At 39.4% G+C, this 72089-nt stretch overlaps 1 protein-coding gene across 1 annotated transcript; it reads right to left on the bottom strand.

Annotated features, from left to right (window-relative positions):
- Window positions 1–13620: 13620 nt before the first annotated feature.
- On the bottom strand, window positions 13621–65070 carry LOC145999732 (uncharacterized). Its single transcript, XM_083137011.1, has 2 exons — window positions 65036–65070; window positions 13621–17545 (listed from the first exon to the last, which is right to left on the bottom strand). The coding sequence occupies exons 1-2, from the start codon at window positions 65068–65070 to the stop codon at window positions 13942–13944; spliced, it is 3639 nt and encodes a 1212-aa protein (XP_082993137.1). The 3' UTR covers window positions 13621–13941.
- Window positions 65071–72089: the final 7019 nt, after the last annotated feature.

Raw genomic sequence — 72089 nt, 5'->3', positions numbered from 1 at the left:
TGTCACCACCAGTATGCACCGACAGAGAGCCACCCTGGCGGGAATCTTATAAACTGTTTGGACCTCTCATTTTCGATTAGTATTTTCCGGTAAGATTTTTTTGGGAGCAATACTATATTTTGGTTTCCCGACTGAATTTGGACTCTCGTACTGATAGTATGACCGTACCCAGACATTTTTCAAGGCAAGAAAAGCAAAACTTTTTTCCAGTAGACCAATTGATATGGTTGGAAATTGTGCCAATGCTTTGAATTATTTGAAAAGGGAATAACATATAATTTACATTCGAACATAAAGAAACAGAATGAACCTATAATTATTATGATATGTATTTACACAGTATTATTTTATAAATGAATCATCATGCAGCAATATTTACTCGAATCCTAAACTATAAAAGTATGAAAAATATATAAAAGAATATATAAACAAACTGAAATCACACTTTTGAAATAAAAAAACTGTCTTGTGACAGCTACGTAAAGTTATTACGTAACTGCGAATTTACTCAAGTCGGGGGGTTACTGTACCCCCTTGCCCCCTCTGGATACGCCCATGATTGGTAGAATATGACACAATAACTTATAACCTCTCCCCGCAGTTTATCACGCAGAGGCCCCTACTAGTCTGGCTGCCTTAGCCGAGACCATGGACGGAAGTGCGCATGCGCCAACCGGACGTGTTAATTGGCTAAGTAGGGGTGACGGCACTTTGGGCAGGAAGCGGGTTCCTTGGAAATCGTCTGCTATGGAAACAATTAAGTTTGAACGTAGTATACGCGAAAATACATAAGAGAGATGTTTACGAATTATGTAAGGGTTCAGAAAGAAATATATCAGAAAACAGAACATATCAGGAAAGTATTCATCACGTCACATTAGTAGATAAACTTGTTTGTAAACCAGTAGCTTTATTTTGATCATTCAATCAAATTGATCTCCTTAGTAAATATTAAAATTAGCAGAATGGTAGTGTACACAACATTAATCAGGATAGTATTCACTAATAATAATATTATTGTACATAGTATTATAAATATAAATGTAGTAACTGAATGGTTTGCGACATTTTCTAGTACAACGAGGGTGGTTTGTAGAATGTGCAACAGGGGCCAAAACGTCCCAGTTTTCTTTATTCCACTTAGAAAGGATTTCTTGCGAATTGTAAGAGCCATCACGAATCACAAACCCAACAAAGCAATCGGTAATAAACACAGCAAGCGAAATACCACAGGGTATTTTGGAGAGTGCTTCTCCCTGCTTCCCCTCTAGCGTTTGGAATCGTCCTTTCCAGGTAGTTTCGTCTTCCTTGGCCGGACTGGCGCTCACTCTGTGTGTATTTCTACACATCCATAAAAACGGCCTCACTCATCGGGCCTTGTATCGAAGTCTCTCCGAGCCTGGGATTCTGAGATATGAGAGCACGTAATAAGTTGGAACCGGTATTATACCTCCGACAAACGACGCGCCCCCAAACCGCTGGGGCAAGGCCCTATTGTTACCTTTCAAACGGGAAAGCCGTTGAGAGAACCCAACCGTTGTCTTCCGGGCAAAAAGCAACCTAGGTCAGAGCATGTACAAAAAAATACACTTTTACATACATATTTTCCATTTTCCAGCTGTGTGCGTAAAAAACACACATCAAAGGTCAAACCTATTTCAATTGTGTGCACAAATGTATAGCGGTGACTATGTGAGTGAAGTTTCGAGATATACGTCCTTGTAATCGTATCAGACCTTGTTTTTCATTCGTACACTACTGTAGTTTCCAATTAGAACTCAGTCTCTTTGATTTGACACGAGATGTCTCTGCCAGCCTTGTTTAAAATGGTTTCCAGGAAGGCATGATTTATTCATGGATTTCATGTTTCAGACTGGTGAGAGAGGTTGCAGTGCAAGAGAGAGGATGTGTGCCTTGAGAGGGAGTTTCGCCAATTACACATTTATGGACATTGAGACGTATAGCCTTGTCTCTCACAGCACATTTTTGTGAAAACTAGACTATGTTCCTTCTCTTCTTGTTTTTTGTGTTCTGCAACCTATCTTTCTTTTTGTCTCTGTAATTAGTTAATCTCTATTTAATAACTTTTGTTTTGTCAACATGTATGTGAACTTAACTCAGAACTTAACCGTATGCCTGGTGGTCGCTATCCTTATTTGTACAACGATGTAATCTTGTTAATTTCTGTTCCTTATATCCTTGTTTGGACCCAATTTGGGATTGTACTTTCATACAATACCTCAAAGCACTGTAACTGGGCATTTGCATGTAGTGTTTAATAAGTAAATAAATAAGCACGTTCAGGAAGATACTTTTAACAAGATGCCCTAAATGGAAATTACCAAACTGATATTATTTTCCTAAAATATATGACAGTTGTGAACTTAGAGCTTGGAGACGAGTTACAACTCAGGAAACCAGCAATCAGGTGAAACCTTGACGTCATCTCGGTTCAGCATAGGCTCCCTAAACTCGGGCACTCAGATGGAGATGTTCTAAAAAATATCTTGTCCGACAATTGAATCCAACATAAAAAATAAATGTCAGTTGCAACCGTGAGTTGGTGTGGTGTGGTTGCGTACATGCAGGATAAAATATAGTTTTCGAATTAAGCTGAAAGCTAAGATTGATTGATTTGGTGCTTTAAGTCTACTTTATGCACAGTAAGGCTAATCGGGACTGGACCTACAGTTTAAAGTGGGATCCGAAGCAGTTGTGCCTCCACCGGGTATCAAACCTGGGTCCCCTTGATTACAAGGCAGCGACACTACCACTGCGCCATCGGGGAGGTCCTGTGATAGCTAAGAAAACTGGAAAAAATCGTAAATCTGGATGTTTTTTGCATGGTGTATGGCGACCTCCTGTACAGGGTTATTCAAAGAGTATTCCCTGGTTCCGTGATTTCGTTGTGGGGAACGTATGGAATATATAGTCCTTCTGCAGGGGACAGAATGACTCCTTCTCTCCAAATGCCGCCCTATTGCACGCTTCTAGCTGTGGAAATGTGTACATCGTTTCTAGCAGTGTTAGACGATGGGTGAAATATTTTAAAGATGGGAACACGAGCATCGAAGATCAGCCTCGTAGACGTCGCCCTCGAACAGCAGCAACTGAATGAAAGAAGAAGAGAGTTGGGGAGATTTTCTTAAACCTGGAAAAACCATTAAATCTGCTTGTTACGAGACATACAGTGTCTACGTAGGGTGACCAGACTTCCTTTATTATCCGGACATGTCCTCCTTTTCATGTGTCTGTCCGGCGTCCGGGCGGATTTTTTAGAAATCGGTAAATGTCCTCCTTTTTGGAAAGAGTATAGCATTGACCATAGCAAATGTGCTGCATACAGAATGCTTCATTTGGGGCGCGTTAATTCGAGGAATGCTCACCTAGCATCTGGGAGCTCAATACGATCAATTTCCCGACTGAGTCTCTAGTAGGGCGCGTATTTAAGGCACTAAAAACCTCTGAAATAGGCAGTCAAATAGGCACCAAAGTGATGAAAATAGGCACTTAAAAAGCATCATAAACTAAGAAAAGGCACGAAAACAGGCACTTAAAAGGCACCTTAAAATTAAAAAAGGCGTAAAAATAGGCAATGGATGTGAACTTATTTAAATTTTCTTCTTACAATGCACAGTAATATTGTATTAGCACTTCAGTCTATACATAAAAGTGCGTTAGCGATTAACATACTATAATACTCTTTTGATCGAAATTCACATTTGCGAGGAATCGTCTGTTAAAGTAATTCTCACAATAAAGCTTGTGCTAACGATTTGCACCATTGTAACAAAAAAATATTTAAAACAATGTTCCAATTCAGACCATCAAATCTAGCGAATTCCAGATCAGTCAGTACAACATCAACAAAGCCTTACATCTTTCAATATAGGGAAAGCCAAATGCACGTAAGAAAAAAGCTGAAGTATGCAAAAATTGCAGAATATCTATTTTTTGGCACGATAAAGCAAAATAGGAACTAACCATCAAAATAGGAATTTATAGGCACTATGGAAATGTGTTTTCGGAATAGAAACTCCATGAAACGAACTTTAAAGTTTAAACATGAAAGCCTATGGTTTACAACAAAGGAATAACAAAGGCAAATAGGCAAATTTCCGCACCCCAGTCATTAGTATTAAGCGCTGAGACTGCTGGAATGCATGTAGTCTGTGCAGTTCCTTTTCGGTTGATTGATTTGGTTTATTTTACTTAGCTTTTTTTTTGCCATTTTTGGCTAATCGCGAAGATGAGTATGAGCGATCATATGATGGTTTTAATGAAGGACACACATGCTCAGGCCGGGATTCTAAACCGAGGCCTCTGGCGTTGTGACGCAGTGTGGTAGCCACTCCAACATAGAGGTCGGCCAGTTCCTTTTCGAGTTATTCATACGCGATACAGAAATGCGTAGTGAGAATTTTGATTATTAAATAATATTTACTTTCATGAAATAACGAAGCGAAAGAAAATATCCAGCTTTTAAAGGATGGAAGAAGCGCGTATGGGGTAAAGTGTAAGATGGTTGCCACTTTCCCCTGCTGTTGAAAGAGTGCTAGAAATGTTCTTGGCATTGAAATCATATTTCTCTACCCAATCCAAACTACCAAAAATTTTAATTTCGCTTTTCGAAATAAGTTAAGCGAATCTTACTTGTTACATTTGCATTCACCTGTGGAGATTTTTTAGTCTAATATCCAAAAATTAGAAAAGGAGTAAAATTCTGTGCTTCAAATTATATATATTCTTTGTAATTTGTTAAAAAAAAAACAGATTAGGAGATTGCTTTCTTTGCTTAAAGGTAAGATGTTGTTGAAAGAGATATTCTGAAAAGCATCTGTGAGCAAAATGTTGGTAAGATTTTTGTATATTGATTAAATTATGAGTAATGGCAAATGTATAGCAATTTTTTGCGGTGTCCTCCTTTTTATGACTTTGTCCTCCTTTTTCGCCATGCTCTGTCCTCTTTTTTAATGTATGTGTCTGGTCATCCTGTGTCTACGTATGTCCAGACACTGTAGAAGTTCCGCTGTGCATTGCGCAATAAACGTCCTCCAGCACGACAATGATCCCACTCAACTCGCTTCACATCGGATGAAATTGACAAAATGGGATGGCAGGTTCTTCCACACCCCTCCTACAACCTTGATCTGGCACTATCATATTACCATATGTTTGTCTTTGCGATGGATCAGATTCGAGGCCAATGTTATTGGAAAGGTGTTCCATCGCAGGGGTCCAGAACGGCGGGGAAAATTTGTACAAAAAACTGGAGATTGTTTGGAAAAGTAAATAAAAGACTGTAAATTAAGGTTATGGAACATGAAAATTTAGAAAAGTCGGCATGGCGTCTGACTGCCACGATGGAGATCCGGGTTCGAGTCCCTGGGTGGATGGTCTAAGGTGGGAATTTGCCCGTCCTTGTCCCCGCATAAAACGGCTCTGAGACTCGCCCAGCCTCAAATCAATGGCTACTGTGGGCAACCCTGGGGGTAAAGGCGGCCGGAGCGTGGTGCTGATTACATCATATCCATGTGATGATTACATCATCGAGAATGTGTGGAGCCATACCCCCACATTTCATAAATGTGCCTACACGACATGGTGCTATATGCAAGGGGAACTTTGCCTTACCTTTACCTGGACGAATGAAAAGCAAGGTTATATACCAGCCATCAGTGGCTATACTCAGTCCAAGATCTGCGCTATCTCACAATGTCACGTGGTCCTAGGCTATGAATAGAAATACATTTGCCAACTCTTAAGAAATCAGGTTGCAAACTCATAAGAAATCAGGTTGCCAACTCATAATAAATCAGGTTGCCAACTCATAATAAATCAGGTTACCAACTCATAAGAAATCAGGTTACCAACTCATAATAAATCAGGTTACCAACTCATGAGAAATCAGGTTACCAATTCATAATAAATCAGGTTACCAATTCATAATAAATCAGGTTGCCAACTCATAATAAATCAGGTTACCAACTCATAATAAATCAGATTACCAACTCATAATAAATCAGGTTACCAACTCATAATGAATCAGGTTGCCAACTCATAATAAATCAGGTTACCAACTCATAATAAATCAGGTTGCCAACTCATAGGAAATCAGGTTGCCAACTCATAATGAATCAGGTTGCCAACTCATAATAAATCAGGTTGCCAACTCATAGAAAATCAGGTTGCCAACTCATAGGAAATCAGGTTGCCAACTCATAGGAAATCAGGGTGCCAACTCATAAGAAATCAGGGTGCCAACTCATAAGAAATCAGGGTGCCAACTCATAGGAAATAAGGTTGCCAACTCCAGAATCAGCATCATCATCTCACTGATATGAATAATATTATTTACAATTTCTGATCGATTTCTCTCCTGTATTTTATTCTCTAGACTTCAGGCTTCACAGATAGCCTAGCTAGCCTTGAATATACGCTCCTGCCAGCCATACACTCCAACTTAATACACACAACTGAAACCACAAGTTGGAAAACTAGACCATCGATTGGTTGATTGATACTTGACCCCAGAGAAAATCACAGTGGCATAAAAATAGCTTCATTACCCATGAAACAGAACACTCTCCTCCCGAAAGTTCTTGACACAGAATTCCCCTCTAGAGGGGCGGTGGGGGGGAGAATCCGTGCTTGAATATTGAAAAAAAAAATCATCCAGAGAAGTTTCACTGTTGAGAGCGTCTATTTCTGTCGGCGCTCTGAATCGAACCTTGACCTCAGGAAAGAAAAGTCTGTTCACGAGAAATATACACACGAGGCAACGAGTGAAAGTTGAGAAGAACTTTGTTTCTGTTCAACGGGCTCCGTCTCTCTTTCCTGCCTGGCTCCATGGCGAAGTGGTTAGCGCATCACACTACGAAGCCAGAGCTTTGATTGCACATGATGATTGGTCTCTCCGATGCGTTACTTCACCATTCATCCTCGTCGTCGCGATGAACCTAGGGAAATAGTAAGGCGACGTAAATAATAATAGTAATAATAATAATAGCAAATACAAGCCTTCTTTGTCTCTTATTTTTATTCCTTTCTTACCTTATTTTCGTGTCTTGCCATCTTTCCATCCTTCGTTTTTTGTCATTTCTTTCTTACCATCTTCCTCTCCTACTTTATCTCTTTTCGTCTCTCTTTCCTCTTTTCTTCTTATTTCCTACCATTCCACTTTTCTTCTTTCTCTCCTATTTTTCTCTGTTCTTTCTTTCCTATCTTTCCTCTTTTCTTCCATCTTTCCTACTTTTTCTCTTTCTTTCCTTTCTTTTCCCTTTTCTTCTTTCTTTCCTACCTTTTCTCGTTTCTTCTTTCTTTCCTACCTTTTATCTTTTCTTCCTTCTTGCCTACCTTTTCTCTTTCTTTCCTACCTTTCCTCTTTTCTTCCTTCTTTCCTACCTTTTCTCTTTTCTTCCTTCTTTCCTACCTTTTCTCTTTCTTTCCTACCTTTCTCTTTCTTTCCTATCTTTTACCTTTTCTTCTTTCTTTCCTACCTTTCTTCTTTTCTTCTTTCTTTCCTACCTTTTCTCTTTTCTTCCATCTTTTCAACCTTTTCTCTTTCTTTCCTATCTTTTCCCTTTTCTTCTTTCTTTCCTACCTTTTCTCGTTTCTTCTTTCTTTCCTACCTTTCCTCTTTTATTCTTCTTTCTTTGCTACCTTCTCTCGTTTCTTTTCTTTCTTTCCTATCTTTTCTCTGTTCTTTTTTCTTATCATTTCTCTCTTCTTCTTTCTTTCCTACCTTTTCCTCTTCTTTCTTTTCTACCTTTTCTCTTTTCTTCTTCCTTTCCTACCTTTTCTTTTATTCTCTTCCTTTCCTACCTTTACCATTTTCAACTCTTTCTTTCCTGCCTTTTCACTTTTCTTCTTTCTTCCTTTGTTTGCTTCCTTCCCTTCTCCTTTATCGCCTTTCCTTTTTCTTTCTTATTTTTTAAATTCCTTCTTTGATTTGAGTTTCAAGATGAAAACATTAATTTTACCAACAGCATAAATAGCGCATGGGAGTTCCGAGAGTCAGTGTTACAGGATCGTTCGATAATCACGGACCTGTTCGTACTTGTTAATTAATACCTACTTAAGCTCCTATCACACGGAACTGGATTTCTAGTAGGAATGCCCTAGTTGGCGCTACTAACTTTCTAGGTAGCAATCATGGCCGCCTGGCTGACTGCTTGACTGGTTTGGAGGAATAGGACATGTTCTAATTGTTACTTGCTTTCCTCGACTGGATTCTGTGGAACAGCCAATCAGAGCAAAGTCTCGCCATGTGAATATAATCTGTGAGTGTGCAAAGGTGCTCTTTTGTCTGTGGTCTCCGAGTGTTACTCCAGCAATGTATAACGTATACAGCATGAAAAGGGCGTTGAGTTACACCATCTATGCTGAGTGCACGGTGTTTACATTTGAAACAACTAAAATATTCTTCCATACGTGTACAGTAAACGTTGTAAAGTATGTATTTAAGCAGCGCCATTGTTTTAAGCCTAATAACGGTTTACACGAAACGTTATTCCTCTCGGTTGAATAGTTATCGGCTTTTAAAAATGTGAAGTGATACATTGTTTACATCTCACGCGGCCGCCATTACAACTTCCCTCGTATGGGAACAAAAGTCTATCGACAAGTACACTAATAAGTATCGTGTGAGGCGAAAACTAGCAAATTGGTAGCCAGTCCAGCGCCAACTAGGGCATACCTACTGTAAAATCCAGTTCCGTGTGATGCGGTCTTTATTCACTTGCGTTATTGGATTTCATTCTGCTATGAACAGATGTGCCTTCAAGGCGTACCTTTGCGTACTGCAAGAAAAATAGTTTAAGTCCATTCTGTGCACATATAGGCTAATCGGGACTGATCGAGAAATTTAATGTGGGATCCAAGCTCCATCGGGGAGTGAACCCGAGTTCTCTTGATTACGAAGCTAGAATCTGGACCTCTCCGATGGCCTAGCGGTAACGACGTCGCCTTTTAATCTAGGGGTCCAGAGTATGATACCCGGTAGATGCACATAGTGGTTCGGATCCTACTTTAAACTGTACATCCAGTCCCGATAAGCCTATCTGTGCATAAAGTGAACTTAAAAATTGAAACTGAAAGCAAAATCTTTACGTTGATCGTCACCTGTTGCTGTGGTAGAGAATTTCATGAACTAATTTTAGCTTTATTTTAGTACTTTTATCATGGTGGTCCTGTATGTGTAATGGGACGTTAAAAGAAAATAGTTGTCGTAAAAACTCGTATTGATCGCATTGCGAGGAGATTGCACAAATACTTCGGAGGAGGTGCGGCAGCGCTGAGGCTGGTACGAGGACTTCCTCAAGGTGACGTGCTTTGATGCTGCATGCACATCTTTCCTTGTCTCCACGCCCACTTTCAGTTTCACTGAAAAATATCCGTCGCTTCAGTTTCAAGTTTGAAATATTTTTCATTTCTGTAGACAAATAGATTGTCGACATCTATCACAGAGTGGTTAGCACATGCCCGGACTGGGCACGGATGTTTCTGAGTGTTCATTCATCAATTTCAGCATATCATCACTCATCTTCATCTTCGCAAATTAGCCAAAAGTGGCACAAAAAGCGAAGTAAAATAGCACAAGTCAATGAATCAATCATCAGACAAAGTATCACGGAGAGAAGGCAAAGGATTCTCTTAAAATTTTCTTCTTAAGAGTTCGTTTCGACGCAGCCCCACGCAATACGGCAACTCTTGTCGTGAATGTATTCAACCACGTCGTACATGGTTGGCGCTGATATGATTTTTCCTGTTGGATAAGGAAACAAAATTGATTGGGCTCTCTAGCAGACCTCACTGACGTCATAGTGGGCTGGGCATAGGTGTTCTTTTGTTTGATTGGTTTACTTTACTTCGCCTCTCTGTCACTTTTAGCTAATCGCGACGCTGAGGATCAGTGATGGCAATGAATTGATTCATTGATTGAGTTGGTGTTTTAACTGCACTTTATGCATAGCTAATTAGGACTGGACTTACAGTTTACAGTGGGATCTGAACCACTCCGAGTGCCTCCAGCCGGTATGTAACCCGGAACCACTTGATTACAAGGCGGCGACGGTACCACTGCGCTCTCGGGGAGGTCCGCGTGATGAACTTATGTAGAGACTCGCAAAGAAAACCCACGTCTAGGCTGGGATTCGAACCCAGGATGCCTGGCGTTGGGGTTCAGAGCGCTGCTTCACTATTTTCATCATATCATCACTCATCACCCGCGATTAGCCAAAGTAGCAGAGAAGCGACATAAAATAACCTAATTGAATCAGTCGATCGATTGTGCTGTGGGGAAAATATAAAAATATAAGCTATTCCGACATGGTGAAGTCCAGGATTCCTGTCTCGATACCTGGCGGAGACACTGCTGTAAATACACAGGTTATATACAAATTTACCTTATACTATAATTAATATAAGTATCAATGGAAAATATTTGTAAAGTTCTAAATATCATATATATTTCATCTAAAAATATAAGACCTATAAATTACAATCAAATATTTACAATGACAAATTATTTTTATCGATTTTATTTACACGGAAGCAAAATATTCTAAATTTGACCACCACGTTTTCTATTAGATGATTAACAGCATAAAAAAGATATGCGCTATACAAATAAGAGTCAAATATATCCAGAGGTACACTATACTCCTTGTCGATGAAATTCTTGAAATAACTCATTTTTGGAATATTAATGTACAAACGCTAAGAAAAAATGATAAAATTATGTGTACATGAACTATTATTAGAAAAGATTCAACCTGATTATGTAAATCGCAACTTCTACGCTATGGTGATATAGAAAATTATATAATGCAAAGTAATGTCAGAATTTCATACAGATTCTTTGTTTAACATTTATTTGTAATCTCTCTTCCATATTTTAAAATATATATGTATGATGTTTGTTTAAAACACCTCCGTGGTTGAATTGTTACTAGTATATAATACTTCTTTCTGTCTTTGTTGTTATTGGACAATGTGTTTTTCATATGTTCTGTTGTAGTTAGTAATAAAACTGACAAATTTAAAAGTATATAAACAGTGCTTTTTCATTTTAACTACAAGATTATTGAACCTGTATGTAAAACTAATAACTTCAAAAAAATAAAAAAAATACCTGTCACTAAAGGGTATTCACATAGATTAGAAAACCACAAAATGTAATGGTTAACAAAATAATTTAGTAACAAGGGTAGTAGACGTGGACCAGGCGTTGTCCAGAATGTTACAAAATGTTATATAGTTACGTAAGGTTACAATATTTACATTACTGTGGATCTTGTAAGGTCATTGCTACATATTCATCTCATCTTACACAGTACCTTTTGATATGTAGAGATATGTGACTATCGGGATATCTTTCTTGAAAAGAATAATATAACATGTCATGATAAGCATATGTACGTATATAAACATTCAATCTGGTAATATGTCCCTTTCTAACTAAATACAAAAGCACAGTACTTATCATAGAAATACAACGCGAGATAAATTTGTAATAAATTTCGTGCTAAATGGACACCCTTTTAGCAAAGAACTCTTTCAGCCGAATGTTTAGTTTGCCAAGATATGTCAAATTGTACATAACTAGTATGTTTCAAAAGTGGCATGGAAACAGTGCATTTATACTTAAATATGGACCAGATTGTGGACAGTTTCATGGAGTTTAAATTATAATGTACATATTATAATGAATGGACTGCACAATGGTATGTATATTTAACTAATTTGATTCTGAGTCACACGTTTGGTGTGTTAAAGTAGGTTAGGTTTGGTTTCGTATATGTATTTTTGACACGCGATGCCTAATCTAATTATCAGATTAATTGTAGTCTTTTTATTTTCCAACAAGTCGCTCATATTGTATTACCTGAAATTAGCATACATTTTGATTACCTAAGAAAGTATTGTATAATTGCAGGCAGTGTTGTTGCATAGTCCCTTCTCATTAACAGTTTCATGCATCGGAGACACATTTAAATCGGATATTTTGTCTTTCTCGTGGTTTGTACTTACCAATTATGTATTGCGGAACATAGTGGAAGGTGCCAATATACTTTTTGCACGAAAACAAACACTTTTTCTGCTCAAATGAACCATTTTCCTTAATGCTACGGAAAGCACGTCCCGGTGCGATATCGCTTGCTTTGCGAATTGTAACGCTTCTTTTGTTTTCGAATATCAATGTTTCCAACTCTATTGTGCATGAAAGTTGTAAAAAACCGGGGATCACGTCTGGAAATTGTACATTTCGATGAAACATTGTTCGTTAGCCCCAAAAACCATCCACGGGTAGCCCCACAAACCATTGACGTTAGCCCCAAAAACCATCCACGGGTAGCCCCACAAACCATTGACGTTAGCCCCAAAAACCATTGACGTTAACCCCAAAAACCATCCACGGGTAGCCCCACAAACCATTGACGTTAGCCCCAAAAACCATCCACGGGTAGCCCCACGAACCATTCACACGAGGTTAGGTTAGGCCTGTTAGGTTAGGTTCCATTAGCACCCATTTCACCCCTAAATTCATCGAAAAACCATTTTCCTTTCTCGACAAAAAAACGCCCGTTTCTCGAAGAAAAAAAAACTCGCGTTTCTCGAAAAAAATCGCGCGTTTGGAAACCCTGATTCCACTAGCGAGATCGCGTGACTTCCGACGCTAGAGCCATCTGCAGGTACATCTTGGAAACAACGGCATGATGTTGTCGATTTTCACAAAATGCGCAATATTATTACATGAAAAGTGATTATTTACTGTTCTGCTGAATTGTAGGATGAAGTTTTAGGAAGAATATATATCGACGGAGGTTATAAACCTTGGAGAAACTCATTTCCGTAAGTAGTTTCTTGTGAAAAATTGAAGAAATGTGTCTCCGATGCATGAAACTGTTACCCCATTCTCAAAGTTGACCTACCTAATTAGATGTGTAGATGTATACTACAAATGCAAGTGCCTGATTTCTTGTTAGCATCATACGTGATATCACAGTAACTTTTCCTCTTGTCACTCTTTCAAGAAAGTGAAAAATGAACACAAAAGATACACTTAGGAACATCACTTAATGAAGTGAACCTTCTTCCAACTTTTGTTTCCGGACCATAAAATAACTGGAATTTGAAGACGGTGCACATAATATTACGTGCATCAGGTGGCATTTGAAATGTCTAAAAAAGTTTACAAAATAATCATCTCACTCATCACTGTCAGTTCGTGATTTGCTGGTCATCATCATCATCAAATATTATTAGACTTGCGGCTTATATCTCGCTGTTTACGACCAGCATACATTTTAAGAACATAAAGTTACCCTTTTGATATAAATTTTACACAAAAAGCTCATATACACTCTCAAATATCTTTCTTATATGTAACTACATTCACTCATTCATTATTTTTACAAAATTACAATTCCATATCAGCTTTTCTCAAAAATGCAAGTATAATATATCCAAGTTGTTGGTCTTCCACGCAAGCTACATACAGGAGGGTCAATAAGGGTAATGCATGACCATTGGGCGAACAAAGATGGCGTCACATTGGAATTTTCAACCTTCCCATCGATTTTCACGAAGTTAAGCACATAAGTTCTGGGTAAGAAACAGAAAAATTCAATTACGAATTTTACGCTAAAAATATTGTGCTGAATTGTTGCACAATTTTGCCGTTAACCTGTTTGAAATGTCTCATACGAGGAGCTAGTGATTTGCGCATTAGCTTTGATAGAATCTGTGGTTCGTCATTTTGTAACGCATGCGCATGACATTGATATGAAATCGTTGTTGTCGACCAGGAACGTGACAAATATCATTTCAGTATACCGCATTATGTTACGGGCTGTATATCTTACATTAACTGACAAGGAATCAAAGCTGACATGTGACGTTTTGTCAGCTTGTATCACAGTCCGCACGATATTTTTTCTAGATGGACGTTGGAGCCTCGTACCAAGGTGGTACCCACCGTATGTGATCAGATTTACTCAGTGGAATCTCTACGAAGTCACTACGAGTCACAGCTCTAGCAACGAACGGATCTTTTTCCAGTTTCAACGTCTCCTGCCTCGATATACGTTTCGTCTGTTTCGCGTTCTTGTGCTCGACGTAGCTGTCCTTGTGTTCGGTAGTACTTTCCAAGTTGCCCTCAAGTACTAAGAACGCCGGGGGAGGCTTATGAACTTCGGGTCGGTTCACTTCAAAAGGTTTGTAGTTCTCCTGCTTCTCCGTGACGGTGATCAGGTCACCGTTTAACTTGAGCTGGTCCTCCTTCCTCACCGGAGACGACCGACCGCCCTCAAGCCTCACGAAACTTTGTTCGTATTCCGTGGCATCCTCAAACGTCCCTTCAGGTTTCAAATTCGGCGATGCCCTTCTTATCTTCGGTCTTTCCGCTTGAAACGATACAAACTTCTCCTTCTTCTCGGTAGTTGACACTAGTAGCTCCCCTTCCGGTTTCAGATTGTCCTGTCGCTTTTGTGCTTCCACTTTCGTCACGGGAAGCTTCAGGAATCGGTCTCCGTACTCGCTAACTTCGCTAAACTCGCCCTCAGGTTTCAGGTGTGCCTTGTGTTCACCCTTGCGAACACGTTTGTGCGACGGGTCCACCTGTATCGGCCTGAACACATCCAGCTTTTCGGTGGTCGTCAACAACTCTCCCTCTGGCTTGATAGCGTCGTCTTTCTTCGCCAGAGCCGGTCGTTCGTTCAATGGAAGCACAAGAAAGCTACTACGATACTCGGAGTCATTCTGCAAATCACCTTCCGGGCGAAGATTTGCCTCAGCGCGCTTAACGGTGGGTCTTTGAACTACAAAGCTTTGGAACTTCTCTCTCTTCTCTGATACGGCATCCATACTACCTTCCAGCTTTAGATTATCCTTGTACTTGACCGGTGAGGAACGGAGGTGTTGTGGAAGCGCAACGAATTTCCCTCCATACTCCGTCGTCTCACTAAATTCACCTTCAGGTCGAAGATTGTCTTCGATTCTAATAATTACAGAACGCTTAGCCTCAAACCTTCTGAACTGTTCACCTTTTTCTGTAGAACTTTCGAAATCACCTTCTTGCTTAAGAGACGAATGTGGCCTAATTGTGATTGGCCTTTGCCGCGGATGGTCTACGAACTGAACTCGATACTCTGGCTTGTCGGCAAATTCTCCTTCTATTTTCAAGTTCTCTCGTGGTTCACTCGATGCGGTCTTACTAATTACTGCAAACGCCTTGTACTTCTCAGTCTTTTCGGTTCGGGTATCCATCTCGCCTTCTGGTTTTAGAGCTGACTCTGGTCTCTCTATGTGTGGTCTGCTACGGGGGAAGTCTACGTAACGTTCGAGATACTCCGGTTTCAGCTCCACGTCACCTTCTAACCTCAAGTTATTACGTGCTTGTATGGGCGAACTCCTCCTCCCTTCTAGTGCCTTAAACTGCTCTCCCTTCTCCGTGACGCCAAAGAACTCGCCTTCTGTCTTCAGTTGTTCTTCTGGTCGTTTCACTGTCGGAATTTCACGAGGAAAGTCGAGGAACGATTCCCTGTACTCTGGATGGGGAAGGAATTCTCCTTCAGCTTTCAAATTTGCTTCTGGTCTTTTCACTTTAGGTCGTTTACTTTCAAACGGTCTAAAGCTGTCGGTATTCTCTGTTATCCCCTCAAATTTACCTTCAGTCTTAAGATTGTCGTCTTGCTTTGTTACCTTCGGACGCGATCGAGGATGGTCAACGAATTCTGTCTTGTATTCTTGGTCTCTGTACAATTCCCCAGTCACTTCTAGATTTGTTTTCGGTCTTATAAGTGTTGCCCTTTCCCTGGGGAACTCTGCGTATCTCTCCTTGTACTCTGGATTGTTGAAGATCTCGCCTTCAGGTCCTACAACAGGTTCTGGTCTTACAACAACTGGTCTCCTTCTGAAATGATTAAGGTAAGATTCCTTGTACTCTGGGTTGAACTCGATATCTCCTTCTAGATGAAGATTTATTGGTCTTTTGGATATCTCTGCTCGTTTGATCAGTTCATGCTCTTTGTACTGTGTTTGTTTCTCTGTTGATGCTTCAAATTCACCTTCCTGTTTCAATTCGTCCTGTGGCTTCTTTACCACTGGTCTACTTGTAGGGTACTGTTTGTAGGAATCTTTGTATTCGGGATTTAGATGCAAATCTGTTTGTATTTGGAGATTTGTATGGCCTATTGCGTGTTTCAGTCGGCCAGGACTTTCGTGTTTTATATACTGGGAACCTTTCTCCGTTACGAATTCAGCCTTATCTTCGGATAACTTTATGTTCCCTACAGGTTTACGCACTGTCGGACGTTCCCTTGGAAATTCTATATAGTTTGCACTGTATTCTGGCTGACGTTCAAATTCGCCTTCCAACTTGAGATTGTTTGGATGTCGCGTTATCTCGGTACGGTGTATGTCCTCAAAACCTATGTAGCGAAGATTGCTCTCGGTCATACAATCTAACTCTCCTTCCTGCTTCAAACTAGACACGGGTTTCTTAAATACGGGTCTTTCCCTGGGGGAATTGACGAATGTGTCTTTGTATTGTGTATGTGTACCTATATTACCTTCAAGTTTTAGACTTGTAGATCTCCGGATCAGTTCTCGTTTATCCTGTTCTTTTATAGGTACGAAACTTGACTTCTGCTCAGAGATGTTTCCAAAGTCGCACTTTTCAATTGTTAGATTACCTTCCGGTTTCTTTGTGGTCGGTCTATGGCGCGCGTGGTTTACAAATGAATGTTTATACTCGGCGTCATTTTCAATAGAGCCTTCTAACTGAAGGTTCGTAGGGTGCCTAGCCAATTCTGGTCTCTTGACGATTTCGAACGGAACGAATTGTTCTTGCTTTTCACTACACTTTTCGATGCTTCCTTCCGGCTTCAGGTACGTTTCGGGTTTTCGAACCACCGGTCTTTGCCGCGGGTAATCCACATATGCTTCCTTGTACTCGCGACTGCGTTCGAACTCTCCTTCCAAATGAAGAGTCGTTGGTTTCCTCGAGAGTTCGGTTCTCTTAACTCCTTCGTACGGAACAAACTTGAGTCTCTTCTCGGTCTCATTCGATACTTCGCCCTCTGGTCTCAAGTTTCCTTCCGGTCGCTTAACAATCGCCCTCTCCCTTGGGAAATTTACGTAAGAGATTCTGTACTCCGGACACCGTTCGAACTCACCGTCTAACTTCAAGTTCGTTGATCTTCTTGCCAATTCCGAACGTTTCACGTCAAACCTTACGTATTGCGCTACCCCTTCACTGACTCCGTTGAAATTTCCCTCTAACTTTAAACTTCCTTCGGGCTTGTGGACTTCCGGGCGGGCGACTGCAAAAGCGAGATACTTCTTCCGGTACTCGGACTTCTTCTTCAACTTCCCTTCCGGGATGAGATTGTCGCTAGGCCGCAGGAGATTTGGCCGGATGAGGTCTTCAAGCTGGAACTTCTTGAAGGTTACGTTGTGCTCCGTGAGAAGAGGCTCCGAAGCCGACTTCCAGTCCCAACATGGCAGTTCGGTGGGTCGGCGGTAGAAACTCCGGTACCTACTGGAAGATAAGGAATTAATGTTAGTTGCTTGTACATTAAAAACAGTCACTTACAGGTCGCAGTATTTACATTACAGATTACATTGGATTCTTCGCTCAATGCAAAATTCACAGTATTAATATAGTGACCTACAGAGACACATGTTCACAAATTGTGTATTTGCAAGTCCTATAGTGCCACAAAACCTTGCTCTATTTATGGCTACTCCTACTCCTTCGGCTAAAAGTTAGGTGTACCACGCAGTTCAGCATGGGTGTTCTTTGTGTCTCTTTGTCAACTTCATGCCTCATCCTCATCTGCGCGATTAGCCAAAAGTGACAAACAAGAGCGAAGTTGGATTGGATTGATTTGTTGTTTTAAGTCCACTTTATGCACAGTAAGGCTAATCGGGACTGGACCTAGGTTTAAAGTGGGATCCGAACCACTAAGGACCTCCACCGGGAATCGAACCCGGGACCCCTTGATTACAAGGCGACTACTCTACCACTACGCCATCGAGGAGGCCCAAGAGCGAAGTAAAGTAAACCAAATCAATAACAATGAGATATTGATTTTATTTACTTAAGCGTTTCAATGAAAGCTTGAACTTTGAAAATTCTAATAATTTTCTTATTCGTTCTCGAGCATGTTATTTTCAAGTTGAATAAAGGTAGTACTTTTTCATTATGTTACTGAAAATTAATTATTTCGTAATTGTGAATGTAATACCTTATTTATTGTTGAAATTAATGTACGATATTTGAGAGTAATTGCATATGCCATCAATGAAAGTCTCATGGAGCACGGGAGAGACATCTAGTGGATAGATCTTAAATATTCGTGACGTAAGCTCCGGCAGACATCCATTGGATATGCATATGCACGTCCAGGATACGCCCATAGGATATCCAGGAAGGATGTTTCGTGGATATTCTCTGGATAATTATTGGATTTGTTTCTGATATCGGTTCTATTTGGTTCACGTGTGACGTTTTTATTTGATTGTGGCTAAGAAATTAATATACAGTATTATGGACTAGAACTGGCTGTAAGGTGGTTATTTTTACATATCATTTGGACATTATCGGAATATTTTCCACACATATTTTGTATACTCAAAACATTTATGGACTATTTTAGTCATATCAAAGATCTCATGCAAACATATGTTATAACATGCTTTCTCTCTCTCTTTCATGTCTACATGTGAAAAATACTTTATATATGAAAGCATCAGAAAAGTTATCAACGTTAATTGGTTGATTTAGTGCCTGTATACATGGCGGAGTGATTAGTATAGCGCACTACGACGCAACGAGTCCCGGGTTCGAATTTTGGTCTGGGCATGCATGTTTTTTGTGCGTCCCTTCATCAATTTCATCATATTATCACTCCTCATCTTCTCGATTAGCCAAAAGTGGAAGAAAGGCGAAGTAAAATGAACCTTAATAGATCAAAATCAATCAATCAGTGGATTGATTTAGTTTATTTTACGTTGGTTTTCCGCTACTTTTGGCTAATTACGACTATTAGCAATGCTCTTAGACATACAATATGGAAATGAATTTTCTCTAGGAGTCAGAAACGACTTAAAGTTATTCTTACAATCACACTGCAACGTCCCGAGTACAAACTTGAGGTATTGTAAAAATACATCTTGAAAATCAATTAATTGTTGTGCAAGGCACAACCCCAAAAGGAGATTAAATCATAATAAATAAAAACAAAGATTGTTTTTTTAATTCTAAGACTTTTAATTTAATATTGAATAAAATTATATAAATCTAGGTGTACGTTACTGTATTTAAGTTACGAAAAAAATGTTTTGTACCATGGCAACACTGTGAAAAATGTCAGTGGATACCCTGTCCCAATTATCTCTGGAGCAGGCGAACGAAAACAAGTCTCTGAGCAAGTAGTGACTCCAGACGGCTCCACCAATGAACACGTAAGAGGAAACGGGATTGCATGGAGGGGGAAGCAACTGCAGTTGCCAGCATTCGCAGCAGTGTGTACTGCTTCGCTGTGCCTACTTGATTTCCTCCCCTTCTCCGACGCTATGCGCTGCCTTCCTCCACAGATAATGTAACACAGTATATGCTGTGTTGTGTTGCATAAATACAGGTTAGATTCTAAGCGTTTACAGCTCAGAAACTAAACGCTTCCGAGGTAATATTTATGAGGAAAAGTTACTTGTTTCTATGATATCTACGAGCACCCGAGGGTTGTTGAATTTGTTTTGCGACACCCTGTATATATATATATATATATATATATATATATATATATATATATATATATATATATATATATATATATATATATATAATATATATATTTGCACTAATGATGTATTAAAGTTTCGAAATAAAAAGTTTTGTACAATGGCAACACTGCGGAAAATGTCAGTGTAGCATTGTAGAAATCGCACCCTCTTAAGTGTTGCTAGGTCCATCTAAATTTCAGTAGCTCCTATTCATTCGTGCAAAGGCCGAAGCATTCTAACAATTTTGAACAATACTTCTGCAGGTGCACTGCGGCACGGTATATACTCACAGGATAAGCAAGATTCAGAGATAGCGAAGGGTCATTTTTCATCCAGCGTTATTTGAGGATCTTCCACACCGTAGAGCATACGATATACGCAGATAAGAAGTGTGACGCATGTTGCGGGACTGTCAAACTTCTTTTCGGGAAGAAAGTGTTGTGCGAGGCGCGTGTACGTTTTTTGGAAACTCTTTCGGCGTAGATAGAGAAAATCGTGTATTACTTGCGTTCCTTAGATGTGGAGTTCTGTGCGAAGGTACGCTCGCGTGTTGTGCATAACAACTCAAGGGCACGCAATGCTCTTTAATTATAGGCGGTATTCTCTGAGAGACTTGTCTTCGCGTCTCGAATGAGTAGTTCGCAGGAGGAGAAATAGCTGCGATCCACGCAAAAATAGCATGTTGCGTTTGGTGCTGTGATTTCCAGAGACTTACGCTTAGCATGCTCAGAGCTGTTGTGAGATTAACACGTAAGCACGATGCTATTCTTGGTTCCAGTTTCGTGATGTTTTTCGTGGGTTGAAATTGTGATACTACACTCTTGTTTCCGTCTTTTACTCTGTTACCTTCTACAGGCCTCCACGATAGTGTAGCGGTAACGGCATCGCCTTATAATCAAAGGGTCCCTGGTTCGATTCCGGTGGGTCTTCGGATTCCATTTTAAACTGTAGGTCCAGCCCGATTAGCTTCTCTGTGCATAAATTGGACTTGAAACAACCACCTCAAAAGAACTCAATTGCCATCATCCGTTCTCTTTCTTACTGTTTATTTTTCTTCCTATCTCTACTTTCCTGTATTTTATTTTTCTTTGTTTCCCCTCTTTTCTTTCTTTTAAATTCATTATTTTCTTCTTCTACTCTCTTTCATCCTCTATTTATATTGTCCCATATTTTCTATCTCGTCTCTCTCTTCCCCTTTTTACATCTTCTCATCCTTGTGTGAGTTAAAATTGTAATAGTATTTCTTTCTGTCTTTTCCTCTATTACCTTTTTCACAGGGTGGCTACTCACCGGGAATTCCTTGAATTCCGGGAATTTCTTGAATTCCGGGAATTATGCGTGAATTATTGGCTCCTGGAAATTATGCGTGAATTCTACTTGAATTTTGCTCCGTAGACGTAAAAAATTACAACTTTTTCTAACCCAAATCCTAATCACATTTTATGGAAATAAAAAATTATTTTCGTAAAATTCGCTTCGCTCGCATTTCCTGCTTGTCTTAGTCTTATCAAGTTTATAACCATAGCTAGGGGGCGCCGGGAGTCGGCCCTGGGCGCCGAACTATCTAAATGAAAGAAAGTTATAAAATTGATTCATTGATTTGTGGTTTTAAGTCCACTTTATGCACAGAAAGGCTAATCGGGACTGGACCTACAGTTTAAACTGGGATCCCAACTCCTGTGTCATGTGTTGAAAAAATAATTGAAATCGTTTGTTCGAACAAAAATGCTTTAGCAACAACTTCTACCCCCTTTTTGCATAATTCACGAGAATAATAACTTCTTTGATACTACTACCACTACTAATAATAATAATAACAACAATTTTGGTTCCGGCGGGTTCGAATCCCGGCTTGAGTATGGATGTTTGTGACTGTACATTCATCAACTTCATCATGTCACTCATCCCCATCTTCGCAAGTTAACCAACGTGGTACAAGAAGCGAAGTAAAATAAAACAAATCAAAAATAATAATAATGTTATAATAATAGCATTATTATTAACACTATTATTATTAGTACGTTTATCCTGCCACTTTCTCCCCGTCCGCTCAGACAAAAATTCATGGTTGCGCCTCTTGATTGTAAATAGAAACTCAACACCTTATATTAAATATTTTAATTATATTACGTCTACCGTTTAATTGCATTATAATTTTTGGATGTTGGAATCACATAGACCCTTAATATTATGAAGATATTTGTGTGTGGATGTTGAGAGGCGGTAATACGTAAGGTTCAAATAGAGAAAACATCTGCTTGAATTTTTGGAAAGTTCGCCTTGAAAAGCGGGAATTATACTGGAATTTTATCATGATCCTAGAATGGCCACCCTGTTTCAGTTCTTTCTCTTTCTCTCTCTGCAGATCTTTGTCGTCCCTTTTCCTACCTTACTGTCCTTTTTATCCAAGTGTCCCTCTTTTTCTTGTTCACCATCCCTTTATCCTTAAATCCTTTTAAATCCATTATTTTCTTCTTCTCCTTTCTTCTATTCCCTATTTCTATTATCCCTATCCTTCCTCTCTCTCTCTCCTTCGCTTTATATATTCTCACGCTTCTTTTCGTCCCCTTTCTACCTTCCCACATTAAAAAAATTGCTTCTGAGTTGCGGCCAAAAGAGTTGTTACACACTAACTTGTGTAGCACAACACCTAAGTGGTTAGCACAGCCAGGGGTCCCGGGTTTGAATCCTGCCCTGGGCGTTCTTTGTGGGTGTTCTCTCATAAATTTCATCACTCATCCTCATCGTCGCGATTAGACAAAAAAGAAAAGCGACGGAAAATAACAAACCAAAACATACGTAGATAATTACATTTGACATGGGCAGGGAAGGTCTACATATTAAAGGTCTACATATTATGTGTGTGTGTGTGTGTGTGTGTGTGTGTATATAAAAAAAGGTAAAGGTAAAGTTCTCCCCTGTGCTTAGCACCACTCCATGAAGGCGTATAGGGGGTGTGGGAGTAACGCCCCACACTTTCTTGATCCGATCATGAGTGGGGGTGATGTGATAAGCATCACGCCCCTGACCACCTTTACCCCCCAGGGTTCGCCAGGTCATTCGACGCTGGGTGGGCGCCGGGTCCGCTTCCAACGTTAGAAAAGTTCCCGGATTAGAACCGGCCGGGGATCGAACCCGGGACCTTGAGCATGGTAGTCAGACGCGATACCGACTGAGCCACCGCGGCCACTCATGTATCTATAATGTATTTGTATGTGTAGCAAGAAGGGACAACTTTGCAGTTTAAGTTAAAATATTGCTATTTTCTTAAGTTTTCTTATTAGTATTACTATGATTGTTGTGATGATACTTCGGAGGTGAACCCCAATCTTTCTCCCTTGTGTTTTTTTTAGTTTGTGTTTTGTTCAGTCCGCTTTTTGCATGTAACTGAAGCTACAGTTTACATTAGGATCCATTCACTACACTGGCGTACGCAGAAGGGGGGCTGATCCGGCTACAACCCCCTCTAAAATTTTGAGAAAATGGACATTCTGAAGAAATCCGCAAAAGTCAGATTGTTAAATGCAACCCCTCACCTTAAAATGACCCCCGATTGCAATTTTTGAGAGTAGAAAGAAAACGAACTACCGTTATTGGGTATGTCGCCCCCCCCCCCTAGAATGAAGGTATGTACAGTCACGAACACTTCTGGTATCCAGGTTTACAGGACCAGTCCTTCCCGAAGAAAAATCGTGCGTACGCTGTTGATTCACTATGTGGCTCCACCTAGTATCGAACCGGAACCTCTTCATTACAAGGCTACTACGCTACCATCACGCCACTAAGAGAGGCATAACTTCATCTCTTAACATGCCTCGCACTAAGATGGAACTACTCTCTGTAATGAAATCGTGGATTTGCACAGGAAAAGAAATTAGCACCCCAAAATGAAACCGCCAATACGCCACTGTTTTGACTTGCTATTGTGCTTTCTTTGTATGCATAAGCTTATAGTGTAAATCACCAACCCTGAGACCTTCTGTAAACAAACCGTCTCACCGTTTTGATGTATCACTGAACACGGAGACCTTTCCGCAAGCATAGAACTCGCCATGTTGAAAGTGGCACTACTTCCTTGCTGTTCACATGATTATTTTTAGAAAATAACCAATGTTATAAAATATCATTATGTACACAAATCTCTAAGCTCATTGAAAGTTACAATGCATATTCCTACAAAATGTTCACACTTATCTTGCCTTGCCATGACACGAAGTTATTTTACCAAGTGCACTATATTTGGCGGAACAAAAATCGTTATTAGGATGCTTGTCAAAGTTTCCAACCGCAATAAATTTACGAACTTTCTTTGTCTTGTTTTTATCATCATCATCAATATATTTATTGGACTTATAGCATTGCATATGGCTGTTTATGCCCATTATATATTTTATTTACATAAGATACAATGTACATAAAATCTAGAAACAAATTTCAAATACACTCCTATCTATATCAAACCTTAGAAATATACATTACCATGTTATATAATTTTGTTTAAAAAAATGCAAGTAAAAAATATTCCATTCGCATGCAAGAAAGACGCCAAATTTATGGGAAATGATTGCTGGTGCAAAGAGTTAGCCATAAAGGTGAAGCAATAAGTAGAAAAGAAAGAGCATTGGGTTTAAAGTGGGACGTCATTTGCGGCAGCGTATCCCATACTACAAATAGGCCGTTGTTTTACCTTACGTAATGAATCCTGTAACAACGCTGGATATTCGTGTGGATTGTTTTACTTCTATGAGTTTGCAATGCTTTCTGCATGCACGTGGTTTTGTTTACAGAAGGTCTCAGGGTTGCTGATTTGAACTTTAGTGTACTTACTCCATAACAGAAGACGGGCCTGTCTACCCAGAATGCACCGGTGATGATGACTTGAACTATGTACCAGACTCACTGTCCACTTATTGTGGAACAACCTCCAATATGTACCCTCTGCCATGAAGCAAAAAAGGAGCATTGATCGACTAATAAAGAGAACATAAAAGACTCTTCACTTATTCCCCACAGATTGCCTCCTTATCCCAGACTGTTACATCGATTTCTGACTTCCATATTGGTTCCACAAAAGTTGAATGTACGAGACGTACAATGGGAGAGCAGAAAGACAGTAAATGAGGCTAAAATCAGGTCTAAAAATTTTGAGTCGGTTGAGAAGCTAGAATTTCTGGAGTTTTGCTGTCAAAAGAGTCTCATCAATCACCGATCTTTAAAGGATTCTTATCGGAACTTCAAAGATTGTCACCGTTCAGCCGGTACCAGGCTGAACTGTTTGTCGTATCTTAGAGGCAAGATGGATTTATATTCAAGTTCTCATTCCGTGTGAAAGTTTCTGTCAGTTTCGTTTTTCGCGTTCTCTTCAAAGTTCGTTTTATTAATTTTTGCTCAGTGGTGCCATCTGTTATCAATTTTGTCCATCTAGCTTTAAATTTACCACATGCTATTTTAAAAAATGAAACCTTTGTTCGGATCATATCAGGGACGAATTTATATGTACTAAAAAACGTTAACTTTATTTTCTGCTATCAAGATAATGGATTACGGAACTTTCTTGAAAGTGTTAAAACGTGAATCTCGTCTTGAAGATCCTGTATTTTGACTGAAACTTCAATATCGCATGAAGTAATGGGGTCGTATTGAAATTATGCATAGGATTTCAACACGAAAGCGTCAACTTGCATTCTTTATTGTTGGCATAGAATAACAACAGAGGCGGTATATATTGTCAAGATCTAAACATGAGAGTACAAAACGAACAGAATACAGATAAACGGAAAATCTTTGGTATTTAACACAAGAAGGGAAAATGCACTAATAGCATGAATATGGATTATATGTCGAAAAATGTTTGACAATATGGAAAAATATGTAAAACTAAAATATGTGGTAAAAGTTGATATATTCGTATGTAGAGATATGGAAAATGAAAATAGCACATTTTGTGCTTTCATACCACGATTCTCAAAGATAGTCACTCGAGGGAATATGTCCATCGGGGTTAAATGCCCACCCCCTCGTATCTCGCGCAACGTTAATGTTATGGCAAATCTGCGACCCTTGTTTGAAAGCGCCCTCCGTGGTGAGACGAGGCAGCAGGTTTGAAGCTTGTGAGAAGAATCTGAATCCATTCAGGGTTAATTTCATGAGGTAAGAAGACAATTTTTGAGGTAATATTTTTTGGACGTTGCTGTATAAACAGTGTGCAATAATATTCCCAAGAGAGAAAGAGACTGAATTTTATTTGGTGTAAAGATCAAGAGTCAGGGAAACATATCTGCAGAGTGAAACTGCCGAATGGTGCTCAGAGTTGCCAACCCAATTCTTAATTTCTACAGAAATTAAGTACAATATGCCCATGGGCATTACTATGATAAGAAAGTACCGTGAATGGATCCAGTGTATTCGTTGTAGTATGTGGATGCATGAAATATTTACCAAATTCATGTTCATGTGTCCAAAGTGCAATGCAATTTCTCACAAATGTAAACAGTAAAAGAGGCTATGGTAAATTCAAAATAAATGTTGTTTGAAACGCTATGCTTGTCTGTACAAATGATGTTCTGTTTACGAAACAAACGTTAATAATCTTCCAGTTAATGCTGCGTATTATTTTCCTTCAAATATGTCATGTCAAGTATTACAATTGTTTCTTGTATTGGGAATTTTACCCCTAATGGGTGGGCATTTTACCCTGAACACGGGGTAATTTACCCAAATTGACGTTCATCTGTTTATTTTTCTATGGTTCTTTTCCTATAAGACTTACAGTAATAAAACTTATAGGTAAGAATAACAAAACATGTAGCTTTCATTTGACATCCTTTTCATTGCGACACTCTTTCATTTGGCGAAGCTATAAACCGCCAAAAAAATGATGGGCGTATTCCCCCGAGTGACTACAAAATTAGGGCTGAGCCAATACCCATGCCGATGTATCGGTATCGGAAAGTATCGCTATTTTTTGTTTTTCACGGGATCCGCAAAAATACCGCGCGACACTTTCACAGAGCCTAATTATCCTAGAAATTATGCAACATTCAAACTTTCTTTTCACGAAAAACTGTATTTTGTGATGACATAACATCTATTTTAATATTCTGATGTAATTCTTGAATATTCTAAACCAAATTTCTTGGTAAATTGCTGCTTATAATTGGAGATGAATATTTACTCACAAATATTGGTCAATATTTTGAACAAATTTTATTTATTGCAATTTTTAGGTATTTTGCATATAAATCCGGTCCCTTGCATTTACGATTTGCAAATACCATTTAGGCCTGACGGAAATATACTGCTAAATGTATGATAGCTTGTAGTAAAGGACAAGAGGGTTTTAAAAGACCGACAGCAGATGGCAGCAGAGGGAGAATAAATATCTTGGTGGAAGTCCTTTCACTAATACTTTTTTGAAATTGTTTGTTTTTTGACCAGTTTATAAGTTATTTCCAGGAAGTTGTCATTATTAGTCAAAAGTGAAATTAAATATATATGAAATACAGGTACAGCACCACAGTTGCTAGTGCTCACCTATAAAGAGAGAGAGTGCTACCATATGTAGGAATGGTGTATATAGCTAAATATGAAGGTTAAAATTATGGTTGTTTGCCCAAACTGACCGACCACCTACTGCATAGTTTGATCTATTTACCATTGTTTCACCGTCAAAGCGTGTTACGTGCAGAATAGAAAACAGTGGAGATTTTATATGAGCTAAATTATTTATGGATGCAAGCGAAGCATAAGTGAAATTCTGCCACACACTCTTTGCATTAATTCAAGGTCAAGTTATGGTACAGTGAGATCCATGAGTATTACCCTGCAAATTGTCCACGACTATTTTTATTAATTTTTTTCTTCCATCCTATGTGTTTTTAAGCGATGCATTTTTATGTATGCTGGTGCAGAAGTTGTCTGCAGCTTGTTTTGAGTTTTCTTTTAATTCCTGAAGCTCTTATTGGGTCAAATAAAGTGCACGAACATGTTGATGGACAATTTGCACGGTGATACTCATGGATCCCACTGTACGGCCTTGCATAACATTGTACGTGATTCACTTATGGAAAATCGTGAAGAAATGGTCATTTTCTTGTGGTTATTTGGCAAAGAGGAATCCTCTATAATTCCCGAACAAATGGCTTGCCTTCGTTATTCGTCTCGTCTCTAGTTTGTATGAAATCATGCAAGAATGTAAGAAATTGTACCGGGTGGCCAGAATTAAAGCTACCCAACTCAGAGCCCTCTGTATCCTGTTTGAGGCATCGTAGAACTCTGAAATTTGGTGAATCCACTATGCAGACCATGGAAAAGAGGATGGCGATTAAAAAAATAGTTCAATTTTCCGCCACCAGGTTGAAATGTGGCGCTGTACTTCCATGATGGGTTGAACAAATAATCACGTTAAGCGATTTAGCTGAGTAATTAATTAGAAAGACATTTATTAGTGGCTGGAAGTTGCGAGAAAATAATCTCTCGTTTATTGCAAGATTGCAAGATAACGGCAAATCCATAACCAATTGGAGCAGTGTACGTCATTATTACAACCCATCATGGAAGTACAGCGCCACATTTCAACCTTGTGGTGGAAAAATGAACTATTTTTCATCGCCATCCTCTTCCCCATGGTCTGCATAGTGGATTCACCAAATTTCAGAGTTCTACGATGCCTCAAACAGGCTACAGAGGGTTCTGAGTTGGGTAACTTTAATTCTGGCCACCCGGTATATTAGAGTAAATTGAAAGTCTAAACTTGGACGCGTTAAACAACGGGATGTCTGAATTAGTCTCGGAGTAAAATTACTTGGATTTATTTGCATTCGAATATACAGGGTGTGGCATAAAAAAGGGTTCATTTGATTTCATTGGGAGAATTTGTCATGGTATTGGCAACACTGATTGATTGTCATTTGCATCACCATGTACAGCATTCGCAGACATGGATCGCTGGAGCGGAGCTCAAAGTGCTGTAGCCGCAAGGACGTTCTATAAAAATGGCGAGTCTGTTGCCGTTGCGAGATGAGAATATCGACGTTATTTTTATCTCGGGAGAATTAATCCTATTCCATCGGCCAATGCAATCAGGATGTGCCTGAAGAACTTTGTAAGCACAGGAACTGCACTGATTTGATTTGATTTTGAATTGCTCTATTTTATTTCGCTCTTTGTACCACTTTTGTCTAATTTGCGAAGATGGGGATGAGTGATGACATGATGATATTTACGAATGGACACTCACAAACATCCATGCCCAGGCCGGAATTGGAACCCGGTATCCCTGGCGTCGTAGCGCGATGTGCTAACCACTCCGCCACCGGCTGAGCTGCACCGAAGCAGATGCATTCCTATTCACATGTTGGAATGTGCCATGGACGATTTCGCTCGCAGACTGACCAAGTGTCAATGATGACATGATAATTACTTGCAGGACGTAAATTTCAACACATGAACGTGACTGTGCAAATATTGCAAATGGCAATGTGTAATTGTGTAGTTGATGTGTTTGTATTTTTGTATAATTTTTATACCGCACACCCTGTACTAAAGTATAGAATGAGACAAGATTCTCCACCATTTTATGCCCGACTCTGTGGCCGAGTGGTTAGCACATCGCGCTGTGACGCCAAGGGTCCCGGGTTCGAATCCCGCCTGGTCTTGGTTGTTTGTGAATGTCCATTCATCCATTTCATCACTCATCCCCATCTTCGCAAATTAGCCAAGAGGCACAAAACGCGAAGTAAAATAAACTAAATCAAGCAGTGACTTTGTAGACACCCTGTGTTTAATAATGTATAGGGTTTTGCAATAAGAACGATATGATTTTACAATGAAATAAAATAAAAACTATTTCTGATATAATCAAACTTTTCTATATTATTTTGAAGCATGGTTTATTACATTATGTTTTGAATAACACATCATTTCAGTGTCCTCCTCGACTTCGTTCACACGAGTGAATTCTATGAACCCAATTTTCGATTACTTTGTGCAATAACTCGGATCTAATGTCACGAATGCAGCGTTCGATGTTCAATCTTAATGCATCAAGGGTTCGTGGTCTGTTTGCATAGACTATAGATTTCAAATGATCCCACAAGAATCAATCTAATGGAGTTAAATCACAACTTCTTGGAGGCCAACTAACAGTTGCATCTCTTGAAATTATCCTTTCACCAAACTGTTATTGCAATACGTCGATAGTGGCATTAGCAGTGTGACATCTGGCACCGTCTTGTTGGAACCACATGTCCTCTGAATCAATTTCATCTAAATGTGGCCACAAAGAATCTGTTAACATCAATCGGTACCGCTCACCAGTCACTGTAACTGCATCTCCTACCTCGTTTTGAAAAATAAAATGGCCCGATGATGCCACCATGCCATAAACCACACCATACAGTGATCTTTTGCGGATGCAAGGGCTTCTCGTGAATCTCTTGTGGATTGTTTTCACACCAAATACGACAATTTTGTTTGTTAACATATCCACTTAACCAGAAATGAGCTTCATCTCAGAACATATTTTTTTGCCCAAAATTATGATCTGTTCCAAGTTCAATAGAACGTATATTTTAATTAAATATTTGGATAATAACCAAACGTTCTTTAAGCGTGTATTTAGCCATGATGAATTGTCACAGTATACTAAACACAAATGACAAGTAGTGACAGTTATAACATTTGAAGCATAGTTGCCAGTTCATTTCAAAATTATATCATTCTTATTGGAAAACCTATTATATGACGAGGGTTCGTTCGTTCGTTCGTTCCATATAACGAGGCCTTAACGAATAAAATGATGCCCTCAACGACAGTGGTTCTCGACCATCGTGAACCCGCCGTCCGGTAAATTCGTTTCTTTTAAAGTTGATGCCCGATCCCAACATCTTTACTCCTAAATAGATTTCTATTTGTGTTACATTAATTAATATGTACCCTTGAAATTCAATATTAATAAATAAATTATGTCATAAGCATAGAAAGTATTAGTTCGATTATGTCTATGTTTGTTGACAATATAGGTCACAGTAATTTACAGTTTTTCAATTTTATTTCAATGAGGACATTTTCTCTTTTGCACTTTAATAATTTGTTTGGTAACAAAACTTTCTCATTGACATAAATAGGTAAAACATGAATCTCAACCAAATCATCTTTGTGAAAGCCTTTGTTGTGCCGACAATGATTTTATACATCACGGGGAATCTGCATCTGAAGTTCAACGGATTTGCGATTTCCAGAAACTTCTAAAAAATATCCAGAGTTTGGCAACAATACAATCTATTGTTGATTGAATATCCAAGACTACAAATTGAGACCAAACTAAGAGTGATATTGGAGAAGATGATAATTTTAAGGAAGAGACTATTTTAGAAAAGATCGTTGTATTGAGATTGTGTTAAAGTTGTATATGGCAATAGTGACCCAATATTGCAATAAGCGTTCATAGTGACAAAGCTTCCATAAACCTAAGGTAAGATATTACGATTTCATTCTTTTCTTCAAGTTTCGAGAAGGTTGAGTGTAGCCATTATTTTAAGGAGAGTCTGATAACCCTACATCGCAAGGAGATTGGGCAGGCTAGCGTGACGTCATAATCTCGATTCCGAAAAGAACGTCACACTCTTTACACCGTGAAAATTTGCCTATTTTGTACCGCGGCACCCTGTTTATATCTGAAAATGACGAAATAAGTTACAATATATTAATAATCCTTAAGCTCGCAAGAAAACACAACTGAACACTTGGAGAAAGAAAAGAATTAAAGTAAGTTTTCAATTTCTACAACTCACCACCAACAGAGACCTCTCTGGTGCACCCAACGAATCACATACTCACCTGGGAATAGTTTCCCGATCGCTTTGCCTACTGTGACCTCCGTTTCACGCGCAAGCTTGGAAAGAGGTGCATAAAAAAGGCTCACGTTTGCGTGACACAGCTGATCGACAAAATTCAGATCAGTCACTATTGGCAACTGAGGGTTGTGGAAAGAGTGCTTATTGATTTAAGCTGCCCATTTCCTTTTATTTCACCCGCTATGACATTACTTAATTGAGCTTTCCGTTTCCAACTAAATGCAATCTCTTACGCTTTTTTTGTCTTTAAACTATCACCAAAAGATGGCAGCTGCTGTCTAATATTAAGAATAGTTATTTTGGACTGGTAAAACCGATTACTTTTACTTCTTCAATTATTAATTTGTATTTATAATTATGACAATGCCATAATTTAAATTGAAATAATTTCTAAGCTTTTAACATAATTCTTATTATAAAACCATATATCATTGCTCATAGTTAATAAAATTAAGCAAGACAATATTTAAACAAGTTATAGTGTATACTTATTGTATTAAACTATATAAAGATTTTCAAAATTTAGTATTTTTTTAAATATGTTATTATTAAGCATAAAATACTTATTGTTTGCTACATGTTTGACACAACCTGCATTTATACTTCTCTGCACTAACTAGCAACACTTATTTTGTATCTATATACAGCGATATTTAGATTAAGAACGTGTATATTGTCATCTAAGAAAAATCTATTTATACTTGATAGCAATTGTATTGTCCTCAAACAAATGTGCATTTCTGCTTAATGTTATTTATGTTACCTTTATATATATATATATATATATATATATATATATATATATATATATATATATATATATATATATTCGCAGAATATATGTGTTCCCTGCAACGCTGCCACAAGTCGTCTCACGACAGGAATCAACGTTACGTATGCGATCAACTGTTATGTTGGGTTGCCAGCATACAGGCGACAAAAGGGTGTTTTTTGAACGATCGTACTGCCGAAACGATCCAACGACCAAAACGTTACTAAGAAAAGTTCGTTTGTTTTTCATGTTCTCTATACGTTTCTATATTCCGCGAGTGCCATTTTAATGACACCCTGTATATTTTTATGCATACTGGCATTTAATTTGCCTGTAAATAAATCTCTCTATACTGAATTATTGGAATGTACCTCGTAGTTTTAAAGCAAATCTCAGCTGATGCTTAATAACATTCATATTGGTCCTAATTCAATTTGTATTCATAGTTAATGGAACTTAATGGAATGCCTCTCAACAAAACTACTCAAGCTTCATTGATGGCATTTAAATTAATTAATTCCAAGCAAACCTTCATTATCTGAATGGTGTGTGTGGGTGGGGGGGGACGCTGATAGATTTGTGTACGTGTTAACTTCAAACAAACTCGCATAGGTATAATGGTATTTATATTAAACAAGCCTGCATAGGCGTAATGGCATTTATATTAACCCAAACAAACTTGCATGGACTTAATGGCATTTATATTAACTCGAAACAAGCCTGCATAAACTTAATAGCATTTATATTAACCCAAAGCAAACTTGCATGGACTTAATTGTATTTATATTAACTCCAAATAAACCTTCATAAGCTTAATGGCATTTATATTAACCCAAAGTAAACTGGCATGAACTTATTGCCATTTATATTAACCCAAAGCAAACTTGCATGGACTTAATGACATTTATATTAACTCCAAACAAGCCTTCATAAGCTTAATGACATTTATATTAACCCAAAGCACACTTGCATGGGTTTTATTATATTATCTCCAAACAAGCCTGCTTAAGCTTAATGGCATTTATATTAACCCAAAGTAAACTTGCGTGGACTTAATGGAATTTATATTAACTCCAAACAAGCCTGCATAAGCTTAATGGGATTTTAACTGCATATGTTTTACATTAACCAAAAACAAACTTGCATGGGCTTAATGGTATTTATTACAAGCCTGCATAGGCTTAATGGGACTTATATTAACTTCCAATAAAACTGCATTGGGTTAATGGCATTTATATTAACCAAATGGAAACTTGCATTCGCTTAATGGCATTTATATTAACTCTAACAAACCTGGCCTGGGCATGGATGTTTCTGAGTGTCCATTCATCAATTTCATCATATCATCACTCATCCCCATCTTCGGAAATTAGCCAAAAGTGGCACAAAATGCGAAGTAAAATAAAGCAATGAATCAATGAGTAATGGCATGTTTTAACTCCAAACAAACCAACACATGATTAATGGCATTTATATACCTCAAACAAACTTGATATTGCCTTGCAGCAAATCTATGTGGTGCACACTTGCTAACGACAGTACTAAAAGGCTAGTTGTAGTTGACATAGCCAGCAAGAGCGACAAAATAGGAAAGTATAAATTAGTCGGGTCGCTTGGAGCCATGAGCCAAATCTGGGATTGGAGAAGATAGATGGAGCACGATAGCGTCCAATGAGGAACCTACTTCTGGCCTATCCGTAGATGTGGCGATTGCGAACACGCTACGTCACGGCTGAGCCTTGAACTCGCCGGAATGTCTCTCTGCAAAGAACCGGCCGCGCGGACCAAGAGGGGGACCTTGAGCTAGTTAAGGCCTTGTAAAGCTTTGTTAAATGCACATTTTCGTGGCGTGCGGTGGTCGCTGGTGTGGAGGCTAAGAATAGCGTGCGTTTCTTTTTATGTGTTGGTTAACGACGAGGCGGTGGTTCGATACCCAAGGTTTCCTGCACTTGTAGGTCTATATGCAGAGCAAAAATTTCTTAAATGTTAAAATTGTCAAAACTCATTCAAAACTTGGAAAAATTGCTCGTCAAGAAAGTTTTTTTTAGCGTCCCTTATCTTCCACTTTTGGCTAAGCGCGACGATGTGAATGATCGCTGGGCCCCTGGCGTCGTGGCGCGCTATGCTAACCACTTCACGACTCGAAGTTAAGAAATGAAATGATAGAAAGTTGAGGGTGATTGGTTGAATTAGTTGCTGCCTGTTTCTGGAAACGACGAAGCGCGTCTGTCATGTTTGTCGCTCCCCTAGCGGCAAAAATTAAGGCTTAAACGACTAGCTATGACACAATGTCAGACGTGCGGATAACTATAGAACTTAGGATTCAATATCCTAATCACAGTGCATGTCATAGTTTCTTTCATTCAGTTGTAATAACTACTCACTCCATTGTAATCCAGGGGCCTCGGGTTCGGTACCCGGTGGAGGCACATAGTGGTTCGGATCCCACTTTAAACTTATGCACCTTTCTGTGCAAGAAGTGGACTTTAAAAATCTCTACTCACAACTACCAATATTCGTTCTATATACTCTGCACTTTGAAAGAAATGCTGAGGAAAATAAGCTTAGTATAGAACAGTTGTGAAAATTCCACAAACCAAACAATTGCGCTTTCGATCAGAATTCACGTACACATGTTCACTCAAGTTCAGGACGTTAAATTTTGTATTTATGTTTATATGAAAAGAGCAGGAATTGAATTCAGTGCAGAAAGGAGTGAGGTGCTGATAACAACAAGAAACAGCCAGAAATGAACCAAGTATAAAGATAGACATGGAAGGGAGAGCTTCAAATATCTAGAAAGTGTAATTGAGAGAAGTGGAAGAATAGATGAGGACGTAAACAGAAGTGGACTATATCAAAGTGTTTGAAGATTAATATGGAACAGGGATGTACCTATGAAATGGAAGAAGGTGATATATAACACATACTATGTGCCGATAATTCTGTATGGAGCTGAGACTTGGACAATGACAGAGAGAAACAAAAGAAAAATGCAGACAGTGGAGATGACATTTTTAAGGAGTATATTGGGGAAGACTAGAAGGGATAGAATAAGGAATGAAGAGATCCGACAGACAGTGGGTGTGGTGAAGCTTCAGGACAGGATATATCAGGCACAGATGAGATGGTTCGGACGCATGAAGAGGATGGATGCAGAAAGACAACCAGCAAGAGCTTACCACGTACAAGGAGTGGGAATAAGGCCAAGGGGGAGACGAAGATGTCGGTGGAAGAGCAGATAGCAGAGAGTGTTAGGAGAAGAGAACAAGATTGGAACATCGTGAAAAGAGAGGAGTGGTGGAAGACCAGGAAAAAATTGGAGGAGCCAGCCAGAGGCAGGAAACGACAAAGGATGATGATGATAAAAAAATATGAGATTGATTACAAATTAATGAAAATGAATGTCGATGTCATCAATCAAAGCAGAAGTCCACTTTGAATTCATAAATGATACAAGTTATAACTCATCTAGAATGTATTAACTTAATTACTTAAAAGGTAAAGTTTACTGTAACAAAGTTATTTCCTGAAATGTGAAACTGTACGAGACTTTTTCTTCAAAGTAACTTTTACACCCGCATGCATAATTTTACACCCAGTGTTCGAATTATTTTCTTTTTGATTCTATATTTATCTGAATGTTGCTGTTCTTGAACACACCCTGTTTGTGACATTACAAAAAAGGTGTAACCATTAATTAATAGGACTCCAGGGCCGGCCCACCGATTTATGCAGTATTTTTCTATTATTAGTATCATTATAACTTGAAGGATATTTAGCAACTATTGAACGTCTAAATTACGTCTTCTCGTCACGCCTTTGAATAATTCCCAACTTCGTCAGCCCATCACATCGCTTCGGTATGGCGAAAACGTAATGCGAAAGTGATAAGAATAGAGCTTGTTTTATCACAATATACAGGATGGTCACAATAAAAGTTACCCTTCTCAGAGCCTTCTGAAGCCCGATCGAAGCATCGGATTGCGGTGAAACTTGGTGTAGGGGCTGTGGAGACCTTGGAGAAACGAATGCTGGCGGAAAGAAAATAGTTCAAATTTTCACCAGCAGGTGGAAATGTGGCGCTGAAAGAACCGTAAGTCAACATGCAAAACTTTTATTTCTAGTTTATATCAGTACAGCAGTACGCGAAAGGGAAGCGTAAGGGAGAAGCAATTTCCCGGATGTTGTTCACCGTGCAACAGATTGCAGCGCCACATTTCCATCTGGTGGTGAAAACTTGAACTACTTTTTTTTTATCATTATTTGCTTCTCCGTGAACTCCACAGTCACTACACCAAGTTTCAGCGCAATCCGTTGCTTGGAACTGGCTCCAGATGGCTCTGATTAATTAATCCTCGATTACAAGTACACCATCGGGGATGCTCGGCTAAGAATATAACATTGGTAATATTGCAAACCCGCTGTCACCTAAACTAACTCAAGATGGCGTGTAAAGCGTTTCTGACGACTTCCTGGTAAAGTTCCGATGCTATATTAACTCCCCAAAAGAGAATGACGTGATCGAAAAAATCACAAAGGTAGGAAACGGATAAAATCTACGATAACGTAAGATCGTTATCCGGTAATTTTCGTGTAACTGGTACTGGAATGAAGATATTGTTTCCTGTGACACGAAATCGTGAGTCCTTCTCCTGACGAGCCAAAGCACTTGACTACTTCGCTTTGAGTGTGTCGTAGGTGGAAGATGTGTTCTGGTGGTCTCAATATTTTCAAATGGACACTATTCTGGTAGTCGTAGCTATTCTGTCTCTATTTTTCTTTCAATCTCCCTTTCTTTCACCTTCTTGGTTTCTCCATGTTTCTACATTTCTATCTTTCCCTGTTTCTCTCATTTCTTGTTTCTTTCACCCTCTATCTTTCTTTCTCTTCTTACCTCACCCTATTTTTCTTCTCTTTTCTTTCTTCGCCTATTTCTCTCTTTTCACGTTTCTTCCTCACGTTCCCTGTTTTCCATGTTTCTTTTTCTTTCTTTCCATGTTTATCTTTTCATGTTTCTTTCACCTTCTTTCTTATTCCTGTTTCTCTTTCTCTTTCCTCACTTCCCATGTTTTCTTCTTTCCCCCTCTTTCTTTATTCTCTTTATCTTGTTATTCGCCTATTTCTCTCTTTTCGTGTTATTCTTTCACCTTCTTTCTTTATCCATTTATATTTTTATTCACCTATTTCTTTCTTCTCTGTTTCGTCCATTGCCTCTTTCGTTCACACTCTTTCATTCTTTTTCTTCAATTTGTCTTTCTTCCCTTGTTTATCCCTTTCTTTCACAATTTGCCTTGTTTCTATTTCTGTTCTTCTGTCCGTATCTGTAACTCTCTGTATCTTTATCTGAGAAATGTCTATGTTAAGTGTGTGTGTGTGTGTGTGTGTGTAGGATTGTAAACGATTATGAAAATTTCTCATGAAATCCAAACCTTCGTTTGTTGTCTGGAGGTAATCAATATTTCTTGTTTTCTCACCTCCCTCCCGATTAGAAAAAAAATCATGTCTGCTACACGTCCACAAATTTTCCGGAGAGTACCATAGTTCCAAAAGAAAATAGTCCAATCCCCCAAAATAGGAAAGAACGATTTTGAAACCAGTAAAAAATAAGATGGGTTTAAATTTCAAATATTTACAGTTGATTCACATTTGTAGAGAAAGGGCTGAAGATCCTTGAGGACGACTGAACAATTAAGATTGTTCTCTCACAACTGTTGTTGAATTTGCTCTACCCGCAGCTTACACTCTCTTTATATCTGTCTCTCTCTTTCTAACTTTGTCTCTGTATGTTTGTTTCACTTTCTCTAGAGTTTTTTCCTTTTTCTTAGTTCTCTCTCTCTCTTTCTAGTTTGCTCTCTCTCCTTCTCTAGCTTTCTATCCCTCTCTCATGTTTTCTCTCTCTTTCTCTTCCACCTTTCTGATTTTGTCTTTGGACCTTTCTCTGTCTCCCCCTCTCTCTCTAGCTTCCTGTCTCTATTTCTCTCCCTCTATTGCTTCATACAGTAAAACCTGTCTATCCCGTAACATGATGGTTCCCAGCAAAATTTTCCGTCTTAATAGTTTTCCTTCTTATACAGGGTTGACTTTAAAAACAGTATAGAGCGCTGCAGCAAATAATGGAAAGACAGATTTACATTTCACATTACTTATAATGTAGAGTACTAATGCATGTACGTACATGAATACAAATGCGATACAGTCGCAATAAGCATAGCAGAGATTACAATTATGTAACTACACAACATGTTGGTACACTTTTTACAGTATTGTAAAAACGTACAGTACGTACTTATGTATCTTTTCGAACCCGGGACCCCTGGCGTCGTAGCGCGATGTGCATAGAGGGAAAGAGAAAGATTGAAAGATGGAATAAAGAAAGATTGAGATAAAAGTGAAGAAAAAAGAAAGAAACAAGAAAAATAGAAAGATGACGAAAGAACAGAGGAGAAATAGACAAAGAAAGGTGGAGAAAGAGGGCAAGAGATGAAAGAAAGAAACGGAATCGTAACAGCTATGAATATTGTAGCGCATTCTTTCATATCGACAATGTTACCGATAAGCGAGTGGCAACAGAGGCGTGTTCCACTTACAGTATTGCATTGTTTTCTTGCGAGCGAAAAAATAAAGGAAGAAATTTCCGTCTTACTGAGAATAAAATAATCTCGTTGGTCTTTAAATGGTGTTCCGTTTCCGCTTTAAGCAGGTCATTTTCAGGTATAAAATCGCTCGTTCTGGGGACTTTTTTTCCCCGTATTTACAGGTTTCCTTCTTATATAGGTTCCGGGATATGCAGTTTTTACTGTATTTTGTTCTTCACATGTTTCTTGCATCTCTTTCAGTTTCCATAACTTTCTCTGTTTGTCTTTCTCTCTTTAACCCTTTTCTCTTTGACTCCTTAATTCTTTCTCACTTTTTTGTCTCCATACTATTCCTTACCTCCCTCGTTTCATCTGTTTCTTTGTCTATCTCTGTATGCTTCATTTATGTCTGCTTTTAACACTGTTTTTGTTTTTCGAAATGTCTGTCTATTTCTCTCACCTTTTGTGCGTCGTGCACAGCAGTTCAACATGTCACGTGAACAGAAAAGTATGCATTAATATTATTCCACTGGAAAGAGGCTTCGGTAAATTTCTCGTAAGGGACGAACAGATTTCATCAAATTTACAGGAGAAATTACTTACCGAATGCAGTTTCTTTATACTTCTGAAAGTTCGGGGAAGCGTTTTCTCGCATATTCATTGACTTTTGCCGGTAAATTATATATTTTTCGATATAAATGTGTGGCCGATGCACGAAAGCTCTTGCATCCATTTTCTTCCAGGTGGATGTAGCCTGTGTGTGATGACGTAATCCCTGTCAGTGTTTCCAAACATGTGTTCTTGTAACTGAAGAAGGTACGTTTCTGCAAATGGTTTGTGGGGCTATGTATGAATGTTTCGTGGGGCTATGCGAGAATGGTGTGTGGGGCTACGCATTTTTTTCTAAACCAATTTTTAACTATTGTAACCTAAACGTGACGCTACCTAACCTAACCTTACCGGAAATGGTTCGTGGGGCTATGTATGAATGGTTCGTGGCTCTATGCGTCAATGGTTTGTGGAGCTATGTAGGTATTTTTGGGTGCAGTGGGGTGGAAGCACTGCATACCGAGTACGGTAGTGAAACTGTGACCGCCATTTTTCGCGTTACCGAAGGCAAAAAGAAACGAAGAAAACTTACTCGATATGTCGCAAATAGAGCTTATTTCCGTCAAATAAGCGAAATGCCACCTTCAACAATGTTTCTCAATGCAGAATACGTAAGTACGAATATTCAAATTAAATGAACTAGCAAATTTCAGCTGTCTGTCCCTTACGAGAAATTTACCAAGGCTTCTTCCCCCAGTTTTGAGCTTACATTTCTTGTCCAATTTACTTTCCATTTCGATAACGTAGCGTCGCCGCCTTGTAATCAAGGGGTTCCGGGTTCGATACCCGGTGGAGGCACAAGTGGTTCGGATCGCACTTTAAACTGTAGGTCCAGGCCCGATTAGCCTTACTGTGCATAAAGTGGACTCAAAACACCAACTCAACGACAACATTTTGATAACGCTGCACCTGACTATATGCACTATCCCTAGACTGGCTCGTTACGTCATTTCGAGGTCGTTCTCCGTGGAGGAACTACATCATCAATCCGATCGTTACACAGAGCCAGCAACTTCCTTATAGCAGTGTTTGCTCTCCTCGTAGGGCAATTGGAACGTCTCCATGTAATGACTGTTCCCGCTTTAAAGCTTCCGACCCAAGCAGGCCAGACAGAATCGATATCCGGGAACCCTCTGAGCGAGCAGGATTCGGGAGGGGTGTTCCCGAGGGAAGGTCTTTAAGGGATGTGATCGTCGATTTCCAGCAGGTGCTTCGAAGGGAAGCAAGTACTTCGGACTTCTTCAGATCCTCTTCAATTAGGTTGGAGACAGTTGCTTTATCAGCGTATTTTCTCTCAATGTGAAGGCTAGGAAAAGCTATTGTTGTTAACATTGTCTGCAGTAATACAGGGTGTTCCTCTAAGAACTTACACGTGCCATGAAGACACATTTAGGGGATGTGGGGGTAGGGCCCCACACATTCTCGATCTCGGCCATTTTGGAGGTGATGTGATCACAACCATGCTCCTGCCACCTGTGATTTGAGGCTGGGTGAGGTGCGGAGCCGTTTGATGTGGGGACAAGGCCGGAAAAATTCCGACCTTAAATTGCCCACCCCGGGAATCGAATCCGGGTTGCCCGCGTGGCAGTCAGACGCTCCATCGACTACACCACCGCCAAGAGAAAAAATCGTAAGATTGAAAAAACTTGTTCCAATGATTGAAAGCTGGTATCAGTATGAACAGTAACTGAAAACGTTTTAAAGGCAAATGCTCTGTGGTAGTTTGCGCATGCGCAGGAGCTAAGAATTTGTTCAAACTGCCGAGAAGGCGTCAGTCGACATGTGAACGCCACAACAGAAGGTGATTTGTGTTTTACCACTTGCAGAATTGAAATCTGTATATGGACATGTTACAGGAATACTCTGTGTAACTTCCAGAAGGAACAATATTCCACCCCTTTGCCATTTTGACAATGACCAGTTCAATGCAGAGAGGATCACGGTTCATGACGTGGCCACCACGGTCACCGGACCTTCCTTTGATGCTCGGCTTTTTCTTGCGTTTTTTTAAAGGACAAAGTGTATGTTACAAAAGATTGGAGATCTGCCAGACTTACGCGAAATAAGTCGTACTGTAATTGTCAATGTGACGTCACAAATGCCAGAGACCGTATGGGTTGAGGTAGAATATCATTGAGACATATACCGTGCCACCAATGGTGCACATGTTGAAGTGTACTAGCCATGTAACAAACTTACCGAGTATATGTATGTAAGAAGTTTTTGAAATATATCATGGTAAGTAATTAAAAAATAAACATTTCTCGTAGTTCAAAGCTGGACACCCTGTATAAACTATTTTTACTGATCAACTTTTCGACACAATTTAGTGTTAAGTATTTGTTTGAACAGCTATGAACATCTCAGAGGCAGCACTTGTAAAAATATAACAATAACATTAACATAATTATTATTTATTATTAAAGTAGGGTTACACTTAAGCTTACAATTTACTTTGCATTGATTCTGTAACTACATAACCATTACATGTACAGTGGCTCTCAAAATTTTTAGGACAACGACATTTTAAACTAGGCAACCCAACTTACCCAAGGCGTTTTTGGGTTGCGTGTAGAGTTAGGCTAAATTTCAGGGTTGCCACATGCACAATATATATTTATAAAATACGCGAAATAAAGAAATCCAAGTATTATTGTATAAAACTAGAAAAAAAATATCAGTATTACATTTGTTGCAAATGAGAAATACTTTCTGAAAGAAAGAAAATCGATTTTCTAGTATTTCATAGCTGATGAGTCTACACAAAGGAAAAGATGAGAGATGAAACAGAAGGGGACAACAGAGAGGAGAAGAGGGAAAGCAAAAGGGGAAAAGGAAAAGCAAAGGAGGGAAGAAAATGAAGGACAGAATTGGATAGGAGAAGTTATGAGGAGAAAGGCAAGAGATGCGAGAAGAGATGAGGAAAATGGAGCAAAGAGGAGAGAAGAGAGGAAGGCAAACAGAATGAGAGAAGGAGACGAGAAGAGGAGAGTGGAGAACAGAGTGAAAGAGAGAAGACCGAAAAGAAGAGGAGAAGAGTTCAATGGAGTCGGAAATATAAGACAGGAGAGGAGATAAGAGGAGTGGAGAAGAGTGGGATGGAGACAAGAGGGGAGAAATGGAGAGAGGGCGATATGAGATAAAGCAGAGGAGAAGGAGGGGAGAGAAGGAGAAGAGAAGAATAGAAAAGACTGGAGACGAGGGAAGATGTAGTTGCAGAAAATATCGTCTCGGCGTCAAGAATTGATGCATTGATCAAATTATCGACATGAAACATTCAATAACATTTTAAAATGTATTGGAGAATGTATTAGATGTGTACGAAATGCCTTTTGGTTGGGTCAGAGCAAGATAAAATCTTCCACGTAAGATCTTTGATTTTACCTGCGATTATATCACTAAAAACATGAATGTAATTTTAATATTTATAAGAATTACCCAATTTTTCTCCACTTCTCGGTTCATTGAAATGGAGATTTTGTTATTTCCCCTCCCCACAATCGTTAATTCCAAACTGAATTATTTCCGTTTCACACGGCGTGGACAATGAGCACAATGGGATATGTCTAAAACGTATGAAAATTTTCTGCCACCGGAGGGGTTTGAACCCACGACCGTCAGGTTGATGATCCTTAACGGTATCCACTACTCTACAAGGTTGCGCTTCTGAAAGCAGGTGGAAGGCGCTGACGAATGTGAAATGTAGATCAAACTCTCCTCCTACATGTAATGTGCAAAGAATACTTGTTTCTAACAAAGAAAACGATGGTACTACGAATCGGCGAAAGCATTGAATGGAGAATTGCACATGATGAAAATTGTTCGTTCGATATTTGCGGAGGTATCCCTGCATTGAACTCGAGTGGGAAAAGTGGTAAAATTAGTATGTCCTGAATTGCCACAAACATAAATAGTTATTTCATTAATATTTGTCAATGCCTTTGAAGCAGTAAACAATTATTGTTAGAGTATCATAATTGACGATCTTATACAGAAAAATATTCCTTTGAACGTGTGTCAATTCATTTATTTGTTTATATATTTTAAGCAAATTCCAGATGCAGAACAATGTAGCCACCGTACACTGGTATTACAAATAATCTTACCATGTTCTTGCTTTATAGAAGGTTTTTTTTAATTTATTTTTTTTATTAAGAAAGAACTCCTCGTATGGAGGGTCAAACCTGGGACAGCTTACAATGCTATCAAGAACTCTGAATAATACAATACGCCCTTGGTTTCCCTTGGAGCAATATATCTTAATTATTCTGTCGCCTCAATATTGTAAACTTTATCCTGCAAGAAAAAAAAGTTTAATACTCTCATATAGCGCTTTACTTATAGAATTACTTTATACACATACATTTGAAATTTAACTCTGAATTTCTTTCTTCGTATTAGTATATCTAAGCTTGTGGATATTTTATTTGCAATTTTATTGGAGTTACACGAACATCTACGAAATAATTCCTTATAACTTGAAATCTAGTAAATATATACTATCAGGTCTTCAAATGAATTTATACCATAATTTTTGGCAAGAGAATTATGTATGATCAGTCAGTCATTGCTGAAGCAAACGTTTTAATACTCTCTGGAATTTTCATTCTGAGATAAGCTTGTTTACTTGCTACATGTATGCGAACTACACTCTGCCCCACTTATCTCTCGAGCAGGTGAACGAAAACAACTATCTGAGCAGCGTTGAACAAGTGAGAGGAACGGGATTGCGTGGAGGGAGAAAAGCCACAGCAGTTACCAACCTTCCCATCAACGTGTACGGTTTCGCTCTGTCCACTCGATCCCCCCCTTTCCCCCCCTCCTTCTCTTCCACTATGCGCGGCTTTGCACCAGAGAGGCTGGTTCAGGGTACACGTAATTGATTTCGCAAAAAGTATCTCTGTGTGCCACACATTTAATTGTTACTCACATGAAAAAAATATTGTCAATTTGCATTCAGGGGGTAGTTTCACAGTTACAAACTATTTTGGCCTTGATGAGAAGTTTAGGGTAAATAGACATTTTGTTTATAATTTTGAAATTGAGGTCCTCATATTTAGGGCTTGAACTCGTCACCTAAGAGGTTGAAGACCCGTCCTGTTCTTCGTGCGTGACCTTCTTTATTTTTTTAAATTCATTATTCATCCTCATCATCGCGATTAGCCAAAAGTAAAATAAGAGAAGTCCTCCTCCGTGACCGTGCGGTCTAAGGCACTGTGTTTTGGACTCCGACTGCGGGACTGCATGTGTTCGAGTCCGCCTGGGTTCGAGTCCGCCTGGGTTCAGTCTCTATGTTTTCGGCCTGTGTATAGGATCGGTGGCAACCCACCATCCTGAGGAAATTGGGGAGCTACGGGTGAGTAGCGTAACCCGGTCTCGGAAATCTCCTATGGGGGATGTTCCTGGGTAAACGAAAAATAATCAATCAGACAATTCGATTATCGAAGGCGATAAAAGAATTTCCGGTTTGACCAAGTTTCCAAAATAAGCAAATGGAATACAGATTGTCTTCGAGCTATCTTTGTTAAAAAGGAGCGCATACAATATGAATAACTTGTAATTTTTAAGTGACATAGAGAAACAAACATACCTCGAAGAAATGGGTCAGTTCCCGGAGCCTTTGGATGAAGATTTATGGAACAATAGTAATCTTCTCCGAGACAATGTTGATCCTCTACCAAAGGTTTCGTTGGTATATAAAACAAGAAAGTTCATTCGCTTATAGATTAAAAGATTTTTTACAATAAAAATGAAATAAATAAGAATAAATTCTTGAAGTTAAAAAGAAGATTAAATACACCAACGCAAAACAAAGATATTCTACATAATAGTTATAAAGTGCACATTTCATTTCTCATTAGTAAAACTAAAGATCAATTTTTACATAAACGTGTATTTTAAGTTGGTTCTAATTTATGTTTGACCATTTATCATTCTTCATAATTATCATTTCAATTAATCATTAACATACATATGCCAGTTGCATTCACGAAAACGAAAAAAAAGGCCACTTCCACGCATACTATGCAGCTAGTTTACTAAAATTTACTAAAAATAAGTCAATTATTTGACACACGTTCAAAGGGATATTTTCCTGTATAAGATCGTCCATTATGATACTCTAACAATAATTGTTTACTGCTTCAAAGGCATTGACAAATATTAATGAAATAACTATTTATGTTTGTGGCAATTCAGGACATACTAATTTTACCACTTTTCCCACTCGAGTTCAATGCAGGGATACCTCCGCAAATATCGAACGAACAATTTTCATCATGTGCAATTCTCCATTCAATGCTTTCGCCGATTCGTAGTACCATCGTTTTCTTTGTTAGAAACAAGTATTCTTTGCACATTACATGTAGGAGGAGAGTTTGATCTACATTTCACATTCGTCAGCGCCTTCCACCTGCTTTCAGAAGCGCAACCTTGTAGAGTAGTGGATACCGTTAAGGATCATCAACCTGACGGTCGTGGGTTCAAACCCCTCCGGTGGCAGAAAATTTTCATACGTTTTAGACATATCCCATTGTGCCGTGTGAAACGGAAATAATTCAGTTTGGAATTAACGATTGTGGGGAGGGGAAAACAAAATCTCCATTTCAATGAACCGAGAAGTGGAGAAAAATTGGGTAATTCTTATAAATATTAAAATTACATTCATGTTTTTAGTGATATAATCGCAGGTAAAATCAAAGATCTTACGTGGAAGATTTTATCTTGCTCTGACCCAACCAAAAGGCATTTCGTACACATCTAATACATTCTCCAATACATTTTAAAATGTTATTGAATGTTTCATGTCGATAATTTGATCAATGCATCAATTCTTGACGACGAGACGATATTTTCTGCAACTACATCTTCCCTCGTCTCCAGTCTTTTCTATTCTTCTCTTCTCCTTCTCTCCCCTCCTTCTCCTCTGCTTTATCTCATATCGCCCTCTCTCCATTTCTCCCCTCTTGTCTCCATCCCACTCTTCTCCACTCCTCTTATCTCCTCTCCTGTCTTATATTTCCGACTCCATTGAACTCTTCTCCTCTTCTTTTCGGTCTTCTCTCTTTCACTCTGTTCTCCACTCTCCTCTTCTCGTCTCCTTCTCTCATTCTGTTTGCCTTCCTCTCTTCTCTCCTCTTTGCTCCATTTTCCTCATCTCTTCTCGCATCTCTTGCCTTTCTCCTCATAACTTCTCCTATCCAATTCTGTCCTTCATTTTCTTCCCTCCTTTGCTTTTCCTTTTCCCCTTTTGCTTTCCCTCTTCTCCTCTCTGTTGTCCCCTTCTGTTTCATCTCTCATCTTTTCCTTTGTGTAGACTCATCAGCTATGAAATACTAGAAAATCGATTTTCTTTCTTTCAGAAAGTATTTCTCATTTGCAACAAATGTAATACTGATATTTTTTTCTAGTTTTATACAATAATACTTGGATTTCTTTATTTCGCGTATTTTATAAATATATATTGTGCATGTGGCAACCCTGAAATTTAGCCTAACTCTACACGCAACCCAAAAACGCCTTGGGTAAGTTGGGTTGCCTAGTTTAAAATGTCGTTGTCCTAAAACTTTTGAGAGCCACTGTACAATACATATTATACTGGGTGATTTTTTTTAACCTGAATCATTTTAATATCTTGAAAAAAAAATCATCCTACAAAAAAATGTTCCAAATAAAAAGTTGATAGTATGGAATGGGAAGTTTAGTGGCGCACAAAAGAACACCCCCTCCCCCTCTTGTAGGTGGGGCGGGGGGCAACTTTGAAATTTCAAATAGAAACCCCTATTTTTTATTACAGATTCGGATTTTACGGAAAAAAATACATAAGTTTTGTCTGAAACATTTTTTTCGATTCGTGATAGATGGCGCTATAATCGACAAATTTTCATTTCTTGAATGTTTACACTTTAAAACCAATGTATTTATTTCATTTCGCAATTCATTTAAAGTCAAAAAATAAAACATTCTCGTGCATGAACTTTGTACTAATTCTTGACAAATCTTTTGAGATTTCATTAAGCTGGTAATTCGCCTATTTACAACATTTAAAAGTTAGATTCGATATTTGTTTAATTTTTTTATTGTTGTGTGAAAGATGCTTAAGAAAGCTACAACAGAAAAAAAAAACAATATCAAGAAACAGTTCCTTTTTAGACTTTTCCTGTTAAGTCATTGTTTGTTTATCATTGTTTTTTAGATCACAAGAATGCTCCGAGCGATTAATTTGACTAAGCTGTTGATACTTTTTAATATCAATGGATGTATTAACTGTAGAAGAGAAAATTGAAATAGTTCTCGTGTATGGAGAATCTGGCAGGAATCTCTGTCAAGCTGTCGTTGTTTATGCTCAGCCTGTTTCAGACAGGATGCGTTCTTTCGCTTCGTTTCAACGTACAGTCAATCAATTTACTACTGAAGGAAGTGTTAAACCTAAACAAAGGACCCGTCGAAGAACAGTTACTGCAGAAGAAAATGAAATTAATGTGTTAGCTGTATGGCCCATGATCCTCATGTCAGTTCATGAAAATTTGTCGATTATAGCGCCATCTATCACGAATCGAAAAAAATGTTTCAGACAAAACTTATGTATTTTTTTTCGTAAAATCCGAATCTGTAATAAAAAATAGGGGTTTCTATTTGAAATTTCAAAGTTGCCCCCCCACCCCACCTACAAGAGGGGGAGGGGGTGTTCTTTTGTTGCACCACTAAACTTCCCCCTCCAAACTATCAACTTTTTATTTGAAACATTTTTTTGTAGGATGATTTCTTTTCAAGATATTCAAATGATTCAGGTTAAAAAAATCACCCAGTATTGTACATAGAATTTTAGAACAGTTTATAATAGCATTATATTAATAGCAATGCAACATACTGTCAAAGACATTAATTTATGGTAACAAAAATAAAAAGAAGAAAATTTGTGTTTTAGAGCAGTTTCAGCCCATAATCACTTCCCATATAGTTTATATGTATATAATTCATGCAGAAGGATTGTCCTATTTGGGATATTGAATTCAAACAAAAATTTCGAGGTATAAATTGAGAATACCGGAAGTATCTTCAATTACTTTTAAATTCGGCATACTCACTAATTTTGGCCTCGTAATCACAAATCTGCAGTTGAAATTTGGCGGTCACGTGTAGAAATTGCAAAATTACCTTCTCAATTACCGCTATGATTCTCCATACACTAACATGGACACGATATGAAGATGTCTTCCTTTGCGCACAACGGTCTTGCTACCAACGTTGCTAAAGTGTTGTTCAATAAGTGAGAGCGTTGATTTGCACGTGAGAAAATGGCATCTTGCGTAAAGGTGGAAAACATGTAAGGTTAGGTTAGGCAAGCATAGTTAAAATTAAGAACATAGCTTTGAAACGCTAATCATTGCAAAAAACAGTTGTTTCTTCATAAATCAAGGCTGTTTTCTCCGTTCACGGACACACTTTTTTCGACTTATTTTGCAATTTCTAGACCTGACCGCCAAATTTTAACTTCAGATTCGTGATTACGAGGCCAAAATTAGTAAGTGTGCCGAAACTGAAAGCAATTAAAGATGCTTCCGGTATTTTCAATTTGCTCCAATTTCAAATTAACACTGGCCTCCCCCATGGAGCAGTGGTAGCGTCATTGCCTTGTAATCAAGGGGTCCAGGGTTCGATACCCGGTGGAGGCACAAGTGGTTCGGATCCCACTTTAAACTGTAGGTCCAGTCCCGATTAGCCTTACTGTACATAAAGTGGACTTAAGACACCAACTCAAACCAAACCAACTCGAATTAACAAAATATCTTTATACAGAATTCCCTTCCTCTGAAGCTGCTGCTACAACGTGATACGTTGCCTGAGATTGGTCAGGCCGCTGTGGAACTCCTGGTCTGGTGTCTGGGTTCATAACTCTTTGATAGGAATCAAAACAACTGTTCCGTGACCAGATTAACCCCATTCGGCGCCCTTACTGGACGAAGGAACGGGGCGGGGAGCATAAAGAAGGAGGAATGACAGGTTGTAAACCTTATTAAATAACCGTTACGTTTTCGATTTCCGAGATTGTGTGGAGGAAAAATTGGATTCCTGTCTGATGGTGGATCTTGCGTGATGGAAGAGAAATGTCACGTGTTCGAGCACGGTTAGGGAGCATACAGAAGGGGAGGGACATCAGCGAAACAGATTAAGAGAGCTTCCAGATCGAAGCGACACGGTCGTTCCACACACGCAAACAACAGACCAAGGCGACACGCTTCCGACAAGTTACACGTGCAGCTTGTAGTTTCGGCTCAAAAAGTTACATTTATTTCTTGGGATAAGTTTCCGAGAGACACGTATCGCCTGTCGCCTTGGTCTGAAAGCACCCTGAGACATAAGCCCCGATGGCGCAGTGGTACCGTCGTCGCCTTGTAATCAAAAGGTCCCGGGTTCAAAACCTGGTGGAGGCACAAAGTTGTTCTGATCCCACTTTAAACTGTAGGTCCAGTGGGGATGAGTGATGAAATTGATGAATGGACACTGACAAACACCCATAACGGGATTCTAATCCGTAACCTCTGGCGTCGTAGCCGGCTCATGCCAAAGAGGCAAGCGACACGTTCTCCTTCAGACCGAAACGACAAACAGCACGCAACATCTGTCGCTTGTCGATTTCTCCAATCAAACACCGGGTTTACGGCTTTTGCCCTAATATGTGTCTTCGTCGGATACTAAGGTGCAAGGTATTTCGTGGAACCACCAACGGTAACGAAGCTAGGCTTCGTTGCATGCTAAATTTAGAACTTCCACACTTTGTTGCAATTGCCATTTCTATTTGCACTTGAAACTTCAGTGTTTTGTACCATTTTATTTTTGCTGTAGTATACTAATATATGAAGACTTATAATATGTACCTTTGACATAAATAAAACACATGGAAGTCTTTATAAGGGGTGTCTCAGAAATATTTTCGTTTTTGAATCCGCCCAACATTGTTAATATTTAGTTGCTATGGAGCGCTTTACGGCGCAGCAACGTGCTTTTTGCGTTCGTGCGTTTTATAATAATGATTCTTGTGTTGTGCGTCGTTTGTACCCTCATCATTATAATCTGGCAGACATGAGAGACGTCCGAAGCGTAAATTTAATTAAATATCGGGCGAGAAAGTTTGAAAACGCTGGAAGCACTATGACGAGTAAACAGCCAAGATCATCAAGATTGAAGAGAATTGAAGCAAGGAATTGCAGATGAAATCAATGCTATTCCTCCTGCAATGCTTTTGCGAGTGTTCGAAAACTTTAGTCCAAGAATAATTGAATGTGAAAACATGAGCGGTCACCATTTGTCCTATACTCTTTTCCACAAATAAAAATTTAATGTTTAAGCTTTCTTTTGGTAATAAATTTTTCTTTATACAAAAAAATTAAGTATTTATTTTAATAGTTTTAAAAACGAAAATATTTCTGAGACACTTTTATATGTATTTTGTTACAATTAATGTTCATTGATTGTGTGTAGGAAAATTACTAGCAGAATGTAACTAAAAGTAACTTACTGTTACTTCTCAAGTACCAGTAACTATAACTGGGTTACTTCTTGAAATGAGTGAGTGTAACTTACTTCTTGAAGTACCAGTAATTGTAACTGATTTACTTTTTTTAAAATGAGTAACTGTGACTCACAATCAGTTACTTTTTGAACGAATTCATTGTAACTGAAACTTTCGAAGTTACTTTTTACGTATTCTAACTGTAACTTACTTTCCAAGTACTAGTAATTGTAACTGATTTACTTTTTTAAAATGAGTAACTGCGACTCACAATCAGTTACGTTTTGAACGAATTAATTGTAACTGAAACTTTCAAAGTTACTTTTTACGTATTCTAACTGTAACTTACTTTCCAAGTACTAGTAATTGTAACTGATTTACTTTTTTAAAATGAGTAACTGTGACTCACAATCAGTTACGTTTTGAACGAATTCATTGTAACTGAAACTTTCCAAGTTACTTTTTACGTATTCTAACTGTAACTTACTTTCCAAGTACTAGTAACTGTATCTGGGTTACTTCAGTAACTGTACCTGTAACTTTCCGAATACCATCTGGGCATCAGCGTATATAAATCCCGGAACGGGACGTAAATAGCTACTAAAAGCACGCTTATTATAGTCGTTAGCAGTGTTGCCACAATATGAGGGCACAATTTCCCTTTCCAAGGTGCAAAATTTCCCTTTTTGGACCAATTTTTCCCTTCACCTAAGCAAATTATATAATAATAATAATAATAATAATTCGTAGTAATGGTAGTTGCAGCATTATTAGTGGTGGTGGTGGAATGAATTCGTTATTCGTTTGAAAAAAAAAAACATTTCAGTTTCATCAATTCCTGACCAGATGTCCCAGGTTTGAATCCTGGTCAGGAATCCATTTAATCGTTAATCCTCATCGTTACTATTTATACAAAGATGCATAGAAGAAACGTACAATAAACTTAAAGGAACAGAAACAAGTAGGAATAGCGAAATAAATAAATAACATAAAAATGTGTATATGAAATTCAAAGTTAACATAAACTGTTATAATGTAGTCAGATGACCTTAAAATTTCCCTGCAATTGTGGTGTTCTTAATCGAAATTCCCTTTTCCCTAAAATTTCGGCCCGAATTTCCCTGCAAAAAGGAAATTTCCCTTCATGTGGCAACACTGGTCGATAGTCTATAGGCCTTGCACACCTCGTTACCTTGAACGAGCGGTCATTCCAAAAATGCGTGTGACGGGGAGAAGACCCACGCTGCGTCTTAACCCAGTGCCCTGGTTTCCAGCACGAGATACGATCACAGGACACCTCACAATGCTTATCGCTGTGTGCAGACCCTCCAGAATCTGAACGAACCAGTGAAGTTGAGTCAGTTCGTATATTTTTTTTACAAGATAAATCATCGTTAACAATCCCCGATATAGTAGAATGACGTAATTACTTAGCCTTTAGTCGGCCAATGATCCACTGGTGGACCATCGAAAATATAGGCGGAGTCAGCCGATGGTCCACATCGTGCTGATTCAAAAGTTCATGTGCTTTTAGGACCTTCATACTTGTATGTGAGATTGTAAACGCTGACAGATGTTGAGATAAAACTTTGAAATGCCATGTGGAAGAAAACCCACCAGGACACCCCCCTCACCCCACACCAAAGTTACGCATGGAAGATGGCGCGAATTTTAAATTTCACTTATTTGACAAAAAATGTTATAACTCGTAGACTATTTGACCAATCTACTTCGGGTAACTTTTGTTTTGCAGCTAGAACATCGGGGCATGCAACCGTGCATGGATCAAAAAATCAAAGCTAATAAGACGGGTTGGGTGGGCTGCGGCCCCGAACTTTCAATGAAAAAATCATAAAAAGGGGGAGTTTGCCCCTCTTGCCACGCTATTTTGAGAAGGGGAGACAAACTTTTGCCTTATTTTCAAAGAATGGTCCTTCTCAACCGAACGAAAGTCATTTCATGTTCCTGGGTGCATTACATTATCGAATATGTGACAAAAACGCCCCATTTTTAAGATTATTTTCATTGAAAGTAAATTGTAAATAAAGCAAAGAGACAGGAAAAGAGGAATTGAAAGAGAGAGAAACACACAGAGAATGAGAGAGGTAAAGGTAGGAGAAATAGTGAGAAACAGAAAAGAAAGGGACTGATAAATCAGACAACGAGCAAGGCAGAGGGAAATCGTTGACGTCACCCACTAATTAAGAGTTGGTTCTTAACTCAAAAAAAAAAAAAAAATCTTAAAACATTTCGGTGCATTCAAGGTATCCTCAACACTTAAAAGAACCGCCATCAACTCTTACACTCTTCCAATTCCTACCGAAATATTTGAAAGAAAAATGTTCGTGATATTTTGAAGCATCGAACGCCCGATGCAAATCATGCCTTGGTTTTATTGCAGTTATCGTGTCGATGAAGGTGCGCAGGTTAGAACAACCCATCATCAAATGCAGGGGAATAGCAGGTTAGAATCCAGGACACCAGGGCGGAATAATCCATGCTTTATTGCTTTCTATGCAGTCCCCCAACGAAAAACTAGTTTCTTCGTGATCCAAAGCAATGTAGGACTATTCTCTTGGATGAATTAGGTAAAAGAAATGACGAGAAACTGTAGAAGACAAATAACACAAAAGAACAGAATGGAAGAGAATACTGATATAAATGATTGATTGAATTGCTTTATTTTACTTCGCTTTTTGTGCCACTTTAGGCTAATTTGCGAAGATGGGGATGAGGGATGATATGATTAAATTGATAAATGGACAATCACAACATCCATGCCCAGGCCGGGATTCGAACCCGGGACCTCTGGCGTCGTAGCACGATGTAAAAATGAGTACAGAAAATAGTTTGATACTAGTCGGTGGCATCTCGATGTGTCAATTAAATTATCTCAGGATCTATTAGTGAAAGAAAGATGAAACTTGCTGGACAAAAATGTCTTTCAAATTATAGCATTTCTGTAGTACAGGGTGATTCATTAGTCTGTGAAACATTTTGAAAATTTACTACAGACAAGCGATCCACTTTATGCACAGTAAAGCTAATCGGGACTGGACTTACAGTTTAAAGTGGGATGCGAACCACTATGTGCCACCACTGATTATCGAACCCGGGACCCTTTGATTACAAGGCGAAGACGCTACCACTGCGCGATCTGGTAGAACCAAAAACGATACAAGTGATTCTGATGCCGATAAAAAGTAAAAGTAAAGTGCTCCCCTGTGCATAGCACCACGCCATGAAGGAGTATAGGGGGTGGGGGGTAACGCCTCACACTTTCTTGATCCGGTCATGAGTGGGGGTGATGTGATCAGCATCACGCTCCCGACCGGCTTTACCCCCCAGGGTTTCCCACAGGTACCCATGTTATTCGACGCTGATTCTGATACCGATAGAATCATAAACTCTCCACAAATGTTTCATGTGCCCAACTTTGCTGATGCGACAGATATGTTTTGAAATTTTGAATTTGAATGAAATCTTTTTGGGTGCGTCAGCACTGAGGCTATTTTGCACCCGTCACACTATATGGGGTCCAGCCCCTTATCATGGTAAAAATAGAAGCGTGTCTGAAAACTGAAATGTCCTTACCTTGGTTAAATGCTGAGGCTAAAAAGGGCGCTCAGCACAAATAAGGACAAACACAGGACGCTAGAGCCTCGTTAGGCTGCAGTCCCGGGTGTCCTACGTGGAAGGAGCACCCCGTACACCCCGCGACAGATATGTAACAGATACTGCATTTCGTCCATGAGTGCCACAGCCGCGGTGATATGGTTGCGAAGTTTCTGCAGATTAAGGGGAATAGGTGCTCCTTCAGAAATTCTGTCCGAAATCATCGCTGTACACGACAAGGTTCTTGCGTTTTCCGACACACATAACACCTTCTCACTTTTACTTTGCGTCATAGCTATTACTGTCTCCCATAGGCGCCGACTCAATGGGGGCTTGGGGGCTCGAGCCTTCAAATGTTAACGATGTGGGGTCAGAGCCCCCCAAATAATTTTGCTTAAGAGGATCTAATGTATTATTTTGCTTCTCTTGTAAAGTTTACTCTGAATTGTGCCACAGGAACTTAACTTTAAATACACATTTGAAATGTTCTAGACCATCAAATTTGGGTTGCTGAGACCGCTAAACAATCAACTTTGGGGGGGCGATGACCAGAGACAGCAAAACACATAACTTATTACTATACACTAAGTACCATTTCCGACCATTTCGTGTGACCGTAGTGCATGAATTGAAAGAACCAGACAAAGCTAAACGAGTTACTTATTGCAACTGGATGTTATCTTCGATTGCTGATGGTTACTTGGATCCTATGCTCTTCTTCATGACAGATGAAGCTTGGTTTCATCTTTCTGGTTCCATCAACTCACAGAATTGTAGATTTTGGTCACAGGATAACCCACACGTCGTGCATGAGTAACCTTTTCACCCAGAGAAGATAGGCGTTTGGTGTGCAGTGTCGGGAACACGCATTATCGGACCAATATTCTTTGAAGAGACTATCAACAGCGAAAGATATCTGCAGATATTTGAGTCTTTCTATGCACAGTTAACAGAAAATGAAAAAAGACACGGCGTCTTTCAACAAGATGGTGCCACTGCCCACACCTCCAACCAGAGTATGACCCGTATAAGTGAAGTGTTTCCCGAAAACAGGCTTGTCAGCAAAAACCTTTGGCCTCCGCGATCGCCGGACTTAACATCTTGTGATTTTTATTTATGGGGAGCTCTGAAAGGAAACGTGTACGCTAATAACCCTCATACGATTGACCAACTGAAAGAGAACATCACAAACGAGATAAATAACATCTCCCCTGAAGAATTACGACGTGTTTCTCAGAACATTGTACTGCGAGCGCAGCGATGCCTGGATGCTGGTGGATGGCACTTTCAGCATTTGTTATAAACCAGACAGTTTTACAGTTTTACACAGTAAGTGTACCTAACCTAACATAGGATGTGAAAATGTAATTATATGATGACACATGTCTTGAAACTCTACAGTATTTACATACGAAAAAACAATTCAACTAGTATGAAAAGCAGTCAGTGAGTCGTACCACTTTTAAGTGGGACACCCGGTATGTAATTATGAGTATTGTTAAAATTTTTACTAAAAAGAGTTTCAAAAGACGATGTGCATGAACTAGGGGAGTGGATGGGACGTTCGGGCTACAAATGGCTCTCACATGACATTCAGAACGAGATCATTGATATATTAGGGAGATCTGTTTTGCGCTCCGTGGTAGCAGATATTGAAAGTCGGGAATATTTTGCTATTTTGGTTGACGAAACATGTGACATATCCATCCATGGACAATTAATATTCTGCATTCGAACTGTGAATAAAAAATTTGATATTTTTGAGGAATTCATGGGCTTTTACGAGATTCCGAACACTGAGGCCAAAACTTAAAAAAAGGGAGAGAGCGAGTCATTCATTCATTTATTTCAGTGATCAGAGCCGCCCAATAATTTTGACAAGTCGGCGTCCCTGCTGCCACCTAGCCTCAAACTAAGGAAACTGTGCGCTCGTGCGGTTTGCTACAAAAACCTTGATGGTATCTTGTTCTATCAACATCAAAATTACTATTGCCTGTTGCATACTTCATTCTTATCTCTAATGCATTTCTAAAGTGTTAAGCGGACTTATGAATCACGGTGTATAAACAGTCGATATCACCAAAGATAAAAAAAAAAAAAAATGTATTTTACGTCGCATCTTTTCCGCTTTTGCTGAATCACGGGGATGACCATAGGCGATAAATAAATTACATAGAAATAGGATCAGTCACTCATAGTACTTCCAGGCTGATACTCGAACCCAGGACGTTTGGTAGTTAGGTCGTGGCGATAGCTTAAGAGGCTCGAGCACTGAGGTAGCACAGAGAAGTATGCAGGTTAGCGAAAGAGAAATCCTATTACGATACTACAGTTCCTGTCTATTCTTACGGCGGGCGCCCTACATGCTGGCAAGGGAAGTGGCGGTGGCGCCGAGAGTTACGGCGTCGCGGGAGGAGGTGCTGCGCGCACCTCGTTCTACAAGCTGCTGTGTTACTCATCACTGTGCATTGGTCGCTTCCCCACTTCCCTTACCACCTTGTAGCGCGCCCGCCGTAAGAATAGACAGGAGCTATAGCGAGCATAGTGAAGTTGCCTTGCTTGTGATCTGTTCGCTTGTACGTGACACAACCACCTGTGTCGCCCCTGTCAACACATGTTTTTTCGAGCACAGAACTATTCAATCTGTATTGTATTAATCTATGTTGGATTTTTTTCTTTAAAAAATGTGTTATTGTTAATGTTACAATAGGATATGAATTGTTAACTTAAATCAGAAAAAATGTTGAAACTATGGAAATATAAAACAACTATGTAGTAACCTTGGTAAATTGTAAACAAAATTGTGATATAAAAGAGCTAGACTTTTGTAAGCCTACGGGACATTCTCCTGGTTGCCGAAAGGCTGATGGTTCAGGGGACGTTGGGGAATATCTTGCTTCAATCTTCGGATTGGCTGGTGTACTTGTACTCCATTTTGGCAGATATTCTACAAACCCAACTCTGAACAAGGCGTTCTCCTGCATCATCAAAAGACCAGGGTTATAAACTTCGGTATAACTAATAGGTTTAGGCCTACAAGTTATACCGGGTGAATTGTCTGTTTGAAAAGTGTTTGTATAACATCGGAAGTATAAATAAATCTTCGAGTAAAAGATCTTAATGATCTTTCATTTTAAACCTACATAGGTGATAATTAAAAATAAATCCTACACCACAGACCACGCAAGGGCTTGGTCCTACTAATCCTTAGAAGCCTTTGAGAAGTCCGATAAAAGGGTTGTAACCGACTAACATAAAGCCCTAAAGGCAGAAGGTGCGTGTCACACCAATGCCGCGTCCTTATCACTGCTTGTAAGTGTTTAATACTTAGTAATTCATTGATTGAATTGGTGTGCTTAAGTCCACCTTAATCACAGTAAACCTAATCGGGACTGGACCTACAGTTTAAAGTAGGATCCGAACCACTATGTGCCTCCACCGGGTATCGAAACCGGGACCCCTTGATTACAAGGCGATGACGCTACCACTGCGCCATCGGAAAGGCACTTTCTTATGAGGCAGATGAATTGATTATGTAAGGAATTTAAATAATATGTTATATACCGGGTGTCCCAGAAGACTTTCCCTGATTACAAAGTTTATTCATATCCCCTATATGCAAGGTAGAGATGTGAAAGTGGTGCCAAAATGTTGGAAAACTAACCAAGTTTATTTGTTGCAGGTCTCAGTAATGTGGCTGTAGTGTAGCAGTGTCAGTGCCAAGGAATCCGGAATTAATGCTCTTGACATCGGGTGGCATCTTTCCATACAATGTTTCTTGGAATTGACAGGATCTGGGAATGAAGCTAAATTCCATTTTTTAAATACCAACTCGCTGATGGCAGATATTCTAGACGAAATAATTCTGTACATTTGAAAGTTCCTCTGCACTGTTATTGGTGACCGGGTCTCGTGGTACCAGAGGACATGCTTAGCTTTTTTCTGATTTGTGAACATTTCCGGTTTTCTTGGCACTGACACTGCTACACTACAGCCACGTTATTCAAACCTGCAACAAAAATACTTGGTTAGTTTTCCAACATTTTGGCACCACTCACATCTCTACCTTGCATATAGCGGATATGAATAAAGTTTGTAATCAGGGAAAGACTTCTGGGACACCCTATATGTATTATATAAACTTTGAATACATACACAATTTTGTGTTAACATGGTGCATATGTATTTTCTTATTTTTTTACGTCGAAAACATTTGTTGTACATGAAAGTTATACATGCCACATGTACAAAAATAATTATATTCGTCATGCATTTTCTGTCTTTCAGAAATACAGTTTGTGTGCTTGTTTTCAATTATTAGCTAATGTGAAATTGACGGTGTTGAAAAAGTATTTCAAATCGTTTGTTCCAACACAAATACTTTAGCACAAACTTCTCCCCTCTTTGCGTGATTTACGAGGATAATAACGTCCTTGATATTACTACTACTGCTACTACTATACTACTACTACTAATAATAATGGCTTTATTATTATTATTATTATTATTATTATTATTATTATTATTGGCACGTTTATCCTGGTACTTGCCCCTCCCCCCGGACAAAAAATCGTGTTTGCGCCTATGCTAAAGCATTCATGCTTTCTTTATTTTCAACTTCGCACCCCCTAAATTTTATTCCCCCTCACCACCCCCAGATGATTAATCCTTACGCCGCCACTGCCACCGGGTATCGAACCCAGAGTTCCTTGATTACAAGGCGACGACGCTATCATTGCGCCATCGGGGAGTTCAAATACCTAGTGGGTTGTATTAACCTAGGAGAGGATCGAACCTGAGTAGTTTTGATTAAAAGCTTATAGGCTAAGTCACTGCACCAGTCACGGTTAACCCGCAAAACCTGTTTTAGAGCGTACTCGTATACACGTGCATACTGCAGAGCGAGCAGCGGTACTGTAGCGTTGGAAGAGGAGCGATTGGGAGGCTTCGTCTGTCGCGTTCGTGCATTGGGAGGCTTTTCGTCATCTGATTCGTGAGTAGCAGTGCTGTGTTGGTCAGTGTCCCTTTATTAATTTCATCACATCATCATCATTAGTGAAATACTGGCAGAAAAGTGAAGAAAAATAAATAACGCTCTCACCTTTGGCGCGAGCGGACCTGGGTTCGATGCCCAACGGAAGCTCCAAAATTTCATTGTTGATCCATCATGGTGAGGACAACTGGGAAGCTACTTGAAAGTGAACGCTGCGGATTCCGGCCACAGAAAACTAAATGCATCAAATCTATTTATAGTTTGGTGAATTTTTATGTACTGTTTGTAAATGTAACGCCAAAGTGTATTATTTGGGGCAACCGAGTATTTATTTCTATCTCGTTGTGTACTTCAATGTATCTATCGGTTTGGTTTTTGCTACATCTTCCTGCATCTTTTTCGATGATGCATTTAAACATTTGTTCTTTGCATTACTTTCATCTGAAGCTATGAAAACCTTGAATGTGCATCTGATGCATTTTCTTTCCTGCGTGCGTTCTCGTAAAGAGAAAACAGCTAAGCTTTCCCCATTTATTTATTGAACACTACAGGCGAATGCCCAATTACAGTGTTCTACATTTTCTGCTTTAAGTTTGTAAATTTACAGTTTGATAAGAAATATTATTGTGTAGAAATGTAAATAAACATAAAACATATCAACGCTAAATTAAATGTGTATACAATAGTTAACAAAGCGAGTTATAATAATAATAAATGTTAATTGAAGAGAGTGGAATAAAATATCTGACTATTATGTACAAAAATAGCCTACATGAATACAATATTTCAGTTATTAGTATGCACAACGTATTTATCTTTATACTCAGTATTTCAGATCTTTACCACCATGTACAAAAAATATATATAAGGAGATACTAATATAATACATTATAAATTATATAATATATGGAAATAAGATAACACAGTAAAAATCAAGGATAGAAGTTATTTACTTTCTAAACTGCAGTGAATTAAAATTGAAGCTTTTCAGATTAAAGTCCTTATTCTTCCTGAGTATTATTTAAAGGAAAAGCCTTAGGTAAATTATAAGGATATTTTTACAGTGCCTGTTTATTCATTTGCATATCGATTGTAATACAACAAGTGTGAAACCATTTATAGTATATATGTAGAAATGCATTAGTTACGTATGTAATAAAGAACCCATAGTGTTGTGGTTACGTATCGTCTTGCAATCAAAAGGTTCCGCCTTCGATCCTCAGTGAAGTGACAAGGAACGCTTTAAACTGTACGTCCAGTGCCGTCTAGCCTATCTGTACATAAAAACGACTTAAAAAGGAACTTTGGCATGTAACTCGGACAGAGAAAATCGGCGAAGGGACTCGATGCCCTGACAACGCTTCACCAAATGAAAGAAGCCGCTGAACAGGCTTGGCCCTCAAAGGGTTGCACCACAGTTTTGCTTTACTCTCAAAACTTCAGAAGGGCCTCTCCGATGGCTCAGTGGTAGGTAGCGTCGTCGCCTTTTAATCAAGAGGTCCCCGGTTCGATACCCGCTGGAGGCACATAGTGGTTCGGATTCCACTTTAAACTGTAGGTCCAGTCCCGTTTAGCTTTACTGTGCATAAAGTGGACTCAAAACACAAGCTCAATCAATCAAGACTTCGGAAATTATCTCACAAGATGAAAGTGAACCTCCAATTAAATGGTTGAACACATGGCACCAGCCGTGAAACAAGAGAATCATACCTGGCTGGTGTAGTCTCATTCTACTTTCATCTGAAGCTATGAAAACTTTGAATACCGCTAAAATGCATTAACCCGCATTAGCTGTATCTGCAACAGCAGTGGGGGAGCGAGGCGATGTGATGCGACCCGCACGCAATTGCCTGTGACATTATGAGTGAAATTGGACACCCAGGTGAGACAAGACAAACGGCGGAATTGCTCAGAACTGAAGCCAGGCAGCATCGATTCGCGAGTTCCGCTTTCCAACTTGTGGAAACTACTACAACACGGCAGTTTGCAACACTGTATTCATTTATTCATTGGGGAGACATTTCGTCTGGTGTCTTCCTTTTCACAACAACGGCTTCTCGTCATGAGCTGCTCTTCAGTTTCATGCAAGGTGTAATGCCGTCAGGGAATACATGGACACACAGAGACAAGTGTTCCCAATGGTCTCGTGAAGTAAAGCAGTGGTCCCAACTCTAACACAAAACAGTGTTGCCAATCTCAATACAGTTACCCTAATTTATACTAGCGCTTACTACTAGTATAAATTGCTGAGTGCTTGTCACGACGCAAGAGGTCCCAGGTTCGAATCTAGGCCTGGGTGTTGTTTGTGAGTGTCCATCAATTTCATCACACCATCACTCATCCTCATTAGTCAAATTGGCAGAAAAAGCGACGCTCCATAACAAAAATCAAATAGAACGGACTAGCATCAATTGACTCCACTTCATATACTTCAGTTAATCCTTGTCAGAACCTATCGCAAGGTGTGTTCAGGGGATAAACCAAATATTTCAGGTAGGATCAAGTTCTCTCTTGCTCTTATTTTTCCTTTTTCCGTTTCTTTCGGTTAATAATTTTCCTCTCCTTTCTCTCTTTCTTTTCTGTTATCATTTTCCCCCTTTTTCTACATCTCATATAGTGGTGAAACACTGTCGACTTGTTCTAGATTAGGTCTCCAGTGGAGGCACATTTCACAGTGGTTCGCTTCCGACTCTAAACTGTAGGTCCAGGACTGTTTAGCCTATCTAAACATATACTAAAGTGCTGAGAAACGTTATCGTGTTCATAGAAGCACAGGAACAGATTGCACGAGTATTTAAGTGGCACTCCGAAGTTGCAAGAGGTTTCAAGTCCAATTCATGCTCACATATGTTAATCGGGACTGAACCTACAGTTTTAAATGTGCCTCCACCGGTGCTCGACCGCGGAATCCACGACGTTACTACTACTACTCCATACGGAGGTCCCTTGGGGCCTTCCCCATGGTGCAGTGGTAGCGCCATTGCCTTGTAATCAAGGGGTCCCGGGTTCGATATCCGGTGGAGGCGCAAGTAGTTCGGATTCCACTTTAAACTGTAGGTCCAGTCCCGATTAGCCTTACTGTGCATAAAGTGGACTTAAAACAGCAACTCAATACGGAGGTCCCTTGCTTTAACTCAAAGGCTGAATGCGGTGATGGTGCCTATACGATATAGGGGAGAGTTGCCGAAATTGGACCGTTGCCTAAGTTGGACCGCCTTCGTTTTTGCCTATAAACGAGTATTTGAAACAGGTGAGTTGGAACTACTGGTTGGCGTCAGTGCCATGTACAAATGACTGAATGGTCAGTCAACTAGAGACGTTCGACGAAGTAGGAGTGCTGTTATTCTGTTTCCATTGTTCGTGTTGCAATTATTGTGCTTCGGATCTTAAGCTCTTGTGTAGGCTAGGGATACGTAATCAAATGTCCTGTAGTATATTATAAAAGCGCCATTCATTAACCACTAACTACATGTGGTAAAACTATGGTTTAGTTGCGTATGATCGTGTACCGTCATATTTTTATTAACGGGGTATAATTGCCTAAGTTGGACCACCACGTGTTTCCGAAATTGGACCGGGGAAAGTATGGACTGTGGACAGAGATGGAATTGCAAATGGCTATAGCAGCATACAATAATGGGGATTATGGGTTGAACGAGTGTAGTAGAAGGTATGGTTTGTTTGGTTTTACAGCTGACCGAATATTCAACGTGGATGAGTCAGGTTTCGTCACAGTTCAGAAACGTCTACAAAAAATTGTAGCAAAGAAAGGAAAATCACAGGTAGGTGCTGTTACAAGCGATGAACGTAGAGTAAATACCAGAATGGTGTGTGCAGTGAGTGCTGCAGGTGTCTAGATACCGTAGACATTCATACGTACATGCCTTTTGTGAGCGGTCCACCCTAAGCAACCTGTGGTACAATTTAGGAAACCAGTTGCCTATAATGGACCGATGTCACTACTTTCGTTCCTTTGCAAATCTAACTTTATCACTCTAGGGGCATAGGCGTAGCTAGAACTTTATATTTGGGTGTGCACAAAGAAAAAAATGAGGCCTTGTACCTTTTTAATAGCATATTTTGAAACACAATCACTTGGCTCTTTCACTGCACTGATGTTTGTAAAGGAATATAAATTCACTAAATGACAGTGTTGAAAATTTCTGAATATATGTAGTAGAAAGAATCAAATTGCATAGAAATTACACACACAAAATGTTCATAAATGTTACAAACAAATACATCAAAATACACATCATCTATAACAAGAGACGTCTGTTAAAAGATACAATGTTCTTAAACTCATCAATAACTTCATTTCCATCAATAGACTAAGCTTTTCCCTGTTCCACAAATAGCAAGAGCAGGGCTTCCAATCTATCCTGCTTCTGAGTTGCTCTTAATTTAGTTTTAACTTGGGTAAGCTTGGAGAAAGCTGTCTCTCACACGTGCAGCTTGTGACAGGTGTTGAAGAAAAGCGCTGTAGTACAGAGTAGAATGCAGTAATCTCTTCTTTCTCCAATGACACCAAAAAATCGAAAATCTATAGACACTCGTTTCATCAGTGATAATGCATAAGTTTGTAACAAGTAATGACATTTTCAACTTCTTACAAACTGCCGCTTATTTTCTCTCTTATTGTAATATCTGTCTTTAATTCTCTTTGATAAAGCAGCCCATTAGGGTGTGCCTAGGCACACCCGGCACACCCCGTAGCTACGCCTATGTCTAGGGGTATATGTCAACGTTGCTTCCATGCAGTACACACCCTAGAGATATTTTTTAAGGTAACTAGGCTCTGGCGCTTGAAACCACAATTTTAAAAAGCTTGCAAATTTTGGACGGGCCAGTGCCCTTGTCCCCGCCAAGGTACGCCTATGAGGAACAAAAAATACCGGAAATATAAAAGGAGGCTTCCCCTCCCCTCCCGTTTCCATTCGTATATATCGTGTTTGTCATCAAGGTTAATCTAATTTCAGAAGTAGAAGACGGCAGGGGTCCCGGGTTCGAATCCCGGAAAGGGCATGGGTGTTTGTAAGAGTCGCTTCATAATTTTCATAATTCCTACGACGCCAGGGGTCCCGGGTTCGAGTGCCCCTTGACCAGTTTCATCATATCACTCATCCTCATCGTCGCGATTAGCCAAAAGTGGAAGAAAAGAGCCGTAAAATAAACCAAACCAATGAAATTAATCAATTTCATCATATCATCACCCATCCTCATCTTCGCGATTACGAAAAGTAGCAAAAAAGCGACGCAAAATAACCTAATTCAACAACAACTAAACGACGTTAAATACATCTGGCTTACCTATACCGGGGAAGCTCCGTGTTCATGGTGGCCATGTCGATCAAACTTAGGGCTTACAGATTCCTTGCAGCGAGTGGTCCATGAGTGGATGCTGTGCGGCGTCTCCCTTGATCTCTCCCCGATCGACCGCCGCCAGTCGGCCACGGTCACACACTGCAAGCGTCAGGGAGATCCATGTTCGAACGGATCGAAAACTCAATCCCTCTTGCGGGGCCATAAAAATGTTAGTTATCCAAGGTCGTCGCGCGAAGATCGCGTGACCTAATATTCGCTTTGAGTGAATCCTTGCTTCGGCCGCTTTGTTGTTTTATTTGAGGAACTGGGGGGGGGGATAAGGGAATATTTTATTCTAATTGATTTCCCTATTGTGCAGAAACGCACTTGGATTTCGTGGCTATTTTTTTCAGCCTCACTGGCTAAAAGTTGACAATTTTCGTGGCAGGGGCCAATTCTACGGGGTCTCACTTATTGCACAAGCCTCAACGTCCTCGATTTTCACCTTCTTTGCAGTTTTTTTGGGCTTGACCAACACTGTATTATTTATGCTAAGTGAGACGAAAGAAGAGTTTACAGGATTCTTGTTGGGAAACTTGATAGTTAGAAGGCCAAGACGAAGATGGAGAGATAATGTTGAGATGGGCCTAAAGGAAATCGGTAAGGACGGAAATGATTGGATAGGGACAGATGGAAGGTTTGTGCTGCTGCAGCCATAAACCTTCGGGTTTATGAAGACTAGAGAGTTAGTTAAGTGAACTAAACCTAATAAGCCTAACCTAACAACGAAGGGATTTAGGCAGACGTCAGAAGGCGAAGAGGTTGGTTAAGGCTTGTGCGATGAGGGAGACCCAATTCTAAGAGGAAGCAACAGGGCGGTGCCAGATGGTGGTAAGGCAAGATTCATACACACACAGGAAGAATGGGAGAGAAAGTAGAACCACAGGAATTAGTAAGCTGTGATGGAGAGAGGTACATTTAAGATAAAATAGCGTTGCTTTTCTGCCACTTTAGGCTAATCGCCACGATGAAAATGAGTGGTGATAGGTAAAGAACACCTATGCCCCGGTCGGGATTCGAACCCTGGAGCTCTGACGCCGTAGCGCACTGTGCTAACCACTTCGCCACGGATGAGTAGAGAACCAGGATTGAATTGGATTATTTTACTTCGGTTTTCTGCCACTTTGGACACAACACAAGTCACATAGAGGATGACACTGGCTGCAGCTCCAGACGCCAGAGTCTCGTTAGTCTGCAAAATGCAGTCCAGGGTGGAAGGGTGTCTTTAGAAAGCGCCACGTCTTAAAACCCGAGAAGCAGAGGATGAAAAATATAATAAATGAACGAGAATGTGAAAAACGAAGAAAGAGGCAAGAAAAGGAAAATAGATCAGTAGAGGAATGATGAAAGATAGGAAGAGAGGAATAAATAAAGAAAAATATAACGACAGTAAAAACTGCATATACCGGAACTTCTATAAGAAGGAAACCTGTAAATACGGGAAAAAAGTCCCCAGAACGGACCTATTTTATACCTGAAAATGACCTGCTTAAGGCGGAAACGGAACACCATTTAAAGACCAACGAGATGTTTTTATTCTCACTAAGACGGAAATGTCTTCCTTTATTGTTTTCGCTCGGAAGAAAACAATGCAATACAGTAAGTGGAACACGCCTCTGTTGCCACTCGCTTATCGGTAACATTGTCGATATGAAAGAATGCGCTACAATATTCATAGCTGTTACGATTCCGTTTCTTTCTTTCATCTCTTACCCTATTTCTCCACCTTTCTTTGTCTATTTCTCCTGTGTTCATTCGTCATCTTTCTATTTTTCTTGTTTCTTTCTTTTTTCTTCACTTTTATCTCAATCTTTCTTCACCTCTCTTATTCCATCTTTCAATCTTTCTCTTTCCCTCTATGCACATCGCGCTACGACGCCAGGGGTCCCGGGTTCGAAAAGATACATAAGTACGTACTGTACGTTCTTACAATACTGTAAAAAGTGTACCAACATGTTGTGTGGTACATAATTGTAATCTCTGCTATGCTTATTGCGACTGTATCGCATTTTTATTCATGTACGTACATGCATTAGTACTCTACATTATAAGTAATGCAAAATGTAAATCTGTCTTTCCATTATTTCCTGCAGCGCTCTATACTGTATTTAAAGTCAACCCTGTATAAGAAGGAAAACTGTTAAGACGGAAACTTTTGGTCGGAACCATCCTGTTCCGGGATAGACAGGTTTTACTGTATGAAGGAGAAGTCAAGATAGAGAGAAGGAAGATGTAGAGAAATCAGAAATTGTAAAAAGCGGGAGAGAGAAAGAAAAGAAATATGTATATGCAGAATCAGATGATGAAGAGAAAGAACAGTAAAACAGAGGATAATGAACGAGAAAGAGGGAAAGCGAAATAATATTAGCAGCCATTATACTCTATCCCGGGAATCTATAAAGCAAGGACGCGCATAACTGTAGAGAAGAGGAGACAACAAGTGGTAGGAGCGAAGCGGAACGCACTGCTGCAAACTGCTGTTAGTTAGCCGCCTCTCAATCGCCGCCAACAATCTCTCCAGCGGGCGCCAGTGTTGCCACAATTTGAAGGCACAATTTTCCTTTCCAAGGGGCAAAATTTCCCATTTTGGACCAATTTTTCCCTTCACCTAAGCAGATCACACAATAATAATAATAAGTATTATTAGTGGTAGTAGCAGTAGCTGTAATTATTATTGTTATTAATGGTGGTGTAAGCAGTAGCAGTAGTATTTCCGTTGGTCCACGTCCGTGTGAATAAAATTTTTTAATGTAAATTAAAAAAAAAATTCACATGTCACTTTCATCGCTTCCTGGTTTGGATCCTGGTCAGGAATTCATTTAATCAATGAAGTTGTGGCTGTCATCTCACAATATTCCGCATGCAGAAGGTTTGCTGAAAGCCGAATTATACAAAGGCTGTCGCAGAGAAGGTGAGACAGATTTTTTCCTGGCTTGGCAACACTGCCTATGGTTTCGGCACTAGTCACGTCGTGTAGGATGACTCATTCTGTCTCCGTAACAAGTTGTCACATGTTGCGAAACCACGTTAGTGAGCAGCTGTGTTGATTTACGTGGAACGTGTTTCGTTTACCCCTCCAGGTTTTTGTGTATAACATTGCTTTTCAAGATGAACAGCGACATGCCATAAAATTTTGTTGGCGTTTAGGGAAAAGTGCTGCGGAAACATATGCAATGTTTTAAACAGGCATATGTCGATCAAGACAGACTGAGTAGAGCCACAGTATTATCAAGTAGTTATTGAGACTCTGCGCCAGCACGTAGCAAAAAAGAGGCCGCATTTGATGAACTCTTTCATATTGCACCACGATAACACATGCCCGCATACCGCGCGGGCTTTTCAGGATTACGCGACGAAGAGAAAAATTGAAATTTTCCCGCATCTAGCATACAGCCCGGACCATGCAGTATGCGACTTTTGGCTATTTCCACTTTACGTGGTCGTCATTTCAGGACGAACAAAGAAGTGATCACCGCAGCGCAAGTTTTCTTCAGTTCGCTACCTGACGACGAATTCTAAAAGACATTCACAAAGTGGCAGGAGCGTATGGACGCTTGCTTAGCTGTCAATGGTGCCTATTTTGAAAAAGATGTACGTCTACTCGAGTGGCCACGGTGGCTCAGTCGAGTCTCGTTTGGGACGCGGTAGCGAGCAGACGTGTGCGTGACTACTCCCGCTGCGAGTTCCGTGAGTCAGCTTCCTTACGCGACTAGCGTTCGTCTTGGTGAAAATTCAGTGAGTAAAATGGTTCTGAAACGCGTAAATACGTTGAAATTGAACTTTCAAACAGTAACACGGAAACCCACTACATTGGATCTTCACCGATGGATCAGCGAGACTTTAAAAGTTACTCCAGAGCAGGTACTAAGTATTGAAATCGACATGTATCATAAGTGTGTATATTTAAAACTGTTATCGAAAGTACTGTGTGAGCAATTGTTATTCAAGTCTGGTGGTATCTACAAATATTCTGATGTGGACGGTGATTACGAAATAGAAGTGACTTGGGCAGATCGCGATTATGTGACGGTGAGAATACATGTTGTGCCAATCGAATTAAGTGACGACCAAATACGAACAGTGTTAGCACAATTCGGGACGATAATCTCACCACTGGTAGACGAGAAGTATTCCGATCAGCATATATATCAAGTCCGGACAGGTAGGAAAATTGCGAAGATGACCTTGACAAAGGCCATCCCGTCATACATTACGATAAGTGGATCACGCTATTGGGTTACCTATAATGGACAGGAAAAAACGTGCGCCATTTGCGATTCCCCATCACACTACGCCAATAGCTGTAACGAGCGTCGCCCTAGGGACACCAGAGCAACCGCGACGGTATCCAGTTTCGCGACAGCCCAAAGGACGAATCTGGTTAGGACTACCGTCAGCCAAGTACCAGTTAGTGACCGAGGACCGAAGTATCAACCCTCTGTCCTCTTACTCCCCAGTGCCGAGAATAGCGACACCAACGAAACCCCCCCGACAAAGTCTCCCCAGACCGCCAATGAGTCAAATGAAAAAGATGACCTTGTGCAACCAGGTATGCAGTGTTCTACAGGGACAAAGGAAGGAATAGAAAATGAAGATGCGCCATCCACATCCCCAACCCCTATTGAACAACCTTTGGAGGTTTCCCCCAATTTGACAGGCAAAATGTTCGCTGAGAGTGAATTTCCATCAGTCAATACACGACGATCCCGGTCCAGATCAGCAACGAGAGGAGGCAACCCCCCATCCGACCATATGACACTGAGGCCAAAAAAGAAGAAAAAGGGTGAAATGGTAAGTAGATCAACAGTTGTAAGCAATGATTCCTCAAGTGCCAATAATATTGGAAATACTCCTACCTCTGACTTAGATGCCCAAAACCCAGCAATATTAGGGGCAGTAATGGAAGAACAAAGTGACATGGAGGTGACCCCCGACCCATCTCGTGACTGAGAAAGTGATGTTCTCCCCTAGGGTAGCAAGTGGAAAAGTGTGGAATATGAAACGATTTTCAGTGTGAACATACAACATGTTAACGAGAGTAGTCTATCTGTTTTTCCCCCTCATGATAAACATAGTTATGAATATAACTGTTAGAGTAGCGACTGTGAACATAAATAAGTTAAGTTCCACGACGAAACAACGCGCTTTAGGGGATTTTCTAGTACAATCCTCAGTGGATGTTGCTCTTCTGCAGGAAGTGTGTGTGACTCAGCTTGAATTACCAGCCCAGTATATGTCATATCTAAACCCCACGTGTCAATCACAAGGAACGGCTTTAGTAGTCAAACAAGGCTTGCCGATTTCACACGTTATTCAGCATCCATCTGGCCGTATTATAGGTACAAAATTAGCAAACATTTGGTTATTCAACATATATGCTCCGTCTGGAAATACAAATCGTCAATTGAGAAATGAGTTTTTTGGTACTGATGTAGCAGCAGAATTGCAAGGGGGAAAAGAGCATATAATATGTGCAGGTGACTTTAATTGTGTTTTATATCCACAGGATCAACGGCCTGGTTTCTCCACGTCTAATACTTTACAAAAAATAGTTCACGGTTTTAATTTTGTGGATGTTTGGATTGCTAAGCATAATCGAAAATTAGGGTATACATATTTCCGAGACAACTGTGCATCACGTTTAGATCGTTTCTATGTCACTCCCCAATTAAGTCAAAATGTGACATCAATACAACTCACTCCCACGTGTTTTTCCGACCATTTAGCTTTAATTATGGGGATAAATTTGGATATCCCTCAGGTTCCGAAAGGGTACGGATATTGGAAATTGAATACTTCTATTCTCCTAGAGCCAAATTTTAAAAATGCGTTTCATGAACAGTGGAAAAAATGGGAAATTGATCTAGAGAAAAAGACAGATATTATAGGTTGGTGGGAAAAAGTTTTAAAACCTGGCATTAAAAAAATTTGTATTCAATTTTGCCAAGAACGATCCAAAGATTGGAATCTCAAATATAACTTCTATTACAGTGTGTTGCGGGAGCTTACTAAAGACGCAACGAATGGTAAACCAGTGCAAACAGAGATAAAGCAAATCCAAGCCACACTATTACGTATGCATTCTCAGAAACGTAATGGTGTCAAAGTTAGGAGCAGACTCCCCCATTTAGATCGCCATGAAACCGTATCTCTCGCTCATGTTATACAAGAGAGAAAAAACGCGAAGAGACAACAAATTGGTACAGTTCAAATGGACGATGGACGTGAGTATACAAAACTTTCAGACATTAAGAAAGTAATTTATGACCATTATAGTAATCTCTATTCGAACAAAAGAACTTATGGTAATGCAAATGCTGACGAATTTTTTGGAAATATTCCAACAGTGTTTCATGATACTGATAGAGATGTTTTAGACAATATCTTCACTATGGAAGAAGTACATAAAGCAGTAATGGGGGGGAAACCTTTCTCCTCCCCTGGAATTGATGGACTTCCCACTGCTCTCTTTCAAACTTTTTGGAATTTGATGGGGAAAACAATAACAAAATGGGTAAATGCAGTTTTTAGGAATCACATCACTGGTAAAACATCAAATACTGGTGTTATTGTATTAGTGCCTAAAATAGCGCAACCAAAGAAAGTGTCTCATTATCGTCCCATAACTCTACTGTGTGCAGATTACAAAATATTTTCTCGGTGTATGATGCAACGGCTGACTCCTTACGCTGAACAATTAGTTGGCAAGATGCAATATTGTTACGGTGAACACAAAAATATATATGGTGTGTTGCAAACACTCCGTGAAGTAATTGCGAGTTCAAACTCCAACTCTGCTAATGTCAATCACGCAATTTTAGCTGTAGATTTCCAACATGCTTTCGACTCTGTTAATCATGAACATATGTTCAATGTTTTTGGTAAACTTGGCCTAGGAGGTAATTTTCTAAATGCCTTACAAGGTTTGTACAAACACGCCGAATCCAAAATTCAAATCAATGGATTCTTAACGAATCCCTTCCCAGTGTGTGCAGGGGTT

Source organism: Lepisma saccharinum, chromosome 15, assembly GCF_977018435.1.
Source record: "Lepisma saccharinum chromosome 15, izLepSacc3.1, whole genome shotgun sequence".
Classification (NCBI taxonomy): Eukaryota; Metazoa; Arthropoda; class Insecta; order Zygentoma; family Lepismatidae; genus Lepisma; species Lepisma saccharinum.
The sequence above is the reverse complement of the archived record's forward strand: the minus strand, read 5'-3'. Positions and strand labels throughout refer to the sequence as shown.

What these genes read in the sequence shown, in the direction of transcription:
- LOC145999732 (XM_083137011.1), bottom strand. Translation starts at nt 65,070, where the DNA reads ATGGCCACCATGAACACGGAGCTTCCCCGGTATAG. An exon ending in ACGGAGCTTCCCCGGTATAG is followed by an intron (nt 17,546 to 65,035) that starts GTAAGCCAGATG and finishes CTTATCTTCCAG; the next exon opens with TAGGTACCGGAGTTTCTACC.